Source organism: Numenius arquata, chromosome 7 (genome assembly GCF_964106895.1).
Source record: "Numenius arquata chromosome 7, bNumArq3.hap1.1, whole genome shotgun sequence".
Classification (NCBI taxonomy): Eukaryota; Metazoa; Chordata; class Aves; order Charadriiformes; family Scolopacidae; genus Numenius; species Numenius arquata.
In genome coordinates, this window is record NC_133582.1 from 43,424,267 (window position 1) to 43,476,160 (window position 51,894).

General features: G+C 42.7%; 3 protein-coding genes across 5 annotated transcripts in view; 2 read left to right on the plus strand and 1 right to left on the minus strand.

Moving 5' to 3' along the window:
• Positions 1–4,954: 4,954 nt before the first annotated feature.
• On the minus strand, positions 4,955–13,958 carry METTL6 (methyltransferase 6, tRNA N3-cytidine). 3 transcript variants are annotated; one of them, XM_074150175.1, is made up of 7 exons: positions 13,930–13,956; positions 12,966–13,140; positions 11,957–12,337; positions 11,163–11,297; positions 9,780–9,950; positions 8,093–8,234; positions 4,955–5,447 (listed from the first exon to the last, which is right to left on the minus strand). In XM_074150175.1, exons 3-7 carry the CDS (start codon positions 12,233–12,235, stop codon positions 5,299–5,301), a joined length of 876 nt encoding a protein of 291 aa, XP_074006276.1. In that variant the 5' UTR covers positions 12,236–12,337; positions 12,966–13,140; positions 13,930–13,956; the 3' UTR covers positions 4,955–5,298. The 3 variants fall into 3 exon arrangements, with proteins under 3 accessions (XP_074006276.1, XP_074006275.1, XP_074006277.1); XM_074150174.1 differs by having other exon boundaries at positions 13,834–13,942; XM_074150176.1 differs by lacking the exon at positions 12,966–13,140 and having other exon boundaries at positions 13,930–13,958.
• A 47-nt stretch (positions 13,959–14,005) lies between these two features.
• EAF1 (ELL associated factor 1) lies at positions 14,006–33,854 on the plus strand. The gene is made up of 6 exons (XM_074150177.1): positions 14,006–14,175; positions 17,402–17,496; positions 20,779–20,915; positions 23,488–23,654; positions 29,543–29,773; positions 31,785–33,854. The coding sequence occupies exons 1-6, from the start codon at positions 14,073–14,075 to the stop codon at positions 31,829–31,831; spliced, it is 780 nt and encodes a 259-aa protein (XP_074006278.1). The 5' UTR covers positions 14,006–14,072; the 3' UTR covers positions 31,832–33,854.
• Positions 33,855–47,242: 13,388 nt separating this feature from the next.
• MTURN (maturin, neural progenitor differentiation regulator homolog) overlaps positions 47,243–51,894 on the plus strand; it is a 14,508-nt gene continuing 9,856 nt past the window's right edge. Inside the window, exon 1 of the mRNA XM_074150903.1 lies at positions 47,243–47,450. Coding sequence (XP_074007004.1) covers positions 47,283–47,450 — 168 coding nt within the window. The 5' untranslated portion in view covers positions 47,243–47,282. The remainder of the gene's footprint in view (positions 47,451–51,894) is intronic.

Consider the following 51,894-nt stretch of genomic DNA (forward strand, 5'->3'; position numbering starts at 1 on the left):
GTTTCAGAACTTTCTGAAAGTAATTCCGAAAAAAATGGCGGTAATGGTTTTGTGGCTTCTTCAAAGTATTTTTATGTTCCTATGAAATTTGCTTTACTAATAAAAAGAGCAGGACAAAACAATTCTCGTATTTGTGCAGAAAACAATTCTCCTTTCCTTCGCCCCCGCCCCATCCCCTTCCATCCTGCTTTTGAGGACTCTGGTTTTAGAGTCACAGCAACAGGTCTGGTATGTTTAAAAGAAAATGGCTTCTGTTAGATGATAAAAATTCCAATTAAATATCATCTTTCACATAAAAGCTAGAAGCCAAAACTGGAAAAAAGCCAACCAAAAAAAAGTGTGTCAAAATCCTTATATTTTACATGCACAACAATCCCATACGCATGAAGATATTATTACCCCATTCTCTACTATTCAAAATCTACTACAGAAATCCAAGAGTCCAGAGAAGTTGACTGTAAAAGATACCGAGTGGAGCCTAGACAGTAGGCAGGGTGTGATTTGTCTACTCTCTGACTTTTCCCTACAAATACCAGCAATTATTCCTGTTCCAAGTTCTTTGGATACTACAGGCATTGGAAAGCCGAGCTGGAGTTGATAGGCCACATCTACCTTAAACAAGGATAAAACAGCACAGACACTCCAGAGTGGGAACTCTGAAAAAGCACTGAAGTGACAGTGAAATATAAAGCTTCTTATGAGTCAAGAGAGAAAAACAAACCTGGACTTATATTTTCAGTCACACAGCTGTCTTTCCAAATCTTCCACTTCACATACTCTACAAGCATGCATTGGTTACACCTGTATCTCTGGCAAAGACCTTCAAAAGCAACTCAGTTTTCCAAGGATGAGACCTAAGACTTGCTGGAAAAGGGGGTAAACGTTCCCAACCTATGATCATTTAAGGAGAGGTACACAAAAACACTAGTCATTTGGAAAAAAAAAATAAAATCACACACTCTTTTCCTTGTTACCCTGTCTTCCCTGATTTCACAGCAGCAGTATTTTCTCCTGCTAGAAAACACAACGAATGGTGCAGCCCGGGAAGTGGGAGTGAAAAACGTTCTCTAATGGAACATCTCACCTGGTTAATAGCTTTTATCTTTGCAAGCAATGCCTCTGTGTGCCTCCCCACAGTACAGGCTCACCATCTGCCTTTGTTCTAATAAATGAACTCACATTACAAATACAGAGTGCAAACTTACTCATATCCTGAGCCTACTGCACCCAAGGGCCAGATGTTTTTGCAGAATGTATAACTAGTAAATGTTTGCTCCCAAATGTTTGAAATGGCTCACAATCTTTCCTAATAATAACAAGCATAACCAGTGAAACATTAATCATAGCTACACTATGGGAGGTAAAAAAACATAAACAAAGACTTACTTATTTTCATTAACTGTATCTTCATACTGTCTTTCCAATATAAAATTCTGCTTCCCAGATTGTCTTGCATGTATTACTAATATTGCACACAATTAGATGTCACCCTTCTGCCTGCCCAGTAACATTAGGCTAGTTTTGGAAGCTACGGGCTTTCATTCCCAAAATTTCACCTTTTAGATGAACAACTCCTTTAATTGCATATCATCCCTGGCCTGTGAAACTCAGAAAACTTTTTTCCCCAAGAAGCTTAAACATAATCTTACCTTCTTTCCTTCACATACTGATGCTCAACACTGACATCCCCTCCAAATACACTTATATCTTTCAAATAACTCTTGCGGTGAAATAGTTCCTAACTGGTAATTTGTATCTCTCAATATATTCAGATGTATAAACTGTACAACAAATCAAGAAAAAAAAGAACATCAGTTAGGCCTATAAATGACCTTTTAGATTTCATATACTAGTTTCCTCCTATAAGACCCAAGGCTGTATGTTTTAGAGTTGGCTGTTGATGCTTATACATGCTAGAGTTTCAGGTCCTACTTTTGTAGCGCTTGTTTCCTAGGAATGACGCACAATCAACCATGGGAATAGCACTGTATTAACTGCTTAAATATTATACCTTTGGAACCCAAGGAACCTTCAGGTACCTGAAAGATGCACAGAAATAGGCTTTTAGCTATCAAATGAACCACACAAAACCTGCTGTGATATCACTACTTTAAGGTTCAAATAGATTTTTCTCAGTAGCCCATATTCCTAAGGAAAGAAAGCTTACCTATGCATACAGTATATGCATCATACACGTGTGGATTTCTGACTAGCCTTAGCCTGTTGTCAACACATTGGACAACATCAACCAAATCTGACAGAACAGTAACAGTAAAGGACACAAAATGTCAGAAGACTCAGAAACCATTATATTTCTGAAAATTTGATTAAAATAGCCAACAAACAGACCTCACTGACACACTGCCGCATTAACATGATCTCTTAATACAAGATATCTAATACCAGTAGGAGACATCAGAGAATCCCACACTGGAAAGTGACATTTAGGATTCCCTAACCACAGGAAAAGCTTTAACCAGAGTTCGTATTTCATTAAACATCAGAGAATGTAATCACTCTGGTGAGCTTACACAAGCTTGGAAAGGCTGAAGGGTGGGGGGGGTAGTATATCCACTTTACTCAGCACTACAACAGCCACATGCATCCCATCAGTTACTGTATCTCACATGATGAGGCCAGGATTTCTTAAAGCTGACTCAACTTCCTCAAACTTTACCACAGTTACAAAAACTTGTAATGATTTAGATAGAGTTCAAAGAAGCAAAGGCATAGAGACCAAATAAAGCTTTCTGACCATTCATCTGAAAATAATCTCTGCTTTATGACAAGTACTGCTGAAGGCCTTTCTGGCAGGGGCACTAATGCATGCTACTTTATTTTCCAGGTCTGACTGGAAATGAGACTGAATGAGAGACAAAAAAATTAGAACTACTCCTTTCCACTTAATGTGTTGCTACATAAAAAGTGACAGTAGTTTCTCAAGCAGAAATACACAGAAACACTGAAGCTACACAAAAAGGTGTACTGTGGGCAACAGCTAGTCCAGTGTAAAAAGGAAGCCAATGGCTGTCTGCAGCTAAGTCTATTTGGTTGACTCAAACCTTCCAACTAATATTGTTAATAGTTGCCTACCTTTCATTTCCTTTCTGGGATGCTCACTTCAGTGCACTTGCCTTTGCATATGCTGACAATCATATGCCAAAGCGACAAGGAGCCGCACAAGGCCATCCTTCAGTCTCATTTATGTGCTCTATACTCTAAAAGGACCGAACAGTCAGTATTATGAGGCACTTGGTGTTGCAGGGTTCAAACTCCACTAAAAATCAATAGAGCTCAGACTACACAAAGTCAGTGCAGAACTGCTGTAATAAAAATGAACATTTGCTGAGGGAAGCCACAAAATCATGATTGCGCAGATTATAATAATGCTGCCATTGTTATACCCTTTTAACATATTTTTTCATTTACTACAAATGTTACTAGATATTTATCACTAATACGGCAGAAAGTGCTAATGGGTTGCACAGCAGGGGTCAGCAATGCATAAATCCCCAGGACGATACTCTCCATAAAAAAAAAAGGAGATGTCATGTAATAACTCTCCTCAAATAATCATTAGGAGAATTGTGTGGTTTAATCTCTTTTTCCTCTGAGGCCAAAGTTTGATAACACAATAAATCCAGCTTTGGGGCTCATGGTATCAGACCAAAAAAAGCTGTGCTGCCCTAACATAAAGCAATGATCTGCTGCAAATTTATTTATAAACATATCAACTGAATAAGACCTCTGGCAGCTCCAGTTTGCTCAAAAAATTCTGACTGGTTAACTTTCTAACATTAGGCTTTATGCTGGAAAAGTTATTACTTCTTTCCCTCTGTGCACACATAGCCAGTGTTGAGTGCTGAAAAAAAATAAAAAAAATAAAAATCATTACCATACCTTATGGTTTGTTTGTCATAAACAGAGGCATTCACCTCTGGTCCACATCAGATGTGTATGACTGGGTCATCTAGCAACAAAGCCCAGTGGAACGACAGTTGAGTCATCACACACTAATATATACTGTAAGAGATGAAATCCCTACTCAAAATAGGGCCACCTTCAAATAAAGCCACAGGTTGCTCAAGGACTTGCCCAGCCCATTTCTGAGTATTTCCAAGGACAGAGGTTCCACAACTTCTTTGTACTCTATCCCAGCATTTGACCTCCCCTTACACACAAAAAATAAAAAAGCCCTAGTATTTCATTGGAATTTCCCTTGTTGCAGCTTGTGTACATTACACAAGATCGGTGCAGTTCATTGCACAAGTCACCAGATACTTCTGAGCTTCCTCTGCTGCAGAGCACCTGTTCAAAATGCAGGTTAAAGATCCAGACATGTTTTTGAGATTGTATCATCCAAGAACAAAGTGGTTCTGCAGTGTAAAGTGTAAGGGCTGTTGAAGGGAAAAGATGAAGCTCCTGCAACGCTGTAGAATTAAGACAGTGGCTTTTGGTGAAAGGAACAGCAAAGACCAACACCGCTCCTGAGAGTGCTGGAAAAGACTTAAGACCTCTGCTCAGGAAAGAAGCAGCTGGCTACACTTGATCTAAAAGAAAGTACTTCTGACTCACTGATTTCAGTTCCAAATGGGAAACTGACTTGCAAAACCTCAACTATTTCTGCTTATCAAATGAAGAACATCTGAAATTAATTAGGGATAAAGACAACCTGATCGTCTAACAACTCTCTTCAGGCAAGAAATCAGATAAATTAGGATCTTATCTAGAATATAAACATTTGTTTACATGCCTAAATGCTGAGCACATTAAAAAGAGAATGATTATTGAAATACCAAAGCAGCTTACGTTATACCACTCGGAGTCTGTTTCATTTCTGTATCTGAGAAATTATACTCAGAAATCCTAGGAGTACTGAAAGCAGATGACATACTGTAACTTTAACAGGTCACAAAAAAACATAGGTAATAGGAAACACAGGATACTTATTTTTAAATAGTTTTTAATAAAAATGGAAATAACAATTATGATAATAACTAATGAAAACTAGTGCTTAAAATTAACCATATTTAGTGTGCTTTACCTGATCCTCCAGCAAAGCTGCACAGGATTTACTTTAGAAGCAGGAATACAGATACTCGACAGGTCAGCTGCATCACGAAACCATCTTAAATTTCATTTAGAAATAGCATTCATATTTCATATCTGAGGATGAAAACCCACAAGAGGTACCGGATGCAGTCATTTCTGGTTTACCAGAAATATGAGCACACACAAGGAAAACCAACATGCTAGTTCCATTTCAAACAAGCAATGCTGTTGCTAATCAGCAAGAACTTATGCCTTACTGAAAGGCTTCTGAAATTTGCTTTGAAGAAAAACTCTTGGAACGCGCAAGTCTTCTTTCCTATTCACAGTTTCTCGCTGCACATATTCATTGACCACTTCCTCATATCCCTCAGCCTTGAAAAGCTGAGACAAGAACTCTGGAAGAGAATTTAAAAAAAAAATAACATTAAATATTAAGTTTAAGCTATTTTTAAAACACTAGTCAGCATTTATATAAGCATATGTTGTTACGTGTTACAGCATGAAAAACACACAGACCTTCAGATTTCAAGCTGTTGTATGCAGGCGGACTGCTGAATAAAAATCAGTACAAATCTCCTTTCGAAACATCAACCTGAGCAAAACAGCTTGCAAAACGTGGGCTTAACCTTGTTACTCAGTTTAGTTTCCAAAACTTGCCACATCTCTTATTTTTATCGACCTTGTCATTCTCCTTGTGACTGATACCAATGCATTTTCATTTTGCAAGTGACCTTCGCTAGCTGAATACATCACTTATTTCAAGTATTTCAAAGGCAATCCAGCCTTGCAGACGTATCTCTGCTTGAGGAAGACCGCCACTCTTCATTGCCAGGCATTCGCATACCATTGCTCAACAGAAAAAGGGACAAAAGGGCAAAGTGGATATGGTGGTACCAAGCCTCCACTAAGTCAAACAAAGTATTTTTTATAAACAAAAGAATCTTACTCAAAGCATATCTCCCTTAGGGAAGGCAGAAGTACCTCACAAACAGGGTGACCTCTGCAGCAGAGACAGGTGCTCATGCTATTTACTTGTCATGTTAATTAAAAATCATCACTTTTCCTTGCCTACACCTAGTTTCATTTACTCATGAGGCAATTTCACAATAAATTTAAGCCATTCTAAAGGTGTGCTACATGATAGAAAACAAAGACATGCCATTTTTTCCCTGCTCAGGGGGATCAGCGTGATGAAACAGCTGATCATGTGGGTACAGGAACCCCAGCACTAGAAAAAGTGGGGCTGAGGAAGGAAGATGAGACCACACGCTTTGGTGGTAGCGCAGGCTTTTATCAACCTAAGCCCATCATGAAGCCACATGCACTGGTTGTAGACATACTGTGTTCATGTAAAATGGGGGACACACATCAATGTAATATAAATAAACAGTACCTAATCGTGGACAAACTGAAATCTCATTGTGAGGAAGTTGTACATATTTCATAACAGAAAATTACAACCATGTATCCCTCTAAAAATTTAATATTATTTCAAACAGTGGATGAATGGATATTTTTTTCCACGGAAGAAGCTCAGTGTTGTTATCTGAGGCCAGACATACTATAAATAAGTATACTCAAATCACCCCATGCAGCAATTACTTGGTGTACCAGTGTAGTGCCAAACAAATGAAAAATAGTGCGAGTTGCAAACTGTGCAGAAATTATGGGAGTCATGTTTCTAGTAATAAAAGAATTCTCAAGCATTAAGCAATATTTATATGAAAATTTGTGAGATGAATGAGATCATAATGATTAAAAATGGGAGCAGAGGTGGTCCATGAGACAGACACAGACCCGCCCAAGGCAAAAAAATTGCTAACATGAGCAATATAAATTCTTCTTTCTTTTTCCTCCTCCCTACCTCCGTTCTTCCCCTAAGCAAACATGCACACTAGCAAGGAATTTCTCATTCAGAAACAATTCTTACACTCAAGAAAAATGGGATTTAAAATTCCACAGCTAGGTCAGTTTCTTATTTTTTCCCCGTAGCATCCGTTCTCTTTGTAAGAGCTAATTGTTTAAACAGAACTAAAAATCACTCAATAAATCACAGCTCTAGAAATGCTTCAATGAAGTTTAGCATTATCTTAGATTTCATTGTTGTCTATAAAGAATAGAGAGAGTGCAGACAAGATTAACAGTTTTTATATATCAGAAGCAATTAGGCAATATGTTATGTCATAAAATATGAGTAACATTTACTTGGCCCCAAATCGGTCTCTTCAGTGGCTGTATTTCGCTTTAGTCTAAGAACAAAGATCGCAATAGAAATGAACACACAACTCTTATTACACAATGTCCTATACTTGATAGGGGGAAGTAACAGTTCACTAAAGTTTAGCATAAGGAGTTGGGAGTTGAGGACAAGATATAATCCCATTTTATTGTGAGAGTGTAAGCAAATTCCTTCACAGCTTTGTGCTTTAAATTCTCCTCCAGTAAACTGCAGTAATTACCTTCCTTCCCTAAAGCATTATAAGCACTGAACAAAAAACTGTCTAAATACTGTATCACATGGAAATGGTTTTTTGCATCATCTCTACTAAAAAGCAGAAGACAGAGTGACCACAGCTGGCCAGTGCTATCTCAGCAGGATTTGTCCACAAGCTTCTCAGCACTGTAGTCATGGTTCTGCTTTAGAAATCATTGACTTCTTCAGTAGATCTCCTCTTGCATACCAGGAATAGCCTTGCAAAAAGAACGATGCCAAGAGAACTCCTTAGCTGCTTCATGGACATCATCAATTGTGTTACTGAACATTGGTCTTTTTCCCTTAAATAACAAATGCAGCAAATTCAGAAGCTGCTGCTCTTGGTACACAATAGCACATACAAGAAGCTTGTGAACAAGAAAGGGCTCAAAAATTCCTGCCAGTCTAAATACCCTGTTCCTCCCAAAAAGGATGGTAAATGAAGTACACTACAATTTAACAGTTCATCTGTGTGAAACAAAACTTCCATGGGCATGTTGGCAATTCCCTGAAGCAAGTTTACACACAGATTTTGCAGAAAAGAAAGCACTCAACAGTATGTCTTACCTTCAGTAAAAAAATATGATCTTGTCCCATCTTGTCTAACATAGAAGTTTTCTCCAAGTTTGCTGCCAGATTTAAACCTGAGCATTGCATGATCATACAGTCCATAGTCTCTGAACAAGACACACTTGCCTGGTTTTAATACCTGTCACATAATATATATATGCTTTAATAAGGTAAACGGATTTAGCCATATATATATATATATTTATTTGTATACACATACAGACACATACACATATAACTAAGACAAGGTATCCTAACATATTCAATACAGAAGTGAGATGTATATATATTGAATTCATTCCCTGTGCAACAAAAAAGTTGTATATAAACTGGACTGTCCACTCTTAAAAATTCTTCCCCATGAACAGCAGACTACAAATAGTTTTAAGATACCTGTTTGGGTGCTGATCAGCTAAAGAAGCTCTTTTGCAACACTCTTCAAATAGAGAGCAAAGAAAAAAAATATACAGTTTAACAACAAAAATTAAGTCCTAACAGGGCATTTTCTTTGTTGAGTAGTACACAGTCTAGCACCTGATTTTGCTTAATGATTAACAATACAATTTAGAATAGTATTGCATCTCTTTTTCCATGTGAGAAAGAAAAATGTTGCAATATAATAAGAAATAAAAAAGGAACAATTTCAGGAAGACTGGTTGTGGCTTTGGAGTTTTTTTAATTGCTCTTTGGTAAAGAAATCAAGCCATAAAGAGTTTAAAATTTAGAAAAAAATATGGTCATTGGTCACGCTGACTTTAGATGCTTGATGCACGCAACCTTCCTACCTCATTAAATACCAGCTATGTTTGTTAGAGGACAATAGGAGTACTTGCCACTTCCAAATTTGTGCAGAAACCTACAAACGAGTTAAACAAGCCAGGTATCTCCACAGAGAAAACAATAATTATCCTTTTCATGTTCACGAGCTAAGAACCAATCCTGACTTTGGAAAACAGTTGGAGATATATCAAAAAAAAAAAAAAAATCTAAAATTCCCTTTCCAAACTATTGATGATAAAACAAACAGGATATCTGATAATGTAAAACCCCAAATACATACATACGCATAAACAAAAAATACATTGACTATTTCCCTCTGCAGTCAATATATGACATCTCAGGGAAATTTAGAACAATCACAATTTAGATTGTTTAAACCACCCTCTGGATGGGCCTATCTTAGTCTATCCACTAACAAAGGCAGCCCAGAGACATGAGTCTCTCTAGATTAACATTGATCTCTGAAGACCCCACTTCTAAACCGTGTTTAATAATAACAATAACATCCTAACTGCAAGTCACTGTATCTTCTGGAGGTCAATTTTGGTTCACTGTCATTCACACCTTATCAACACAGACATTTCTGCAATCCATAAACATTATTTGTAGCGTACAACCTAGGACCCCAAGTCACAGGTTCAAAATACCTTTTTGCTATGTTGATGGCATGCTTTAGGCCAGAATCCAAACAATCTCACAATACCAAGAGGTAAAAAAAAAATTGTAAAACATATTTTAGTCCCCTGTACTAGGTGAACTAACTAAAATACATCCATGGAATATAGTATTAAAGATCGCCATTACGAGAGGGGTTATTTTCTAAAAAAAAAAAAAAAAAAAAAATTGTACTTTCAAGCAAAAAGAAGCAAAGTGCTTTAAAGGCTGTAAAATCAGCTGGTTTTACCTTGTAAATGTTCTTCAAGACAAGATGCATTTTGTCAGGATGAATGGCAGAAAGTACAAATATAAGCATGACAACATCCACAGAATCTGCTGGTATATTTTCCAGAAGATCATCTTTGGTAAGATCACACTGGAAGACTTTACATCTTTCAGTACTGTATAACGCATTTTTCTAGAGAAATGAAAAGAGTATGCTTTCATTAAAAATTCACAGCATTTGTTATTGCAAAAAGCAAAAAACTTGTGAAACTGATCAGTAGGGCGGCACCAAACATGGTGGCAAAAAAACATTAACTTCCAACAGGTGACTAATGCAATCAGGAATTCTTTGCTGCATACCACAACAGCAAAACTACAACTATTAGAATAGTCTGTTCTCAGGAATTTGAGAAGAAATGTGGGTTAAGACAGTTCGGAAAACATACCATTTCTGTTTTACTGTTGCTTCTACTCTTTAAAAATACAGAAATATCATTAAAAGGAATTCTGTATTACCAGGAGATCAAAGTACAGCTCTTGAGCTTCAAGTAGACTGTAAACAGCTTGGATTCACATCACATAACCTGCAGCTGGGCCGTTCTAGCCCACAGTTCTGCTGGGTAAAAGGACACCTGGTCTTGGCAAGAAAGATGTTCAGCAAGAGCTGTGGAGGCCATCACCACTAAGTCATCCAAAAGCAGGGTACACACTCAGCCCAACCTCATCTTGCAGTGCAGCTGTGGCATCCCAGGGAGCCACTGTCCTCTCCTGTTTGCCACCTGTATTTCTGCCCATCTTTCCCATGAAATATACAGTATGTGTCTTGTGGTTCTTGATTACAAATGTCCCACAAGAGACTGCTTTCAAGTAACAGATGTACAGAAATCTACCTGTGTTTACAAACTTACTAAATGAGGAGATTTTTAAAGCCCAAAGCCCACACTAGCCTTGCTCCAAAGACTTAACTTTGGACTGCAGTACCACTTACCTATGAACAAACATACCTATATTTCTAATCAGGCTTCCAATTTCCTTAACAATAACTTTCACGGCCCTGTTTTCAAGATTCTCCTCAGGACTCTCTCTTCCTCACAAATATCAAGGGCAAGCTTCCATCCCAAACGAATTTTGCTTGTCCTGCACAGTCAGCAGAGACACAGTAGTGCTCCCAAAAAACACACTCTTCACAAATCATTCAAGGAATGTAATATACATGTATTACCATAATGCTACAATTTGATGCTGAAAAACTAGGTCTTGAGCAATGATTTGGCGTCTTGCATAGGAGCTCCACTGAAATGGGTCAGTCTCCATTTTCAGGTCAGTCTCTTACCCTTCTTACAAAAATGAAGGCAAGAGAAGCCTCTAAAGATACTCTAAAAGGAGTTCCAAATATCACACCAACCTTCACATACTCAACAGCTCTAGGAGAGAAATCACAGGCATATGCAAAAATATTCAGATCTTCTTCTAAGAGTGGAAACAAGCAGTTCCCAACCCCACAGCCTGCTTCCAGAATGGTCAGTTTCTGATCTGCAAACTGCAGAGAAAGAAATCCAAGAAAAAGCACACCATTTTATTTTCCTCATGATATAAGCAGACACTGTTCAATTAGCATTTTAAATTTAATTACTGTTGATTCAAAAACTGAAGTAGGCATACCTTGGATAATCTGACACTATGAAACAAAAATCTTGATTTCTGCAAAATTACAAATTTTCTTAGAATATATTAATATTTCTTTAGTCATCTACCCTTTAAGTAATCAACAGATTGTTGTACCATTTCTGTCTTGTCTTTCATTCAGCTATAATGAGCAAGAGATGCATCTGGCTATTCCCCTTAACAATGTTTTGCAGTTAGCCTGTAATTCTGGATGCTTTTCATTAAAGTAGTGCTCTGAAGTGCACCAACTTGCATCTGAAAACATCAAATCACAGAGAGATAAGTTGCTTATTTAGAACACAAAACAGATACTCCAGATTTTGTTCTTAGTATCCAGCATGGGTCAATTATAAGCTGAAACTGAACCAATGCATCTGATTCTGAGGAGGTACCTTTGATACTACGAGAGACTACACAGGGCACTGCAAACTTAACATGTGACAGTTCTTACCCTAATGGCTTTGTTAGAAGTATTATTAAATAATTTGGAAACAATCAATCCCATCTTTTACAGAGGAATTGTATAGACCTCACCTCCCGACATGCTTTTAGCTCTTGAAACTCCCTGGTTGTCCAATGTCTGTCTTTGAAGAAGTTGGTGCTGTTTCTTTTGTAAAACAGATCCCAGTTCTTCTGTGCCTCTTTCTCCAGTTTCAGTTGTTTGAACTCAGACACCAAAACCTGACCTTTTGCCAGTCTCTCAGCTTCTTCTGGGCTAAGGATTCTTGCACTGTGGCCTTTTTTTTGGAAAGCACCATCTTCGGTACATGCTGTTATACTTAAGCAATTGGCTGATGTGTTTTCTTGGAACATCTTAGATTCTTTCACACAAATGTGAATGCCAAAGACCCAAAGGTGATTTTTTTTCTTTAGTGTACGTTTCCATCACTTAACTTCGGTAAAATAACCAAGTATCTAGAAGCAGAAGAAAAAATGAGTGGTGAACTCTCCTACCTGATGGATTGCAAAACTACCAGATTTTTCTTCATTTCAGAAATCCTTCATCTGAACTAACAACTGCATATGACATCACACTGATGTCAAAGTGAAAGAAGATACTCAAGAGTCTGCTAGTCTTCTCTCTGCATCCTAGAAAGCTACTTAACAAGAGAAAGATGGTGCAGATCTAAGTTCATTTTCACTAAAACTGACTTTAAAAGGAAAGCAAGGGCTTTGTTTCTTGATAACCCCAGTTAGAACATCTCAGAAAAATCATAATTGAAAAACAAGTGACATTTAAAAGTCCCATTAAAGTTGATGAAACAAAGTGTATTTGTGTCAGCGTTTCTCCTTCCTGCTCTCACCTCTGTGAGAAAACACTGGTGAAAACATCAGCATTTATAACACCATGTCACTCGAACAAGGGAGCAAAACAAGCACTGTGGCCAAAATGCCCATGGCCGGCCTATGTCAGCATTCCTTCCACTGCCCCCTCCTGAGGATCCACACCAGTTTAAACAATCACAAGTGGCTTTATTTTCAGAAATTAACAAAAAAAGGCACAACAAAAAGGGCTCTGCATAGGCTGGAAAGGGACTCAAACCTTTTCTCTGATGTTCAGCTAGTTCTGACCCCTGCCTTGCCACGAATGTCCTCATTCTGGATGATGGCACGCGTGAATTAAATCCTGCATGGCCCAGTAACTCCCAGGGAAGCCCAGGCAGCCAAAATGTGCCACTCCTGTATGGCAGTGCCCCGAACTTGGCACTGGCGTCACTCTGTCAAAACAGAAATGAGAAAAACTCAACGATACCCACCCTAAAGCAAAAAAGGAGTAGTACTTCACCTACATATTTTTATCTTACGTGACACAAACAGAAACGTAAAAAATACAAACGTGAGAAAATGAAATAAAGCACAATCAAAGTTTTGTCCAGCTTCACGGGAGACAGATAGCACTCTCTTTTTCCCTCAAAACCAATGGAAAAGGTTGCAGAGAAGAGGCTCCCTTGAAGGAAAGTCTCCTCCAGAGGAGTATCTCCTCAACAGCTTAATCAGCAAAATTTCTACTATCTACCGGGCACGCTACAAAATGATCAACGTTTATATTTCTTCACAGGACAAGCTAGAAAAAAAAAGAAAAAAAAAAAATCCAAACTAGTCCTTTCTCTGAACCATTTGTGCTCAGAAAACGCCGTGGTGGGAAGATACGGATAAACACGGTTTTATCAGCCTGCGTTTACGCTAAAGAGCCTTTTAAAAGTTTTTAATCCAGCTTTAGGACCGAAAACAGATAATACCCCCGTGCAAGCCCCCGGTGTACCCCCCCCACAGGGAAACCGCCTTCCCGCCAACCGCGGCTCCCCTCAGAGGGGCCGGCGCCGCCACAGCCGCCCCGAGTACCCCGGAGGGAAGGGGCCCCCCCCAGCCCTGCCCGGCCCTCCTGAGGGCGGGGAGTGCCGGGCTCCCACCTCTCCTTGGAGGGACGCCTCTCCGGGCATCCGCGCCCCCTCCGCGGGGACAGTGGTCCTTGCTCGGCCCAGCGCCCCCACCTCGCCTCGCCTCACCTCTCCTCGCTGTACCCGCCGCCGGCCCCGGAGCAGTTTCCCGGCTGCACTCGGTCCCCGGAAGGGCGCCGGGCGGCAGCGCACGGAGGAGAGGAAGGGACCGGCCGGGCCGGGAGGGGTGGGGACGGGACGGTACCGGGGCCATGAACGGCTCGGCGAACTCATTGCTGGACAAGGAGGAGCACCCGCTGCAGCTGGGCGAGAGCTTCGAGCGGCGGCCCAAGGCCTCCTTCCACACCATCCGCTGTGAGCGCCACCCCCTTTTCCCCTTGACACCCCCGGCCGGCCCTGCCGCGGCCGCCCCTTCCTCCCCTTTCTCCTCCCGTCCCCCGGCGGTGCGTCTCCTGCTGCACCCACCGGAGAGCCCCCTCTCCTCAGACCCCTTCCCCGGGCCGGCCCCCGGAGTGGGGAGCAGCCTAAGGTTTCCTCCCGGGGTCCTGCCGCGGCTTCTTACTCGTTAAGGGCCGTCCCCTCCCCGCCGGCCTGTGGGGGCCTCCAGCCCGCCACCACGAAACCTTCCTGCCCCCCTCGGCTCCTCAGCGCCTCCTTCCTGCCGCCACCCCAGGGCTTCGTCCCCCTCTCAGCGCCCGTCGCCCTCCACCTCCGCGCCCATCTTCCTTCCCGCGGGTGTTGTCCCCACAGAAATGACCCACCCCCGGCGGGCAGCCTGAGGGGAGAAGGGGAGGTGGGTGCTGGAGGAGGATTGAGGGAGGCAGGTCGGGGGAGGAGGAGGGCGAACGACTTAGGAAGTTTTCCATGAAGCGTGCGTGAACCGCTTAGGGGCACAAAGCCATCCCCCCCCGAGGAGGTGGCTTGACATTTTGTTTTCTCTTTTTTTATTTTTTATGGAGGTTGCAGGACAGGTAGGTCACCACAGGCCCTGGCCTGGTGGGAGTGCCTGGAGAGGAGCGCAGATGGTCAGCAGCCCAGGCGCCCACAGTTTGATATTTATTTATGGTTTTTTTTTAACTAGTTATTTTCGCCATGAAGCAACGTGTAACCCAGCAGCCCCATCCCTGGTTGTACCAACTCTAGCCAGCTGTAATAAGTCACTTCGCAGGAAAGCAAGCAGAAATTACTTGTACAGTAATTTTGCATACAGTACTATCTATTAAGTGTAAGAGATAGGGCCTTGAGCAGTTACAAAGGTTTTGAATAATTGGAAGGATATGTGTTTTATTGAAGACACCAGGTATTATTCCAACAACTAGTATTGGGTACATTTAATTTCATGTTAGAGTATTGTTTTGAGGAGGAGCTCATTGTATCTCTGCACTTGAATTCAGTGGGCAAGAAAATGCCTTTTCATCCCCTAAATGAGTCTGGGATTTAAAATGAGTAGTAAATCACCAAAAGTAAATGAAAGTAGTACTAAATTTATATCTCAGTAGCTTTGTATTAAGGTGGGTAATTTATACAGTTAACAGTAGGATTTTTTTGTTTTATGATGCATAATCCTAGGCCCAGTCTCATGGCCCGTATTCATCCACTACGAGTAAGTAATTTCAGTGATATTAGCCACCCGAGTGCAACTTGAAAGAACAGCTTTCTAGACTGAGCTGTTACTCAAGCAGATGGTCAATGATTGAGGCAAAGCTATTTTGCTCAATAGGAAACTCTGTGTAGTGGATTAACACAAATTTTGTGTGTTTCACCCCCCTGGTTATATACAATTCCATCGTGCTAAAAAGTACCATGCCATATGTTCAGTACATTTAACTGTTATACGTAACACTGAACAGTTTTATCCAGCACTAACATACTAGCAAATATCCATTTATAAATCAGCATTTTAAAATAGCCTGACTATCAAAGGAATGAGATTGTTGTCTGATAGTGTGTGAATTAAACCTAAGCCATATCCAGATAGAAATACACTGGATTTCTGAAAGTGCTGAACTGAACTGAAAGTGCTTCAATAATCAATTTCTTAAGGGATTGCAAAGTCAAAGCTCTTCATACTATAAATGGAAGAATGCAGTTTTATTTCAAAAGAGCTTTCTATGTGCTGTATTTTCCATCTGTGACTTTCAAGTGAGATCTCTTCATTTCCTGCTTATAAATTTGTTTTCTAACTGTTGATCTGGAATGATTTATATGAGATTCGAGCATTATATTGTTCCTGTAATCCTCTTCACACTAACTACAATAAGAGGATTTTGTAGGCTAAATTTGTTTTGGCCTTCTTAAAATACTTCATTCCTTTCTGTAATGTTTATGAAATACTGTACTGAAAAACTGGATTATCCCTGGAAAAGACATCTTAAAAACATTTGACTTATGGAAAAAGGACTGTGGGCACATTTGGAGGGACATATGCACGCTCAGTCTACAGCAAGATTAGCCAAGCACATACACCTAGTAAACTAACCAAATGAAAACAAGTTGTTGAGTGTTTGTTTAGAGTAACTATATTTTGCTGATATCTAGGAAAAGAAGTGTGATAGTGATATTCCTTTTAATTTAGTGACTGTGCAGTTGAAACTCTTGATCCCTTTTTGGCAAAGACACCAGCTCATGTACAGCTGGTTTGTTTTATTTAGCAAGCTTGCACATAAAGTAGGTGGGAAACAATAGCTAGAAATAGATTGCTCAGATGAAAATGAAGGGTATGATTTGGTCTGACAGTTAAGGCATGAGGATTAAGTCAAGTGAGCCTGGTTACAGCACACTTGCTTGCCATTAATGTCCTCTTGATGAGAATTTATTACAAGCTGGAGGCTTGGGGTTTTTTTCTGCAAATGTGGAATTATATTTAAAATTTGTTCCGAGATATTAATTTCTTAACTAATGAAGTAATTAAAAGCCTTGATCGTGAATATGAATATGATTGCAGCTCTGCATATCCAGAGATGCTAGAATTGAATGGGGACTTATTTTAAAAACAAACAAACCAAAACAACCTGTATCTGTCTGATCTTATTTCCCTTTGTCTAAATCCTCTGTCAAAATATTACCGGTTCTGATACTTCTTTCTGGGTTTTATGGCTCATCAGCATGACAGAATAATGAGGGGAAAATACTTTAAAGTTAAAATATTCTGCATTCAAATAAATACACTAAACATAAGTGCCTTGTTTGGGGGACAAAGCGTTCCATACAATGCGACTTAAAACTAGGGTCAGCTTAAAGCTATTACAGTGTCTTACCTTCATCATGGTTTCTATCCACAGTGTCTTTGGAGTAGCATGGCACCTGCTGAAGTAAGATCAACACCTCTTTTTTTCCTCATAGGTGAGATCTGAGGTCTCCTCTACTCTTGAGGACATATTGTGGAGGCAAGATGGCTGTTAAATAGCCAGAAATATCAGTAAGACTAAACGAGTTAATGTCACTAAATTAGTATTTGCCACAGAGGGAGTTCTCAGGAGCCACATGAGCCTCAGGAGTAAATGTGCAGTGACTCTTTGCCAGGCAGGATGGCACTTCTGAAGACTCTAAGAAATGTAATTGCAATTGTTTTCCTCTTTAGATGATTTTAAGCCAGCATCGATTGATACATCTTGTGAGGGGGAGCTTCAAGTGGGTAAAGGAGATGATGTAACAATCACTTTGCCACATATTCCAGTAAGTTTATTATATATGTGTCCTTGTTTACTCTCCAACAAATCTGCGTTGTAGTTATAGTCTAATGTAAATGTTATTTTCACTTTCATCTTTGTTCATACAAATGGGTTCAATACGTGAGCAGCCAGATTTGTAGTGTGTTACCTTAGAAAAGGACTGTACAATTGAATCTTTGTAAAGAGTTATATTTGTAAGGTTCCAGTCTGTTCTTTACTTTTGGTTCCTTCCTACTCATTCTTGAATAACGAGAAGACTTCTGCTGTTAGCTGAAGCTCTATACCAGGTTTCCATCCGTTTTTAGTGCTATGGCTTAATGAAGAAAGGTAGAGTAATTTGGACTTCAGTCAAGGTTTGATGTTCAGAAGCCACAGGTAGGCCTGTAAGCATATTCTTGCCATTACTGAAACGTGCAGATGGCATAGAGAGTTCCCTGCCTTTAGCTTTATCAGTGGAGGTGAGGGGGGTGGTTCTGGTGAGTGGCAATGAAGTGGTTTCCTATCCACTTCCTACTCAAATTACACCATAAAGATCTACTGTGTGAGGATGACAGTCAAACAGCAGTAAAACAAGTGATCAAACTGTTTATAGGTGCAGCTGTTTTGTATTTGGAGGTTCAGTGGTTTCCTTACCAAAACAAAAGAAAGTGCTTGCATGCTGGAACTGGATTCGTTTATTAGCTGAAGTTAATACTATGTGTCAAGCCAATAAACCAGAATTCACCAACATCAATGGGTCTGGTGGTTGCAGGGGGGCAGCAGTCAGTTTGAAAGCCATATGTCAGATCCTTTTGGTATTGTTTATTCTAGCATGTTGGTGTTTTTAGCTGGTACTGTGATAATTCTCACTGAATGAGGCTTTAGCCTGCTTCCCCCGGCTCCTGTTTTTCATATGGCTTTGGTGACCTTTATCGCTGCAGGAAGTCACATACTGGTTTTTGCCTATAAAAAAGATGAGCGTGGTAGTGCTATGTGAGAGCAGGCAACAATACAATGAATAGCAGTGGCATTAATCTTGGATTGACTGGTAGCAGTGTTGTTTATTCATCTTTTGTGTAGAACAACATCACTTGTAATGTCCCTTTCCGAATCTCTGTACTGATGAGTTTCATTTGACTGTCTTCCCATGAGTATGAACACCTTTAAGCTTATAGTATGTTTCGGAGGCTTGGGCAGCTAACTGCACTGAATGCAGCCACTGTGCCTGTGTTGCTCCAAGGCCTGTGTTCCAGTCAGAGAGCTAGAAAGCCCTGAGCGTACTGGAAAAGAGTGAGAAGTTTTGAGATCGTTTCGTCCTAACAAGATTTACTGAATTTCTTGGATCTTGCTTTGGTTCTCAGTTGCCTGACAACTGGATAGGATTCAGATTCTAAGTTGTTTTTTGAAATTGCCTGGTCCCTGAGGACATGTCTGATAATTTGTTCAGCGAAGTTATTTTGGTGTCCCTTGCTGCTTGGATAAATTGAAGTACTATTTCTACATGTGGATTTAGTGGCTTTAATATTTGATAAACAGTCTTGGTTGAGGAAGTGAAGAATTTCTTCTTGTTAAAAAGCCCTCACACATGAAAACAAATTGATTAAATGTCACCTGTTTCACCTACCTCCTCCTTTGATCCTGTAATCAGCAGTATCTGTAAGCCACTGTTATTTAAGCACTCACATAACATTTAATTTTAAGTAGAAGGGTGGGACTGCTAATTTGCTTACACATTTAATTTTAAGTAGAAGGTGGGACTGTTAAGTTGCTTAAGCGGGATTCTATTTCTACTTATTTTTTTAGCCAAAATCACAGTCTTTGCTGAGTTAGGAAGCTTCTGGGTAGCAGAATCAATTTTTTTGATCAATTTTCATTAAATTTGTGCATTGTACGTTTCCTGAATTAGTTGTCAACAGCGAGCAGGATTTGACTTTCAACTTGCTTTTTATTCTGTTCAATGTTGCTTTCCTCTCTTAAATGTAGGGATGATAAAAATGTAACATGCCTTTGAAGATTGGACTTTCTTGAGACATTTTTTCTGAATTGTATCTGTATCCCTTACTGTATCTTTGTTGAGAATTCACATTTTTCACCTTTATTGGTTCAAAGCCATTTCAAATTGAAAAATATTCTATGTTAGCAATATAAAGAATAAGAATTGCATTCTGAGTGGTTAAAATAGGATTGTTCATTTTTGCTACTCAGAATAAAATGTAGAAGAGTACATTTTTTCCTTTTGTCCCTGATTTTGGTTGCTTTCCTACAGCATGTGCAAAGGTGCACATGAATAAACATATTTATTTTTTAATTTGTTTTGTACAGTAGCTATACATTACAGAGAAATGTGAGGTTTTGTAGTTGAGAACATATTTCTGTATATCCCCTTTGAGTAACATGTCCTTTTTTTGACACAGCCCGGGTGTGTATCCATGCTGCTGTGTGCCGATAGACCATAGATTCTGCCTCCTGTAACCCCAAAACCAGGTGTATGAGCCAGCCTGGACATGGATGCAGTACAGCTGAGCATAATCTCAGCAGTGTCAGCCGGTGTGCACCACTCCATGAGTTTGTCTTTATTGCTTCTCAGTCTAAGCCATTAGACTTTTATGGCTCTGTGCAGCATTGTGTGGACTTGGGGACTTTCTGGAAGGTGTCAAGATACCCCATTTGCTTTTGAGAAGACATTTCAGTTATAACTGCATGGCATCTCCATGTTAATCTTGACTTGGAAGAAGGCAGCTATTCTTACATAGTTTGTGACAGTTGCTTGGAATCCACTAGGAAAATACTGCCTTTTTTTTTTAGTGTGTGTATATATATATATGTATATATATCAAATACAAACAGTTTAAATTATTTTTCAGTCGACCACATATTTCTTTAGGCAACAGTTCTGATACACAAATTAAAACTTTATTTCTTACCTAAACCCAAGATCTCCAGAGCAGAAAAGTCAAGAAGATTTCTGACACTTGTCAGAGCCAACTATGCAAATTCAGTTATGTTACCATTTTGGGAATGAGAACTGTAAATAATGGCAACCATGGAGAAGATGTTTTGTCACTGCAGAGACACTTAAAATGATGAAAGGCATAATATTGCCTTCATATAATATTAGAGAACATCTGATCTGCTGCATATAACTGTATTTTTCCCTTTTCATGAATGAACGTTTTCTGTGAGAACTAAACATTAACTGCTTAGCCTCTTGGTCAGAACAATACATATAGTCATTTCTCTTAGTGTTTATAAACTTTTGGGTAGGGGAATATAACCAAAGAAATATGTGCTCTTTCTTTGATACCAGGGTTCAACTCCACCAATGACTGTGTTTAAAGGAAATAAAAGGCCATATCAGAAGGACTGTGTGCTTATTATCAATCATGACACTGGGGAATATGTGCTGGAAAAACTTAGTAGCAGCATTCAAGTGAAGAAAACAAGGTAAAGCTGGGGACAGGGCTGTTGATAGGATTAATTCTTGCTGAAATTTCTTCTTCAGACTGTCTTTTGAACCAGAACTCAGTTTTCTTTTATTTTGTAGTGATGTTTAATTACTAAGCCTTATGGGCTTTACATGGCCAATTATCTTCCCTAAAAATGCAAATAGGAGTTTGAATCCAAGAGTAAAGCATTTGTAAATTCTCCACTGCTGAAAAGGCGTAATTATAGTTTGCAGTGAAACACCTCTGATGATTTGAAGCTTTGGAAGCTGGCTGAAGGATGGGATGTGTTTCAGGAATCTCTAGTTAGCTGAAAAAGACCATGGAATTACTAGGCTGCCAGAAGTATTGTTGGACTTTCTAGGTTTGTTCCCTACAGCTTCCTGTGGGAGTCATGATTTTAATAATATACTCTTAGGGAACAAGAAACACTCATCCTTGTATTCATCAGTGATATATCAAGTGGAACCCAAGTCCAAAGACTCCAGCTGTGTGTGGGGGGAACTGTAGAAATAATGGTTATGAGGTTTTGCCTAGGAGAATTGATGAGGCCAGAAATCCTCTCTGACCCAGTATTCTTACTTCACTGCACAAATGCTATAAAGTGTACAGTTAGAACATTTTTAGTAGTCGTGCTGCTCTGCAGGTACCTAAAGTCTCTGGATCATGTTCTTTCAGCATCACTGGACCATGGGTAATTGAGATGTAAAGAGAAAGCAGTTATTCAAATGTCTCCTGAAGAAGAAGCTTTTAAATAATTTTACAAGTTTTACATTTAAAAAAAAAACAAAACAAAACACTGCAGTGTAGAACTTGTAGTTGCTAAAGCTACTAGAAATGTGGGTTGCAGCTCACCAGCAGCTGGCTGGAAACTTGCCAAGAATACCTTGAGTTCAAGGTAAATGGGCTATAACACTCCTCTGAATCAGTGATATGAAAACTCATCCATGTGGCATTCCATCTTGTCCAGTGGATATGAGCACGTCACAGATGAGATTTGAATTCCCAATTTAAGTTCAGCTGGACTTTGTCCAAGCGAAGCTTAAGTCAGAAAGGAGCAAGAAGTGCAGGAGGCCTTGGGTTCAGTGAGATGTTTAGATCCACTGAGTTTTGGCTCGGATGAGGTGAAAAATATTTCAACTTTTCTCAAGCAGAGGCAGGGTAGTAAAAATTGGGGATCCCTGTTTTGAGGAATAGTGCTTTGTGAAGTCATTCAGTTTTCTAGATCAGAGGTGTCTTTTTTTTTTTTTCATGGCTACTTTGATCTTTAATGACCTGTTGACACTCTGTGAGAGCAGAGTTTTTAGTGTTAACATCCTGATGACATTCATGGGGGAGTAATTGCACTTATTCTACATGGAAACTTCTGTAGTTCCAAGAGAATAATTAATACTGGAAACAATCTTTTGCTTTTACCTTTCACTTCATACAGTGAGTGTATTCCCAAATCCTCACTTCTATTGTAAATGACTGTGTAAGCTGCATTAATGTGGTATCTAATATCTGCATTTCAGTGATGAATGAAGAGGTGGTTCTGGGCTTAATTTTTGAGGTTGCATCTACAATTCAATGAGGCGCAGAGATACCTGAGTTAGGCCTAAATGTACTGGCTCAGATAGCAGAAGTGGTTTAGGTGAAGTCCCAGAAGTGCTTCATGGACTAGTTTAACTTGTTTCTCAGTGGGATTAGCTCACAGGCACAAAGTATCACACTGCGGAGATGGGACCCTCCTGGAACCGAAACTGAGCTCTAATATCCACATAAGCTGCTTCTGTGCAACACTGCATAAAGCCATACCCCCAGAGGCTTTGGTGTTACTCAATAAATACACCACACCTCATTATGCCGTATCATAGAGGGACCTGAATAAGTATTTTGTTTGGGGTTTTTTGTCTGCCAAGGATATTGACTGTCCTACAATCTCAATCACATCATTGATTCAGTAAAAGGAAGAAATACCTGATTTGAATTGAACAGCTAGGCATAGTGTTATTCTGGAGACTATTTCCCACTAAGGAAACAGCTTCAACTATTTTAAGGCATAATAGAAAGTGAATGAAAAACAGGAATTAAATGCTTGCATGCTGTATTTAGCAGTAAGAATGATTGCTGTAGTTGGGTTGACCTCTTAAACATCTCAAACTGAACTCTCTTTAATTGCAAGTGAGAAAATTGTTTCTTTTACTGGGATTGTTTTAAGCAGGATTTTGTTATGAGTGGATTTGTTTTATCATGTAGTTACTTTAAATTACTATAATTGCTTATTCTTTTTTAAAAATACAAATACTAATTTCTAAATTAAAGCCTTCATTGTTCTTCAAGTAGAGAATTTGGCACCACTGAACCACATCTGGATTTCAAAATACATTTTGTAAGGGTGTTGCAGTGTAGTTGTATATGCTTATTTGTTATTGAAAGTTAGTGTTGCATACAGAAAGCTGTAATTCGCTGTTTATAAGACAAAGTAGAGATCTGTGCAAAAGGAAGTCACAGATGATGCATTAGTACAAGGATATTGAAAAAGCTGAACATAGTTGCACAGTACCGCTGAATGTCTCTGGTTGTTTTTTCAGAGCAGAGGGCAGCAGTAAGATCCAAGCCCGAATAGAACAACAGTCTGCCCGAGCATCTCAGCCTCCTTCACAGTTTAGAGCCCCAACCAAGCCAGCAGTTGGGCCTAAAACTTCTCCTTTGAAAGATAATCCTTCACCTGAGCCTCAGCTGGATGACATTAAGAGAGGTAAAAAAGGGTTTGTAGTTTCCTGAGTTTGGGTTGGGTTTGTCTTTCTTTGTGATAAAAATTATGACTGTACAATTTATAAAAATGTTAGAATGTTCAGGGATTAAAAGATGGTACTTGACAGCTGGTTTGTCATCTCTATATCTCATTTTAAGGCATCTTAGTATATTATTTATTTTCTTTTGCCAACATAGATATTTATAATGCAGTTGTCTCTGGCATGACAGAACTTTCTCTTTCTGGATAATTTTCTCTCTTCCAAACTATTTCTTTGTTCTGAAAAGAAGACAAAATAAGCACGAATTCAGAAACCTATCGCTGAGTGCAAGACAAGTTGAATGGGTGTCTTAGCCAACGATGACAACAACAACAAAAGCTAATGGTCTGAGATCTAGTTATGCAATCAAGTAACTTGGATGGAAATTATTCCTGCACTGAGTACTGAGTAAGGTTGGAGCCATTTGCCAGTGGGATGGGAGGGCTGGATGACTTTGTTCCCATCACAAGACCTGGAGGATGTGCCGTGCCAAGCAGTGCTAGTAGGGGAGGGATGAGAGAGTGAACAGCCCTGCAGTTTCCCCTTTACCACAGCCACTCCTCTGCAGCTTTGATCACATCTGCCATATAGTTGCTATATTTCTGTTAAAGTGCCAGCACAGGGATGACTGGCTCAACTCAGTCTCCTGCTCAAGCAATGCCTTGTCTCAGTGTTTCACTGCGGGCAGGGCGCACTTTCTTTGCCTATGTCCTTCCTGTCATACTGGTGTGGTATCTGGTTTTGTTGTGGATAAAGAGGAGGACTTCACTTTTAAATTTTTATTTTGTTCTCTTTTGTTTCTTGTCTGGCACCAGAGGCAATTATTTTATTTTAAGATTGTCCTTTCTGTCTAATATTTTTTTTTCTCGATCTCTTTTTCTTTCTCTTTCTTCCCTCTGTTCCATATAGCTATTTTTGCCTATAGGCTTAGCCGATGTTAATTGCCCAGAGTATTTTAATTACTTAGCAGGGTATTTTTGTCAGTTCATGGTAATCACTAGGTGACATTTTTTACTGCTAAGCTATCTGTGTGTTTGCATAGGTGCTGACTGGTCTCACTCTTTCGCAGCAGTAGTATTTTCAATACCTGGATGCTGGTCAGCAGACAGAATCAACGTCTGAGAGTCTGTTAGCTACATTTCCCTTAGCTGCATTGCCATTTTTATTTTCTGTGTAATAGGTAAGGAGAAAGATAACAGGTGATAAATCAATTAAAAAAATTAGTTGTGAATTTTAAATGTCTTTTCTTGTAGTATGTAATAAGTTACTTAACCGTTGGGGCACTCCTTTGTATACAAACAGCAATTTGTAAAGGTCACGTTATAGTAAAATAATTTCATTTGTCTGGTGTGACATCTATTCTACAAAGACCATTTTCTAGTGGTCTAAGATATAAGTCACATTGTTTAGAACTGTTCTGGTAATTTTCTTGCCATTTGATCATCTTTTGTAGGGAAGTACCTCGAAATAAATAACCTGTAGAGTTTTATTTCCAAAATCAGGCAGAAGAACACCTGACTTGTACTAAAAATAGGACTTCAAGTTGGTGTTGTATAGAGAGATTCCTTCAAGACCCAAAAGGAGCACTAATACCTGGGGAGGGTTTTTTTTGTTTACAGTATATGCTTTTTATAACTTTTTTCTAGCATTGATCATCTAGAGCGTCAGCATTACTAAGCCATTTATATCATAACGTACTTTGGGAAAGGTAGAACTAAAATGGCACCATCTACAATGAAAATAATTAATAAAACTTAACTGTAAAAGCTGTGAGATAGTCTTCAGTCCTGTTATCTTTCCTTAATGTGTCTTTTTATGAACAGTCTTGTAAGTTCTGAAGAGGCTATGTTCTTTCCATTGGGGCAGTAGCTTTCCTTTTGGGTGAAGTACCTCATTTGTACGGAAGAAAGATACGCATAAAGCTGAAATTCTGTTTTTTTTCTTTAATGGACGCAGGACAGAACTTAGTCCCCAAAGGAGGTGGTTGAAAGGATCTCTGACACTATGCCACTCTATTGCTCCAAGTATGTCCTACTTAATTAAGGGTGTGGTAAGACACACAGCCCTTGTGATGTTTAACAATAGTTTTAAGGTAACCTCAGCACAGGTTTCTGCTTTCCCCTGATACCCTCAGCTGTGCATTCCCATAGCTCCCCTTACAGATGGGCTGGGAAACGAACTTTCAGGTAGGTGGGTTCTCTGTCCCATTACACAGCTGTCTAAGCAGCAGTGCCTGAGGACAGAGTCAGAGCATGGGGGAGCTGAACCAGTCCTTCATGCAGAGAGGCCTTTGGGAGGCTGTGTCTAGGTGCTGCACCAGAGGAATCTTTTCCCCTGCAAGCTTTTGTATTGTCCTACTGCCTGAAAGGAGCAAAAGAGAGGGTAAGGCTTGTTCTCGTAAATACTTGGCTACATCTGATAACATTTCATTAAGCGGTGAACATTTGCACACATATACCACAATACAACCATTTATGTGCATGAAATAATCACTGTTTATCAGACATATTTGACCACAACAGAAATGTTTTCAGTAACATTGACATAATTACAGCATGCCGTACTTGGAAAAAAAAAAAAAAACACAGAAACGTATTTCTGGTTTGGAGACTACTCTAATTCTAACTCTTGTCATCTTTTAAACCTTAAGGGTGCATCAACATGAGGCGTTTGATCTTACGGCACAAAAAGATCTAGGAGAGGTCTGACTCTTTTGTTGTTCAGCTTAGCATATATGTACACTTATACACACACTACTATTTTAATTGGAGGCACTGCAAGGAAGTATTTAGCCAAGGCTTCGGTACCTGTAACTGCACTAAGCATAACAAGCAAATAGGAAAATGCAAAATTGCACAATTTTAAAGCAGATATGTTTTTCCTACAAGGCTTTGGTGCCATCATTGGCTCAGCCACCATCTTTGACAATGTGACACAACAGGGTTTTGAACAGACTTCCCTAGTGGTCCTGCTGGAGTTCTGTCTGACAGACTTTTAGCGATGCAGCCATCCCCATAACATCAGTGGATGCAGTTACTTTTTTTTCTCATTTACACAGACAAATGTTTAGAACTCTGGGCTCAAGGAATTAAGAGACGAGAGACCTAAGGGGAAGCTGACAGCCCAAGGCAAAAATTGACTGGAAGATGGCTCAGACCAAGTTTCACCAGTGACTGCTGTCACTGGGAATGCCCTTAGCTTCCCAGTGTTTGAAGCTTGTGTTATTGGTGCTGTTTTGCTTTTCCTGCCTGTATTCAGCATAGTGGACCTTACCAGTTCTTTCAAGGCATTCTCCCTTTCCCTTCTCAAACCAAAACCTCTATTATGGGCTCTTAGTTTCCGCTTCCCTAGCAGAAACCCTGACTTTTCAATCTGACGCTAATCTCCAATTCTGTTTAAAGGCTCATCTTCCTTTCCCATTTGTCAGACTGCGTCACTTCCTTCCTTCAGCTATCTCCTTGCCTGCTGTATCAATTTCAAACTTCTTGTTTAGATATTTTTTTTTTCTAGTTCTCTGAAGTGCATTTCTTGTTGCATCTTTTCCCCTTTACCACCGATGCCTATAAGATTGCTTCACGATCTTCACACTATGTTATATGCTACTTTCTGGACTCCTGTGTTCTTCTCAGCCCATGTGCCAACACTCTTCCATTTCATCTATAGACTCTGTAGCTCTGTAAACATATTTGTGTAATTCTCGAACACTTGTTCTTTATTAGACTTGTTTATTGAATGTTTTTACAGTATGGGCTGTGGCCTATAGGTGATTGTTCTTGCTACAGTCCAGAATATTCTAACAATATATTATTATTATCAGTATAACATAACTAACCACTCTAATTGTCACTAGAGGTACGTGTAAATTTTATACCATTAAGCTAGGGGGAAAAAAAAATTAAGTTTGGGCGAATAGTTACCATTTGAAATCCTTGATATGGGTAGGCTGAGAATAGTGACTTACAGGAACTCATTTGTCTGTGTATCAGACGCCAGGCTTGAAGTGGATTTTTAAAACCTGCAAGACTGTGTTGAGAGGGATTAAGGGAGAAAGACATTACAGTACAAGGCAGTATCTTCTATTGGCCTAATCATATATTATTCTTCCCTCTTCCAATGGTCTCTTGTGCTTTGTTTTCAAGGTGAAAGAGTTTTACCTGGCATACAAATGAAGTGCAGAAAACACAGGTGGTCTAGTCAGGAATTTAGGTTAGGAAGTAAGTTGGAGGAACAACCCTGCTATACTTAAATACCCAGCTGGAGTTAGTCATATGGTTATTCCCTTCCAATACACCTTCCTTGCCTCTGATTCAATATAACTATAGTATTTGAAATTGAGCTCTGAACTTTGAAATTGAAAAATAGCCGGTTTAAAACTGGTAAAAAAAGCCCTTAATTTCTAAAACCAATACATGCTGAGCTACAGGAGCTCTCCATAAAGTAATGTGGAGGCTGAAAACTTAGCTGTTCATCTGTGATGTTAAGCAGCCCAAGGAAAACGGGCCTTATTAAAAAGGGGAGGAATTACTTGCTCCTGCAGGGGCTAAAGATAAGCATTAAAATTGTGCCATTTTTACATAAAGGAGAGACTTATTTTACATGATCTGGCTATGGCGTACGCAAGAGCAACGTCCCCAGCTGAGGAGCTGGGGTTCCTCTCACTCTGACACACATCTGACCTAAAGTGAATTACCCCTGGCATCAGTTCTCCATTTGTCAGGTAGAGATGATACCACCTCACCTCTCTCTTCTTTCATTCTTGTCCCTTTAGCCTGTAACTTCTCCAGGGCAAGTACTGAGTTCTAACACTCTGGGTATAGAACTGTTAGAACAACAATCTAAATTTTGAGGGTTTCACATCCTGTGCTTAACATGTGTGAGTATTGTTCTCTGATGGAAAGCTGCCTAGGTGAACTGAGTCATTAAATACTTGACTTTGTGTGTGGATACAAAAGAATTTTCCTCTGATAGTGTTTAGGCCACTTATAATTATGACAAATTTAACAATATGCTATGATTTGGGGTGATTTACCCTAATAGCTGTTTAGTAACCAGTTGTTCAGCCAACACTAGCTGTTGCTGATGCGGCAGTTGTGGTGCTGTCATGGTATTCCAGTGTTTCTTTGCACTGGAAACCCTGAAGTAGGGTGTGTCGGACTTGAATAACTTCCCAGTTTCAGAGTAGACTCTGTATTTTCCTGGCTACTTGTAAGCTTTGTAGAAGGTTAAGGTATTATAACCACTCCCCAGCAAGTGAGTATTCTCATCTGCCCCACTGCAGAGTTATCTGATGTCATCCACCTCCTTCTGAAGTTAGTTCAAAATGAAGCATGTGACTGCGCTGGAGCAGTTTTGTACATTATCTGAAGTCAAGGCAGTTTCTGTTGTGATCGTGTGGCTATGCCCTCCCCCCACTTTCTGTGTTTTCCAAAAGCCTAAATGTCACTGACATCTAACAGTTTAGGTTCCTCCACTTTAAGATACTTTTTAAAATGGACTGGCTACTGGCCTGTAAAACTCAATCAGGAAATGTACTTACCTTGTATGTAGAGCATATAACCTGCTGGAAGGAATGAAGCAGGAAGTGCTTTCAGGAGTGTAACATATATAAACAGTAATAGTGGAAGTGAAGGTTTTATGATACTAACCTATGCTGTCGCTTCTTTAAATTTAGCTACAACTAAGTAAAAAAGCTTTCAGATTTTTTTTTGTTTTCCTTCCTGTCCCTCTCTTTCATGTGAGATATTTTGTGATAAATTATACTTGACAAAACTATTGCATTTTCACATTCTTTTCCAAAATGCCATGGGGCCCTGTTTATGGTTTCAACCAGATGAATGTCCTTCTATTTCAGAGCTGAGAGCAGAGGTTGAAATTATTGAGCAAATGAGCAGCAGCAGTGGAAGCAGCTCATCAGATTCAGAAAGCTCATCTGGGAGTGAAGATGAAAGCTCCAGCAGTGAGGGGGAAGAGCCAGCGCACGTTTCCCCTTCCCAGCCACCGCACCAGCAGTATAACAACAGGAATGCTGTTGCTAACGGCACCAGCAGGCCACAAGGAAGCAATCATCTCATGAACACGCTCCGTAAGTAAAGGCTTGTGTCTTATCGCTGTGGAAAGCTGCTTGAGACCACTCATTTTCTTAGCATGTTAGGCTAACTCCATGAAGTGCAGTTTGCCAAATAGTAATCCCAGGGAGTTGCACTGGCTGAAATATGGGGGTAGGTTTTTTGAACAGAGGGCTGAGACCTGTCTGAAGGTGTGGAGAACGCTTCAGTTTGGTCTAGAGCCTGTGGGCATCATGCAATGGCCGTGCTGAACATTAATTCAGGCCTCCAAGTGGAATGAGCGAGTAGAAAAGCATCAGCGTGGGAGGATCTGGTACACTGGAGAATGGGAATTATTTTAATGTGAAAACACAGATTAGACATAAATAGTTGGGTTGTCAGTTAAAGGTCTGTAAAGAATTATGAATGGCACAAGGCTGTCCTGTGGTCATAAATGCACAGTCTCTGTGGTTTTCATTATTAGGTGTATTGCTTTGCCAGAATATTTACTCTATACTGTTTTTTTACAAATACCACATTTTGAAGGGAAATTTGAAGTGCCATGTGTTTGGTTAAAATATTACAGCTATGGCATTTGCAAACACTGAATCAGTACAAACTCACTCCACCCTTTAAAAAGTGTAAAAAACAATTTTAAAGTTTGTCCCACAAGACTCTCTCTAGGGAGATGATGTACATCTGTGTTGCTCTTCCGTTATGCTAAATCAGGTATATTCTAACTCAGTGGATTTAAAATATTGCATTTACAAGAAACTAGAATTTGGTTATCGTAAATTATTCTTAATTCCTCCTGAGGCGTGTTTGCATACAGCTCTTGGCACCCACACATAGGGAACTGGTGGAGTTTAAATACAGATAAATGTAAGGTTTCCAGTTTCTAGAAGACAAGTGTATTATACAGACAATACTGAAAAGGCCGACATGAAAACTGGAGAGGCCTGTCGGTCTTCCTGTCAGTAATGAATGTCTAAGTGAAATCTAAAGTTCAACAAAGTCAGTAGGACTCTTTCCGTTTCTGGTTGTGAGCTGCCTCTTCCCTGCTTCTCCTAGACCAATACAGCAATACAGTATCAAGAAGCCTCTGACTCCAGGAAAATTTGGGAACTGGTAGGGTAGCTCCTTTTTTCAGGCAATGATTTTTGCCTTTGGATTTAAAATCCTTTTGCCAAGGATTAATATGTCCTTGAGCATTCAAGTCACTTGTGACCATCTACGTGGGGAGAATCACCCCTAACCCAAGTTCTTGTTTCATAAAAGGGAAGAGGAGATGAAGAAATCCAGGGCATAGCCATTGCATAGCTGCTCTGCAGCTGTTTGGGGCAGAGCCATAGGAGAATGCTGGAAGAGCTAGGTTCAGTTACCAGACCACAAGCATGATTCTTGCCCCCTTTTATCCCCTGCACCTCACCAAATCACACATGCTCTGCAAAACAGGGTCTGAGACTGTAGGTTTGGTCCGTATCCTGGCATTTTGTTTGATCTCTCTTTGCACTTTGGAGGGGGGCCTTCACCGTCACAGCACGTGTCAGCTTAGTTCAGCCAAAAACCTTGAGTTGTGATGGCTTTGACATTTCTTTTGCTTTATTGCCATGTGGAGGCCTTGCCTTGGCTACCCAAATGGCCTTAATAAAAAAAATAATTCTATTTTAAAAGGGCCAAGAAAGCCAGGGAATTCCCCAATGCCTTGTTCCAGAGCCATATAGGGGAGCTTGGCTGGGTGAAGACTGTAGAATGCCTTCTGCAGCTGCTCATGTGGGGAGTGCCGTTCTCCCACCGGGAGCAGCTTTGGTGGCTCTGGAACCAAGGACACTTGGTTTGGCCTGGATCCAACTGTGTGTTAGCCCTGTGCAGCTCTTAATATTCTCGGGCACGGGGAGCGGTTCCATTAAATGACAGATGATGTTTGCATTCATTTCTTGTGTTATTCTTATTTAAATCTTCCAGTGTAAATGTGACTGTTGTTTGGTTTGATGGCCATGAAATGTGAATTAACGTCTACCAACTTGTGTTGTTTTTTGTTTTCCCTAGGAAATGACTTGCAGTTGAGTGAGTCTGGGAGCGACAGTGATGACTAGAGGCTGAGCTTTTGCTGTTTCTGTTACATATACATGAAGAACTAATTTACCTTGAAGTGATCCTGTTGCTTACAAAGAGGAGCTGGCACAGAGATAGTTCCATGTGTGGAGTTTTAATAGAAGAAATGCTTAGCCCTGCAAAATAGGAGATGTTGGGGGCTGTTTTACTTTGTGAATTAAGTGTACATTTTGTGTATATTCTTATTCTTTTAAAGTTTTAAATAGTTATGTACAGTGGGTAAGCCAATGTATGTTCCTGTCTATTGTAAGTTTAATGTGTAATTTTATGATGTCATCTAAAAATTTATTGTTTGTAGAAGATATTCAGCCCATCATGACTTTGCAGGGGGGACTTTTGTATATTGGGTGAGCATGAGCCAACAATGAGTTTAAAAAAACATACAGGAGCTAGTTTGTGCACTGAAGTGGGACTGTCGTAAATTTAAGTTTCAATACTAAGTTGATTTCTTTGGTTTGGGACTTTTCTAATATCTTTTGATTGCTATTTATGGTTGATTTAACGGACTTTTAAACAGTTGGAAAAGAGAAATCATAAAACCACGTTAGTCATAAACCTTGCTGCACCAGTGCCTTATAAGCAGGTTTTTTAACCAGAGCTTCAGTTCGTGCACCTTTCTTGTAGGGAGCAATACTGAAACCTCCTCAGATTGCTTTGGCAAACGAGCTATATTTCACATACAGCCAACTGTACTCTGAGGGTAGTTGCTCTGGCAAGATAAAGGATATACATCAGTCACCTGAACATATCAAGATAAGAACCAGATCACCATTTTTTTGTGCAGCTGAAATGTCTCATTTTAACTCAGACATTCAAACCTAGTCTTCAGAAATATTTAGGAGCCTGATTACTAGTGAAATTGCAATGTCACAAAGATAAGATACTGGACTTACTGAAATTGTAAGACCAGAGCCCTCTATGCAGTTTCTTTGAGACTGCAAAAAAAGAGATGACTAAACAATTAACCATGAAACAGCAGAAGTCTCTCTCCCACCACAGTTGTCCAGGTAGACTTCAGTCCATATCGTTTGCTGGACGGGATCTCTGTGCTTGGCAGTGCAGGAGTACACAGAACAGGAAATGTTTGCCTTGGGTGAAATTCACCCCTGTTTAAGGGGGTTTAAAGGGTGCTTAGTTGGATTATCATTAACTTTTTTTGCTTGCATGGAACATGAGTGCTACAGGCAGCCCTCTTACAGCTTGGACACCAGGCTGACTTTTTTAAAAACAAAATTCAAGTGACATAGGACAAGTGGTGCTGTAGTTGTGGTTTAATCCAGGGGAATAGGAAGCTGAATTGGAGGCCTCTCCATTCTTAAGTGTCTGCTCTGCACTGCTTTTGTCTGTCAGTTTGTGTTTTAACTCCTGTTTGTTTACTGTGCTCTTTTTTTTTTTTAAGACATTGAAGAGCAAGGGGACATTTGAAGGGAGATTTTATTAAATGGTTTATTTTTTTTGCATTGGATACATATTTAGGCATATTTTTGCATTATTGTACATACATTTAAAATACTTGGTTTTTTTAAAAGTGTTTTATGATGTGGGTACATATTTTAACAGAAAATTATGAAATATACTTGATGTAAAGCCACAATTGCTCTCCTTTTTTTTTTTCTTTTTTTTTTTTTTACTTTTCCCCTGTGCTTCCTCCAACAGCAAAAGTGCTCTGTTCTAACAAGCTTGTACCAATTTGGGATTTTACACTTTGGTGCAGGAGATCTGCTGGGTAGTTGGCAGTCTAATTAATGCTAATACTGTTCCTGACTTTTCCCCAGCTTAAGATTTGAATAAGCAGGGAGGCATTTCTCTGATGCCATTTCCCTATTACTGGAGCTTATTCCTGAGTTCTGTTGACATTATTTGTGCTTAATGGAAAAGCAGCGGTGCAGCATTTCCATTGCTCATCATTCACTGGCTGCACATGCACTCTAAAATCCAGAACGTGTCATAGGAAGTTTACTAGTTATATTTAAATAAAATATATGAAACTTAAAAGGATAAGACAACACCAGGCTATGTTGATTTGCATCGCCAATTTAATCACAGTTTAGCCCAGCAAGTGGGAAAGCTTCATTCAGATAATCAATTTCTGCCTTGTTTTGTACCTGTACTCTAGGTCACATATCCCTGCTATCCCTCCCTAAAAGATTTCTTCCCCTCTCCGGTAACAAAACTGACATTTTTTCCCACAATTACATACAGCTTTTAAACTACATTTGGCCATCTTTCGTGCCCGCTGGAGACGCGTTGTATCAAGGGTAGCCAGCCAGTTGTTCGTGAGCTGTTTAGCTGCACATCCCACACCCAGACTACAGCATCTGGCTGGATGTCCACGGGGCTGGTGAGTAATGTGGTGGCCCACAACCCGCTTGTGGGCTAAGCAGGACAGTCCCTACGCGTGCGTGACCAGCCTGTCCCCTCCCTGCCACTGTGTCCCGAGTGGCTCCTAGCATCTCCTGCCAGAGAAGCTCACTGGGATCTCTACCTTTCCCACAGGTACGTGGCATGTGTTTCGTGAAGGTGAACTATGTGGAGACTTCAGTAGGTGACTTGTAGCATCAAAAAGGGTGACTGCCGCTTTTTTTCCTTTTTTTTAAATATATGTGAGTGTGTTTTAAAGCCATTGCCAGCCTGACGTTTTGATTGCGGCTCTTAAAATTTTATTTTTCATATATTAAGAAATAGTAAAAGTTGTCTATATGTTCCTATTAGATGGTTGTTCATTTGTTCATGATTTGCGGCGAGTTTTATTTGGATGGAAATTGGAATTCAAATTACTTGCAGGAAAGCAGTTATTTAGAAGTCTTTTAATTAGTTGGCAATATCTTTAATATGCTGTAGAAGTAAGTTGACTAAAACATGTTCTGATTAAACCTGGCAATGAAACAAAGTATTCCTGATTATTCCTGGTAGGTTCTAATCCTGCAGGATTTTAGCACTACTAGATTTTACCACGTTACACTACTTTTTCTGCATAAAGTAGGAACATATTTTATATGCCAATTAGTTAAAATGTGAATTAACAGTGCATATGGAATGCAATTATCTGAATGAACTGAAACTAAGTAAATATTTCTTTGTGTTGAGGGGAGGCTGCCTGCTGGCTATGGCGAGGTTAGTGGTTCAGGACAGCTTTGCTTTCTGATGGTTTCTTCTGTTCAGTGACTTCATCCATTTCGGTGGTTTGACTTTGCTTAAAACTTCAGCAGCAAACATGGACTTTTCCCATAATTAGAATTGCTCTAGAGTAATAGTCAATAATGATTTAAATTGATTCAATTAGATTGTCATCGTTTCAACTATAGTTACTAATATTTTTTAAATAATAAGGGTTTTTTTTTTTTTCAAAAACGACAGATTCTGTCAGATTCGGACAATTCAGTCTGAATTTTCAGATTCGGAAAAGCTTCCACCCCCTCCTGCCCTTGTTCCACCCCCGAGGGCTGACCAGTCCTGCCAGCACCTCGGCTTGAGTCACACTGTCACCTCCGGGCAAAAGGTGTCCCAGTCCCCTGATGAAAGTCACACACAACCCTCTCCTGTTCCACCAAAGCGTCCCCCTCCTGTCACAAGCCTTGGCTGAACCGGTTTTGGTGAGAAGGCAGCCTGATAGGAAAGTGTTTGTTTTCTTCAGCGTTGCTTGGAATAGCTCAGAGCGTAGCTGTGGGTAGTACAGCTATTTGGAAGAATCTCTGCCTAAATTGATTTGCACAGTTTGCTTTATTATAGGCTTGCTATATGCCTGTTTATAGCTATGTACAGAAACAGTTTGCTGTGCAAAGCTTCATAGTCTTCATTCTTCCTTCAAAGTCTATTTATTTGAAGTAAAAAAAAAAAAAAAATGAAGTTCAACAATCCATGCATGTCCTTTTTTTTTTTTTTTTTTTTTTAATTTGGAAACTAAAAGAAATGTAGCCTGGAATTACTTGTAATGGAGAACACTTATTTTCAGTAATTGCTCGTGCTTCATTGTTCAGCACCCGTGCTAGCCCCTGAGTCAGAGACATCCTATGGAAAACAATGAAAAACACAGCTGCCCAGCAAGGGGCATCTTGATGGGATGGAGGCTTCTGCTGGTATCTCTGGGATCTCTGGGTCCAGCTGCAAATGATGAACGATGACACCTTGAATCTACCTGGTTACTTACAGGTTTTTTTATACACACACAAATACTTGTAAGTATTTTCAAAGGAAAAAGAGCATTGGTGATGCTTGCATTGGAAACAAAAGCTGTGATGTTGGGGAATCACTGGGACAGACACGTGAACTTAAATTAGTTGATTGTTATGTATATCATACGCCCAAGCCCTGTTCTCAGAAGATTAGCTGATTAATGAACTAATAGTTCGTTAGCCAATTACTACTGCTGGTTTATGTGAGAAGGGTGTGTATATAAATTGAAAGGTACCTGTTTAGCTATTTCTTCCTATTCCCACTGCTTACACTCCCTTTCTTTCTTTTGGAATTCCATGATTTCTAGCACATGGATGCTTTCTGCTGCCAAAGTCCTGCAGGAATTTACAGGAAAGGGAGTGGGCGTCAAAATGTTACAAATGCATTAGCTGTATTCGCCCTTGCTCTAAAGCTATTGTAAACAACAAAGACCTTGTGAATGGACCCATCTTCCTCTCCCCTCCTTGGCTTTGCCTTTACTGGGGCTAAACCGTATTCTTTTGGGCAATGATGAGAGAAAGGGGCAAGATGTGAGAGGGTGAAACAGCTCCAGCTGCTGCTGCGTACATTGAGGATGCTCCCTTGGGAAAGCCGTGGCATGAGATAGCCTGACTTGATTTCGCAGCATCGTTGTAAATAAAACACGAAACTCATTGCTACCATGGCCCTGTGGGTGAGAGAAGTGTAGTTCGGAGAAAAAGTGGCTTAAAAATATCTTTCTAAAGGGATTTGCACAAGAGTTTTGGCCCTGCTAAGTTTCATTTAGCTCTGCCAGTGAGTTTTTGTGTGCTGTGTGTAGTGGGGTGTCCTGGTTTGAGGTATGACATGGGGGTACCCATGTCTCCCTGACTTTTTGGGCAGATGCTGATGGAAGCAGGGGCTGGAGAGAGGCTGACTTCTCATGTGATGTTAGGATTTAGTTGAACCATGTGTATTAAACATGGCACTGACAAGCAAAATGAGACAACTGATGGCATGTCTCGGAAGGAATCATATGAATTTGACTTGATATCCCACAGAATCTGTAGGTTCTGGTACATCTGCCAGTGATTTTAATCCTCCTGAACTTTTGTAAAAACAGCACTTTCTGAAGGGCAGAGTGTAAAAATGCACTAAATATCATGTTGAAGGTTTTGCATGAAAATTTTGAGCTGCATTTCTTCACAGACGAGCTCACTTTGTTGTAGGACCCTGTGTGAAAACCTTTGAGGCACACTTTGAGGCCTGGTCTGAAGGAAGTTGCAAGTAATATATAATCGTCCCTTTCTTTGCAACTCCAGCCAGCCTGTAAATTCTGCCATCGCCTCTTCGTAGTTTGGGAGTTGGCTTTTTCCTCCATAGCTCTGTTATCTCCTTAACATTTTCCTACTGCCAGACATTATAATCACTAACAAAAATGAACAAGCATCTGCTCAGGAAAACAGCGATTGAATCCTTCAGTGATCAGCATGGGTTTTACTCCAGTGCTTCAAAGAAGTCTCAGGATTGTGATAGTCTGCAAGGAGCACAAAGCCTCTGATGTAAGACCTGGATGCTCATCACATGTAGCAAAGGTAGCCAAAATTTTGTAAGGGATGCACTCCAAAATTTTCAATTATGGCAAAGCCACAGGCTGTGCCCCATGTGCACTGGGAACCTGAATGGGGGGAAAAGGTTTGGGAGTGGTTTGTGCTGAGGAGATGGCAGCAGGGCCATTGATGGAACTGAGGTGGAGAGGACACAAAGGTGAACGTCTGTCCAGTGATGCCAGCCTCAGAGTCCCATCAGCCAAGTCACGCCATAGTCCCATAGCAGCCCAGCACAGCCAATGTGAGAGGTCACCAGCATCAGGGAGAGGCTTTGAATGCCCTGTGAGATGCTGGTGGTTGTCACCCTCTCCATCATGATGTAAGTATGTTTAGGTAAACTGTCGTTGCGTAATTAGGGAAGAGAGCTGGTCGCTTGCATCTGGATGGTGGAGGGCAAAGGCGGAAGGGAAGGGTAGGGACCGGGACCACTCAGAAGCAGCAGACTCTGGTGGTTCCCTGCTCTTTTCAAAAGGGAGCTAGTGGGTCCTAAGACAAGGGAGATGACCAGTTCCCACTAGGAGAAAAGATACTGATTGAACCTGACCCCCAGAAGTGAATGGGCCCTTCCAAAAACCAGCTCTGTGGTAACCCTCTCTTCCTCCAAATCAATTCTTTCAGGCTTGTGCAAAAGACTAAAGTGCTTTACTCTGGGAACGGAGCCAAATTTTTCTTCCATGCTACCGAGGCTGGACTCAGCATCATAAACAAACCAGTATAAACAAGAAAATAAAGCCCCTGATTAAACATTAGCCAGTCAAGATACCAGGTTTGGCATTTTGTTAATCCAGCCAGTCAAGTTGCTTCCCAAATGCCATCAAGAGATTTTAAGGTGCAGTAAGCAAGCTGTAGCTGTGTCTACGCTAGCGAGTAGTACAGCCCAGGAGCAGATCCATAGTGCAGAGGAGCGCTGAGATTGCAATGTGCGGACCCTGCGCCTTTCATCTGAGAGGAATCCACCTCATGTGCCCTCTCCATGATGCAAACCACAGCGGGGTAAGAGGGGACGACTGGGGCATTCACTTCATAAGTGCTCCCCCTGACCCCTCCCCTAACCACTCACGTGAAGGCACCTTGTGTGAACGGGCCCCATTCCAGCTTCTCTGCAAAAACACTGGGATAAGAAACACATTAAGAAATATTGCTTAACCCCAGAAGCATAATATTGGGCTTTATAGAGACGTTCTCTGTATGGTAATAATATATGAATCATGCTGAATAATAACACATGATCAAATAGCTGAGACAACCATTTTTTTGGAAAAGTATCTTTTTCCACAGGAGAAACTCATGTTTTCACAAGCTTAAATGCACGAACAGCATTCCTGTGTAATACACACAAATCTCCAGCTTATAAGGCGCTAAGTGACTACGCCAAATCAAAAAGGAGGCTGTCAGCAGCGGAGCTGGGACCAGGCTGCAGATTTTCTCATCTAATCCTGAGAGCAGCCTCATGCCCGGGACATCAGTTTAGGGCTTGCCCAGGCAGGAAGGTATCCTGACCTGAAGCTGGGAAGCCATCTGACTTTCAGAGAAGAACTTTTAATTGCAGATGAATGATCAATGCTTTTTGCTTTTAGAAGCTTAGGCTGAATTTGGGAAGGGGGGGGAAGCTTCCTTTGCCACAGGGTGTTGACCAATGTCATTGCCATCACTGCCTGTGCTTGGTTTTTCATTGCTCTTCCCCTAAAGTGACTGTAACAGAAATAAGTGATGCTTCTAACATCACTGTGGACCTGCTGACAGAGCAATTGCACCAGAAGTTAGGGCAAGGTCTGGGCCAGTGTCTGTGCTTGGGAGAAGACCCTCAGGGTACAATGTGCCAGATACTGCCGTATCTGTGTCAGTTCACACCAGTGCCTGTACCAGTATCCTTTTTTTTCTCTCTGTAGACAATACAGTCAATTTTCCTCTGCTTCTCCCAGCCCTTAGAAGGAAAATAAATCACTGTAGTTAAAATCACAAGTCCTCGTAAATCATAGAATCATAGAATCATAGAATGGCTAGAGTTGGAAAGGACCTTAAAGATCATCTAGTTCCAACCCCCCTGCCATGGGCAGGGACACCTCTCACTAGAGCAGGTTGCTTAAAGCCCCATCCAGCCTGGCCTTGAACACTTCCAGGGATGGGGCATCCACAACTTCCCTGGGCAACCTGTTCCAGTGCCTCACCACCCTCACTGTAAAGAATTTCTTCCTGATATCTAATCTAAATCTCTTCTCTTCCAATTTAAAACCATTGCCCCTTGTCCTGTCACCACTCTTCCTGACAAAGAGTCCCTCTTCAGCTCTTCTGTAGGCTCCCTTCAGGTATTGATAGGCTGTTATAAGGTCTCCCCGGAGCCTTCTCTTCTCCAGGCTGAACAACCCCAGCTCTCTCAGTCTGTCTTCATAGGAGAGGTGCTCCATCCCTCTGATCATCCTCGTGGCCCTCCGCTGGACCCGTTCCAACAGGTCCATGTCCTTTCTGTGTTGAGGACTCCAAAGCTGGACACAGTACTCCAGGAGGGGTCTCACGAGCGCAGAGTAGAGGGGCAGAATCACCTCGCGAGACCTGCTGGCCACACTTCTCCTGATGCAGCCCAGGACACGGTTGGCTCTCTGGGCTGCCAGTGCACACTGCCTGCTCATGTTGAGCTTCTCATCCATAAGCACTCCCAAGTCCTTCTCCTCGGGGCTGCTCTCCAGCCATTCTCCACCCAACTTGTATTTGTGCCTGGGGTTGCCACGTCCCAGGTGCAGGACCCTGCACTTGGCTTGGTTGAACTTCATGCAATTTGCACGAGCCCACCTCTCCAGCCTGTCTAGGTCCCTCTGGATGGCATCCCTTCCCTCCAGCGTGTCAACTGCACCACCGAGCTTGGTGTCATCAGCAAACTTGCTGAGGGTGCACTCTATCCCACTGTCCATGTCACCGACAAAGATGTTAAACAGTACTGGTCCCAGTACCGACCCCTGCGGAACACCACTCGTTACTGGCCGCCACCTGGACATTGAGCCATTGATTGTAACCCTTTGGATGCGGCCATCCAGCCAGTTCCCTATCCACCGAGTGGTCCATCCATCGAATCCATGAGTTTCCAATTTTGAGACCAGGATGTCGTGCGGGACAGTGTCAAATGCTTTGCAGTGTCAAATGCTTTCCCTGTAAAAACCTGCTTGTGCCCAGAAAGCTAAGTATCAGAGCTTGCCTGAAGCTTAGGAAGAAGTGGCATCTTTTTCAATAAATTTACATCTCTAAACAGATGATAAGTGTTGAATCAATTTCCATATGTTTAAAATAGCAGAGCATTAAGGATTCTGGCACTTCAAGCAATCAACTAATTTGGGACTATTATGAGAATATCTTTTATACTAGTGGAGCAATTCGTCTGAAAATCAGGGACAGTCTGCAGCTCTGTGCCTTTTCCGTATCATAAAGGATTGCAAACTGACAAAAAATCCTGTTTGTTTGCCTGAAGAGATTAGGGTGCCTTATGACATTCAGGTCTTTTCAAAAATCACCTTCCATCTCTTAGCAAGCCAATTCATAATATACCCCTCATTTGGCTTGCCTGGCCACATGGTCTGCTCATGGCTACACGGTCCCAATGACAAACAAGTGTTGGCAGATGCCTCCAGGTGAAAAAGGCAGGAACCGTGGTGTACTAACCTCTATGGCCAAAAAAGATGCGAGGGCAGAAGCTGCCCACTGCTCTCCTCCCAGTGTCTCCCATCCCTGTACCCAGCCTGGGCTCCCTAAGCCTCATCTCTGGCCACATCTGGCTGGCTGCTTGCTGACCCTCAGGTGGCTGGCCCTAAACAAATTCATGACTCTACCATTGCGTCTACATTTGAGGTAAGTCAGATCGTTTTCAAAAGGGCACTGAATAGTAAACGTGTATGCAGCCTGTGCTTCAGAAATTTTCAATGAAAATCAACTTCTCTCAAAATCAGCTGGTGGTGTTTTTACCTGCATGCAGTAGGATGAAGGCTTTGTGCTGAGCTTTGAGGGTCAGAATAAAGGGAGGATGGATCAAAATATCTACAGAATTCAGGTGAAACGATCCACTGTGAATCCAGCTCTTGTGTCACCCTCAGTCTGCCGAGTCATCAAATATTTCAGTCGTATTTCAGTGCACTGCTCACAAATGTAATGTGCCATGGCTTTAATAAATGCATAGCACTATCGAGCCTGGAAACGCTCCGCTGTTACTGCACAGCACCCAGCAACGTGGCGTGATACCACTGGTCAAGAGCAATAGAGACTTCAAAACTGCCTGCCTGCAGGACCAGGAAAATGACGGGGCATGAGTATATTCTCCCTCATATTTAGCACATGATCTTCCTATTCCTAAAAAGCAGAGACATGGAGGAGGACAGATTTGGGGGTTGTTTGATGATTTTTTTAAATTTAATTTCATGTTTTGGAGAAGGCAATGCCACCAGGGAAAGCTGCTAATTAGCAAGTGGATTTTGCACAGCCCAGATCTTCATCACTATTTATGTGCTTGATTTCTTACTGCCAAAGCAGTAGCATGTTCAGCCACCGACTTCAAAAGGAGGATGTCAGGATTTGTGGGAGCAACAAGATCTTCATTCTATATAGATTTTTAACTAACATTTTTTGGTAGGTTAAAACTTAATTGAGAAACTGAATTTTGAAGTCACCTTCCCTCCACAATATCTTCTTGGCTTGGATCATTCTTCACAGTTTTCTCGCTCTTTCCTCAACTCCATTTACCATGACAATGGGTTAAAAAAAAACCCAACCCAAAGCAAAGACAACAGCCACAGCTGCATTCCTCCTTAAAGACAAGAAAAACACAAATATCTAGATCTAGAGGATCTGGAAAGCTGAGTGGGGAAGTTAGGTGGGGAACAACGTGCAAGATACCAGTGTACTGGCTCCTGGACTCCAGCCTCGGGGGATGCTGTGGTTGGGGTTGTGTGCTCGGGGAGGGTGCAGCACCCCATGGGTGGATTGGAAATATCGTGGCAACCAGGAATTTTCCACTCTTTAGTAACCTCAGTGTAGATGCTCAGCACTTAAAAACTGATCTGCTGGGCAATAGTCACTCGGCTTGAGTCCCTGGAAAAACCCACCACTACTGTGCTGCAGTAGGACATGTAATTCTGTTACAGGCTTGATGAAAACTTGTACAGAACTGTGACGATGCAAGCACCGTTGAAAGCCCTTTGTAAAGAAGGTCTATGAGGGGTTGGTCATGAGGGGATCAGACCTCACCTGTTTTTTTCCCCCTAGGATTTCTTGATCCTTTTCTCTTCTGGAGCAAGGGATCCAGTTTTTCCTGAGGAGACAAAACTGTAGAGCTAGAGTACAGATGCAAGCCGACACAGCACAGCAATTAAGGGTGTATCTCTAATAATTTACTGGAGCTCACCCTCCTGACCTTTCTGTATTTAGATCAGCAGGAAGGGCGCATAATGAGGGCCGCGGGAGGGCAATCGGGTTCTTACAGCTGGTCAGGCGAATTAATGCGAATTGCTTGGCAGTTCACCAAAAGCAGAGCAATGAGGGCTCTTCATAAGGAAAAAAGAGGAAAAAAAATTCTTGAAGGTGGCCAGTCCATGGGCTGGATTTGTCAGATTTCTAACCCGCTGTAGAGGAGAACAGTAGTTCAGTGTTTTGGAGAGATAGCACAGCCACAGGCAAGTTGCCTTTGTCTGACACATTTCAGAAACCCTTCTGCTCCTCCACCTTCCGCAGCTTCTCGTTTCCCCCCCGACATGTCCCTTTTCCCCATGTCATATAATGTCACTATGTCCTGGGGGAGTAGGGGAATAGTAAACACTTAGAGAGGTGCTCTTCCCTTCCTCCCTTGAGCTCAGGGCTGTCGAGTTTCCAGCCTTCTAGACCACGCTCACCACCAGGCATCTCAGAGTAAAGAGCTTTTCTAGAGGTAACTCCTGGGAGCCAGGTACCTACCTGACACTTCAAAAACCCTTCCCTTCGCACCTCCTTCAATCCATGCAAATGGCAGTAAATTGGTTTATCCACTCAACCTTCATGCTGTCATTCACTTTTAGCTGCCAGCCTCATTTCTGGGAAGGTGGAGAACCTGCATAAAGCCAGAAGTCACCTGTAAAATTACGATATTTACATTTCTGATTCAACCAGCATGGCTACTGCAGCGCACGTACTCTCCCTTCCCAATACTCTCCATACGCTCTTCCAGGTGAAATGCCGTTTCCAGCGGGTGATAGTTACTGGCTGGTGGCATCCCTCTGAAATGATCTAGCAACATGTCCCTCACCTCGCGATCGGGGATCGGGGCGATGGAAAGCACTGGAGCTGCTGTGTCCCGGAAGAAAATGGAAATGGAAGTGGTAGGGGGAAATACATTCCCTCTGGTGCGGTTTCCCTTCTGCAAGCTGTCCTTGCCACAGGAGACAGCTTCTTGTCTTCCCCTCTCCTCCTCTCCCAAGAAGACAGCTGCTCCCCTTATGTGGCCATCCTTCGGGGCATGGATACTCGTGGGTATTTGGAGCAAGTCGGGAGCAAAACCGTGCACATGATTTATGCAGTGTTTGGGAAAGGCTGCGGCACAGTACAGCACTGCTGGCCATCTACTCGTCTGCTTAAATGAGCGGCGGGTGCTTCTGCTTTTGACTTGCAGAGAGGCAGACGGGTGTCACGAGCACCGCACCTGCTTCGCGTCCGTGTTCCCATCCCTCAGCCCCTGGCATCGGTGTGATGACCAGGGCCACCGAGCCTGGCTTGTTCTGCAGGTTGCTTTCTAGCATTGCCAAAATCACCATCCTTTACTGGGTCGGTTTTATAATCTGCTTTTGGGGTACAGGTGTAAGGGCAGAGAGACCCGTCACACGTAAATAAACAAATAAGCACGGCTGTCTGGTTGGAACGGCCGCACTGTCAGACGTGACAAAGCATTCTGCAGCGCGTGCTGCAATAAGATATTTAAAATCTCATTCGAAAGCTGTCAGCTTCCCTACCCCACAGAACGGAGATAACGAACAGCACATACTTCAAAGCGACGTTTTAAAGACTAAAAAGATGTTCACGTGGGGCTTTGAAAATGCACATAAATCACAGGTGTTAACACCGAGACCTCGGTTATTTGAAATCGTGGCTGCTTGCGGGGCAGCCTTGACCTCCCCTTGCTGCTGTGGGCCAGAGTGCTGCCAGCTGGGGACATGGCTACCTGGCTGCCTACCTCAGGTGGCCCCAAACCTGAGTGCCAAACCCTGCGCACGAGCCTGCTGGCGAGAGGGAAGGGCGAGGCTTTGCTCCCACCACCACGTCCCTACCCAAAACCCACGCCGCCTTTGGGAAGGATGGAAAACAAGGGACTGGGGTCGACCTTGGTGGCCGAGCGCTGTGGCGGGGGAGATGTCTGCCCGGCTGGTGGCATCCTGCCCACCACCAGTTGCAGGCAAGCCACCAATGTAGCGTTTTAGGAGAAAGGGCTGTATTTTTCCATGTCCTATTTTCATGCTAATTATGTGAATACATTTGGAAAAAAAACCTCCATCAAACACCTGACACTGAAAGAGTGTCGAAGTCGCCAAGCCCTGCGCAGGAGTCACAGCCCCGGCAGCGGGTGGTCACCTTCGGGTTTCTGCATGACCCCTGCCTCCTTTGGGAAATGGCGAGGGGTTTAGGATTTCCTTTCCAGCTGGTTGGGACTCACTGCTCCCGCCCTGGGGCTGCCTCCGAAGCCACAGATCTTCCACGGGTGCCCCCCATGGAGCTTCCCCCCAACCGAGTGCTTTGTGGGTGTTACTGCACCCACCTCCCCCGGGCCTGTGCAGGAGGTAGGGGGCTGACGTCACCAGCCTCGTTTGGCATTTTTACTGTGATTTTCATGGTCAGAGCACAGCTCCAGGCACCACGAGGGCTGCTCAGCACTTGCCACTCTAATCTTACCCTGGCAATGAGGGCCACATCCAGAGTATCCGCACCAAATAAACGGAATGTCTTTTGGTGGAAAAACCAGGCAATCACATCCCGGGTGCACAAAGGGGCTGAGTTACGGTCGCAGGAGCGCTCACGTCGCTGGCATTTCCTGATACCTTGGTGCTGGGCCGCAACGCCGGCGGGGCTCTTCTCTGTGGTACCATTAGTCCCGAGCTCAGCTGTGCCTGCGCCGGGTGAAGCCAGGGGACACGGGAGCCGACGGTGGCGGGCAGCAGCGTGGGTGCTCAGAGGGATGCCCCAAGGCCAGGCAGGGAGGGCGCCAGGGAGGCCTGACCCTCTTGGCCTCGTCCCCTCTCGTGACCTCATTGCGTACTTCACCGGTGGTTGAACGATTTGTGCACTGACTAAAATGTAGGAAGGGAGTGCACGATAGGCAGACCTCCTCGGCTGGGCATTTGGCACCCATGGTGGAAATGCAGTTAAACACCGCTCGGGAGACAAGAGCCGCTGGGCTTTATTTGGAAGCCCGTGTTGCCTTTGTCCGTGCACTGGTGAGGCCGCACCTCAAAAGGCTGTGTTCGGTTTTGGGGCCCTCACCGCAAAAAGAACACTGAGGCGCTGGAGTGTGTCCCGAGAAGGGCAACAAAGCAGGTGAGGGGTCTGGAGAACAAGTCCTGTGAGGAGCAGCTGAGGGAGCTGGGGTGGTTTAGTCTGGAGAAAAGGAGGCTGAGGGCAGACCTTATCGCGCTCTACAGCTACCTGAAAGGAGGCTGTAGCCAGGTGGGGGTTGGTCTCTTCTCCCAAGTAATAAGTGATAGGACAAGAGGAATTGGCCTTAAGTTGCACCGTGGGAGGTTTAGGATGGATATTAGGAAAAATTTCTTGACCGAAAGGGTTGTCAAGCATTGGCACAGGCTGCCCAGGAGTTGCCATTCTGAAGGTATTTTAAAGACCTGTAGATATGGTGCTTAGGGACATGATTTAGCGGTGCACTTGGCAGTAGTAGGTTATGGTGGGACTTGCTGATCTTAAAGGTCCCTTCCAACCAAAACAATTCTGCGATTCTATGATAAACTCTCCTACCTGCTGCCATGTATGGCCTCTGTGCCGCTCGGTCACCTCCACGAGATCCTGGGCTTCCAGCTGAAAACCAGCGGGGTCTGTGGGGATTTGTTTTCCCTCATGGCACAGCTGACATCAATGCAAATTGAAGGCCCTTTATAAACGCAGATCGGCTCCCGCATCTCATATGCCTTGCTAGACACACAGCTAACCGCTTGGGATGTGCTGGGAAGAGGTAATACCAACCTCGCTGCAAATCCACCGGTCCCCAGCGTCGTCGATACAAACCATAAAGCTTCCAAATGTCACGGGGTGAATCCGTCCGGATTTAGACAAGCCTTGCATTTTGGGTGGCTTCGGCGAAACTCGGCGGATTTGTTTAGCATAAACGGGTATCGCCGGGTGGACTTTCTTCTTGGTTCAAGGCAGAATTCGGGATCGGCTCTGGGAAAGGGAGAAGCGAAGTGAAGCGCGGCCGCGCCGACCACGGCTCCCTCGGGTGGGCTTCCTCCCCCAGGCTGCCAGGCCAAGTCAACTCAATTAATTGTCTTGCAGCAAATTTCCTCTCTCGGGGAGTTGGGGGGGGGGGGGGCGGAGAGGGGGGAGGTCGGCCGAGCCTCGACGCCCCTTTCCCCCCCAACCCCGGGAAGGGGGGGTGGAGGGAGGCGGTGCTCGGGGGGCGGGCGGGGGGCGGTGCGGGCGGGCGGGGATCGCGGCGGCGGCGGAGGCGGCGGCGGCGGCGGGGTTGGGGATGGGGATGGCTTTCGAGGCGCTGGCGGAGGCGGCGGAGCGGTGGTGCGCCCGTACCCCCTTCCAGCTCATCGCCGCCGAGGAGACGGAGAGGCGCATGGACTTCTACGCCGAGCCCGGCGTCTCCTTCTACGTCCTCTGCCCGGAGGCCGCCTGCGGCGACAATTTCGTGAGTGCCCCGGGAAGGGGACCCGGGCGGAGGGGGGCGGGGGGTGGGAGAGGGGGGGAGGCGTGCGTGGGTATCCGTGCGTGTGCATGGACGGGCGGGCAGCCCCTGCACCCCTTTGGGACATCTGCCCCCCGCCTCTCCGTCCGTTGGGGGAGGACCCGAGGGGGAGCGCCGGGTGGGGGGGAAGGACGGGGCCGTGCCCCGGAGGGATGCGGGGATGGAGGGCGGTGGGGATGGGGGGGCGGGGACGGGGGGGATCCTCCCCAGCACGCACCACAATCTGCAAAATGGAGTCGGATGCCGGTGCGGGGCGGCCCCGCGGGCAGGGCTGCGGGCAGGGACACCCTCCCCCCCCCCCCCCCCGCCCCATCCCCCGGCATCCCCCGGCATCCCCCATCACCCCGGCCTGGGGAGGCTGCGGGCTCCGGGGGGAGAGGAGGAGGGGTGCGAACCCCCTCCTCCCCCCCCCCGGCTCGTCCGGCACCCAGCGGGGGCTGCAGCTGCTGCTCCCCCCGCGGCCCCTCTCCATCCTCCCGGGGTACCGGGGCCGGGGCACGGCGGAGGGACGGACGGACTGGCAGGGCTGTCACGGCAAATGGAGAACGGGCAGGAATAAAATGGAGTCAGGATGACAGAAGGGCCGCGCTCCCCCCCCGCCCCGTCCCCCCCCCACCGTCGCTCCCGGGGTCCCGCCGGGGCTGGGGGACCCCCGTGCAGGTGCCGGCCTGTCGCCGCCGCGTCCCCTCCCCGCCCCTCGCGAGTTCAGCGACAAGTTTGTGCAGAAATGGCACCGGCAAAACAACCCCTGGCTTTGGGATGGGATGGGGGGGGAGGTTTGGGGGGTTTTTAGTCTCCCCCCCAGCCCTCCCGGTGGTGAGCAGAAGTGCAAGAAGAGCTACCGAAAAGTGGCACCTCGCCGCGGGGTTTGTAACCTGCAGAGCTCCAGTTAAACACTGGAAAGAAAAAATGAAAGAATTTTATTTTGTTATTTTTTTAAAAAAAAAAGCTCCTAGCACAGACTATTATTGTAGGAATGTTGTAGGTCCTTCCCTTCCTGGAGCAACTTTTGTCACTCGACCTGCTTGACAAATGTTCCTTAATTCCCTTTCCAACAGGTAAGTGCAGTATGAACCCATTTGACAGATGGGTTCATGAAAACAAAGAGCACCGAAGTGACTTCTCCAAGACCACAAATCTCAGCAAGCAGGACGTTTATTTATTGTGTCGGGCAGATGGTCATACTGAATTATGAAAGAAGTTATCTGGAGTTTAGCTGTGCATCTGTCCAGGGATACAGGAGACCTTCCACACTCCCAGCTGTGGGAGTGGAGCATCTCTGGGGTCTGGACTCTCCTGGTCCATGGTGGGCCTGGCCCTGCAAACCCATCTCCCCAGTGTGTCTTCCTTAAGAGCGTGCCAAACCACGTACTCACTCCCTTCTAGAGATGCCTGTGCCCAGAAAGGACCATGCCTGCTGGACTCTTAAGCAGGGATACGTATGGATCCAATTCCAAGACTCAGCTAAAGTTGTTATTGGATGCTAGTGATATCGGAAATTGCAAAGAAAGCTCATTATTTTTCTTAGATGTGTATTGTTTCCTCATACACGGCTCAGTAATTGAATGAACTCTCTCAAAACAAAATCTAGTCACCTTTAAAAAAGAAAGCTTAAGCAGTTTCAGACCCCATTCCCATGCTGCCAACACTGGCCATTTTTTGTGGGTTTGCAACTATATTTTCCCTTTTTTTTTTTTGGCAAATATTTTCATTCCAGGGTTGCTGCGGGAAGGACTCCCCACCCAAAGCCACCAGTAGTAAAACTGAGCAAAAGGGCTGACTGCTGTTGAATGCAGAATGTCAACAGTGGAAAACTAGAGGCAGTGGTTTCTTCTGTCTTTTTTCAAGATAATTACTTGAGACACTTTTTGTAGTAATAATTCTTTTAAGACAGGCAGATAGGTGTCATTCTTAATTCTTTTCCTGCTGAGGGTGTCTCTTTAATGCGATTAAGAACTACTAATGAGCTGATTCACCACCATCATGTTTTCTGCTCCTAGTGCACTGTAGGGCTTCATTTCTGCTCCCAGCTTGGCTATCTTGGTTTTTTCAGTAATTTTCTTTTCCTATGTTCCAGAAGATGTTTCCTTTCTATGTGTGATTACAGACTAAAGTTTATTTTAAGGAGACTTAATACAAGTCAGGGAACTGATTCTCATCTGCACTTGGGCTCTCTTGCATGGCTCCATAACATGATGGAGTGTGAGAATGAGTAAATATAATCGGAATTCACAGTGGCACACTTTACAGCCTTTTTGTACGCCGTGACTCTCATAAAGGAGCCTCACATTTAATAAGAATCTAGTGTCTGGTATTCTTGTTCTCTTTCTTTACATATTCATTTCATAATGATGCGATTTAAAAAGCTATGTAGAAAGTACCAGAAAAGTCCATCATAACCCACTTGTAAGGAGGAAATGACGAGCATGATGAATTTAAAAGGGGGGAGGAGAAAAACACGGAAAGGTTGCCAAGGTGCAATCTGGGGGAGAATAACTCTGAATTTTGTATAAAACCAGATTCCAGACCACAATAGTCATATAATTTTAATTTCCTGAAAAGGTGTCTTTGGGCTAGGTGTTTAACATGATAGGGGTGCAGAAGACCCATCTAGATGCCTATTGGTATTTTCATTACCACCTGGACACATGCTCTGAATCAGCATTTTAGATAGCCGAACTATGTATTATTTAGCTCCCGAGGCTCATGGTGCTCTCAGAAAATTAATTGGACTTGTATAGCCGTAATCGACGAGGGTGAGGGTTGCGATGCTATTCCTTGTAGTCTGTCATATATTTTGTCACCGTGTTATTGCTGGTATTCAAAGTTACCGATAAAGCAAATAAAAATATGATGCCACCTTGATGCAAGATTTCCTGTCAAGTATTTTAGGATAGAATCAGTGAGTCTGAATATTTTCTGCAAGTCGAATTATCTCCCCAAACACAGGGTTTTGCTGCCATGCTCAACAGGTGGGCTGGTTAGGAAAAGGTGACTCTGTCATCCAGCAACACTGAATCATCTAAAGGCGTGAGGGAAAGCAAACCCTATGAATTGCCACAGCTCTGTGCTGTGTGTAGATGCCGAACTAAATAATTCAACCATGATCCTAGGTCAGCTGAGGTGGAAATGAGTGGCTGTGTGCTTTTGTAGTGACACAAAGCAACCGTGAGCAAAACTGGGCAAGCTTGGAAAACACATACTCAGATGATGAGGTTAATATTTTTCATTGCACAGCCACGGCTGAGCACTGTGGTCCGCCGGTTTGCCAGCAGCCCACTTCTCCTGCTGCAGAGAAGTTCTCAGGCATCAGGGTTTTTTTCCAGGAAAAGCATCTCCGTATGTGCAGCCTCACTGGCTGCTCTAACTTTCTAAGCAAGAGCTGAATCCTCAAATTACATTTGTTTTTACTTTGAGAGGCCAAAATTCCTTTTGCAGGTTCCTCTGGAGATGTGTGAGTCAGTGGTGAGACTCGGTTCCTGCGCTGCCTCGGTGCAGAGCAAAACATCCGCAGAGAACTGTAGATGCAGCTGAAATTATAAGTGTTATAACTCGGTCTTTATTATAGTTAAGGAACTTCTTGGGGGGGAAGATGAAATCAAGTGATTTCCGAATGAGATGCATGCACTAATGGCACGTGAGACCTTTCATAGTGCATTTGTTGCTACAGCCAAAGTTTTAAATCTTCTGCAGATGTGGAAATTGTTGGAAGTCTTAACTTGCTCAGTGCCTTATGATGCTATGCAAAAAAGACTCTTCAAAGGCTCAATGATCAAGTTACTTGCTTAGGTTTTCCCCTCGTGCTAAATCATTTCTATTCTGCGTTGCTGCTGACAAATTCACACTGCAGTCTGAAACGTGGTACAGCTTGAAAAGAGACTGTTAAAACACGATAGGACAGTATGGGGTTAACTTTCCCTGGGGAACGAGCTAGCTATTATTTATAAAAGGGCAGGGCCTGATTTTCATGTATGTGGAAGCTGCTGTGTCTGATGGTCAAAAGAAGCCACAATTTAAACAAGAATCAGGATGTTAGCAGTCATAATGGTTTTATACATATAAACAATTATAACAGGTTTAGCGCGAGCCATAAATTGCCAAGCTGCAACATCCAGCTCTTATGTTTGATGCGAAGATTAGAAGTAACTTAATGGTTATTGCTAACCTCAAGTATTAAGAAATCGTGGCCCAGGCCTCCAAAATCTCGAGGCTGTTCTTAAAACATTGTGATTTGAAAGTGTTCATTTGATATTTTAAAGAGGGTTCGTTTGAGTTCACTTCATGTACCTTCTGCCTTTTTAGGCCATAGAAATCACAAAGTGCAGACATTTTTTATTTTTTTTTTTTATAAGCAGAAGCTGAGATTTGGTTGTATATTTATAGGACT

Excerpts from the sequence above, each read along its gene's own strand:
- METTL6 (XM_074150176.1), bottom strand. The coding sequence starts at position 12,235 with ATGTTCCAAGAAAACACATCAGCCAATTGCTTAAGTATAACAGCATGT. Across the intron at positions 11,298-11,956 it reads AGCTAAAAGCATGTCGGGAG|TTTGCAGATCAGAAACTGAC; the intron begins GTGAGGTCTATA and ends CTTTCTCTGCAG. Across the intron at positions 9,951-11,162 it reads GAGCTGTTGAGTATGTGAAG|AAAAATGCGTTATACAGTAC; the intron begins GTTGGTGTGATA and ends TCATTTCTCTAG.
- EAF1 (XM_074150177.1), top strand. The coding sequence starts at position 14,073 with ATGAACGGCTCGGCGAACTCATTGCTGGACAAGGAGGAGCACCCGCTG. Across the intron at positions 14,176-17,401 it reads CTCCTTCCACACCATCCGCT|ATGATTTTAAGCCAGCATCG; the intron begins GTGAGCGCCACC and ends TTTCCTCTTTAG. Across the intron at positions 29,774-31,784 it reads TCATCTCATGAACACGCTCC|GAAATGACTTGCAGTTGAGT; the intron begins GTAAGTAAAGGC and ends TGTTTTCCCTAG.